Source organism: Staurois parvus, unplaced genomic scaffold, assembly GCF_062004578.1.
Source record: "Staurois parvus isolate SC_StPar_1 unplaced genomic scaffold, SC_StPar_1.0 ptg001483l, whole genome shotgun sequence".
NCBI classification, from domain to species: Eukaryota; Metazoa; Chordata; class Amphibia; order Anura; family Ranidae; genus Staurois; species Staurois parvus.
In genome coordinates, this window is record NW_028319279.1 from 317,123 (window position 1) to 389,211 (window position 72,089).

The 72,089-nt window shown below is 41.5% G+C and overlaps 2 protein-coding genes across 2 annotated transcripts in view; both read left to right on the forward strand.

The window, feature by feature from the left end:
* Positions 1–23,216, forward strand: part of POLE2 (DNA polymerase epsilon 2, accessory subunit) — a 33,028-nt gene extending 9,812 nt beyond the window's left edge. The window contains exons 6-19 of the mRNA XM_089662506.1: positions 1,391–1,465; positions 1,549–1,632; positions 2,547–2,603; positions 7,138–7,186; positions 7,278–7,350; positions 8,459–8,631; positions 11,411–11,500; positions 11,954–12,008; positions 12,285–12,344; positions 13,069–13,146; positions 14,668–14,776; positions 18,176–18,352; positions 21,039–21,106; positions 23,088–23,216. Coding sequence (XP_089518632.1) covers positions 1,391–1,465; positions 1,549–1,632; positions 2,547–2,603; positions 7,138–7,186; positions 7,278–7,350; positions 8,459–8,631; positions 11,411–11,500; positions 11,954–12,008; positions 12,285–12,344; positions 13,069–13,146; positions 14,668–14,776; positions 18,176–18,352; positions 21,039–21,106; positions 23,088–23,106 — 1,167 coding nt within the window. The 3' untranslated portion in view covers positions 23,107–23,216. The remainder of the gene's footprint in view (positions 1–1,390; positions 1,466–1,548; positions 1,633–2,546; positions 2,604–7,137; positions 7,187–7,277; positions 7,351–8,458; positions 8,632–11,410; positions 11,501–11,953; positions 12,009–12,284; positions 12,345–13,068; positions 13,147–14,667; positions 14,777–18,175; positions 18,353–21,038; positions 21,107–23,087) is intronic.
* Positions 23,217–34,738: 11,522 nt separating this feature from the next.
* DNAAF2 (dynein axonemal assembly factor 2) lies at positions 34,739–45,397 on the forward strand. The gene is made up of 3 exons (XM_089662508.1): positions 34,739–36,321; positions 42,017–42,163; positions 44,092–45,397. The coding sequence occupies exons 1-3, from the start codon at positions 34,759–34,761 to the stop codon at positions 44,551–44,553; spliced, it is 2,172 nt and encodes a 723-aa protein (XP_089518634.1). The 5' UTR covers positions 34,739–34,758; the 3' UTR covers positions 44,554–45,397.
* The last annotated feature ends 26,692 nt before the right edge of the window (positions 45,398–72,089 follow it).

The following is a 72,089-nucleotide window of genomic DNA, read 5'->3' on the forward strand; positions in this document are numbered from 1 at the left end:
TTAAGCTTTGACATTAAAACCTGGAAGCTGATTTGGTTTCTATGCACAACTGCACCAGATTTTGCACTCTTCAGTTTTAGTAAACCAACCCCATTGTCTAAAAATTGCTTGACCTTCTGTACTGCCCGTAGCAGCCAATTGAAACTGTCTCATTTCCAATATAATGTGGCAGAATGAAATAGGTAATTTGTTGCTGTGGCCATCACAGACAAGGATAATTCTTCCCTGAGAGGCTTTGATAAAGCAGCCTTACTTTCATTACATAGTAACGATTGGTCTGCTGTTTTGGCTTTTGCAGTTCTTTTTGGTGGTATGGTATTATTTATTACCAGATAAACATTGCCTGTTGGATGCCTAAAGTGCTCTGATTGTACAATGGGACCACAGGTAGGTAAGTCTGGTGGCAGGATTAGCATTGCAAGTAGAGTTCTGTTATTCAGCTAACTTTAAATATTTCATTTGGTCCATGCTGGCCCAAACTCTGTTACTTAGAGTGCAGCTATTGGGTATACTGTAATATATTGTAGTAGCATTAGCTAAACACAATAAGTGTTGCTTTGTTCTGGCAGAGACGGAGAGGATGACATCATGATTTCCACCTCAGCCAATCAGAGGAAGACTTGTATTTAATGCTAAAAATACAAGGCTTCTACTGAATGGTGGAGGAGCACTCCACTTGCCTTTCTTTCATTCTGGCAGCGGGAAGTTTCCCATTCTGCGGCTAGAACACAGCACCACTTACTGTATGTAGCTAATGCTACTACAGTGCATTACAGCAACTGCGTTGTTTAGTAATGGAACTTTTTTTTTTTTGGTCCAAACAAACTATTTAAATTTAATTGATACCCGGATTTCTACTTGAAGGGGATGTCCACTCCATGGAAGTGGAAAGCGCCCGTCTTCAAAGATGTACACAAGGAAATTATTTATTTTATTTTTTTTTTAGCGAAGAAAGAGCAACACAGTGGCTTAGTAGTTAGAACTCCTCCCTTATAGTATTGGGGTCCTTGGTACAAATCTCCACTAGGACACTGTCTGCATGGAGTTTACATGTCCTTGAATGTGTTTCTTTCCGTACTTAAAAGACATGCCGGTAAATTAATTAGCTCTTGTCTAAACTGGCCTTATTATGTGTTTCTAGTAATTATGTATGCATGTGCAACAGGGACCATGGAGTCTTAGCTCCTTGTGTATGTATAATATATAAAGCGTTGCATAAATTTTGTTTTTCTATATAAATACCTGTAATTAAGGGGGGTAGTAAAGGCATTGTAAGCACATATGTTGTATATTCAGGGTATAAAGGCTGAGAAGTTCACAATAAAATACTTAAAATGATTACTGTTTGATGTGATATATAAATACAATTCCTGTTTTCCTGTGATAACAGAGAACACACAGACATGAGCTCTTCACCCCCCCTGTAATTGGCGCACACCCAGATGAGAGCAGAAGCAAGTTCCAGGTACACTGATAGCCCAAGGATCTTTGCATATTAATGTCATAATGTGTAATCCCTGAATTCTGGATGTATCTTCATTTCTGCAGCTGAAAACTGTGGAAAACCTCCTGGGCAGCGCAGCAAAGATGGGAGAGGTCATTGTTCTTGGAATGATCACCCAGCTGAAGGAGGTGAGGTTTTTTTCTTCAATGTTATATGTCAGCATTCACATCTTGATAACTGCTGGTTATGCAGCCAATTGTGGTGTTAGTTTAAAGCAGTTCTAAAGCTTAAACATTTTTTTACCCAAAAAGTGGTTGTAAAGGCTCAAGGGTTTTTTTTATCTTCATGCATTCTTTGCATGAAGGTAAAAAACCTTATGTATGCAGCATCCCCCCCAACCCCCCCTTATACTTACCTGAGCTCCATCTCGATCCAGCGATGTGCACAAGAGCATTGGCTCTCCTTGACCTATCAGGTGCCATGTTCTTAAAAGAATAAAAAAAGTTAATATCACTTAATGCACTCCTAGCCTAACTCTCATTTTCATTCGATCTAGCGCTGTGCATGTCTGCAGCTCTTCTCTCCCCTTACTCACAGGCTGTGCTCTTAATCAAAGCCAGCGATGACAGAGTGAGGGATGGAGCCATGTCCCGCTGTCTGTGTCAATGGAGTGAGCCCACATGAGTGCCCCCATAGGAAGCTTCCTATAGGGGGCACTAGCCAGAGAGGAGTCGGGAGCGCCAGCAGTCGACCCGAGAAGAGGAAGTTTGGGGCTGCTCTGTGCAATTCCTTTGAACAAAGCAGGTAAGTATAGACATGTTTGTTATTTAAAAAAAAAAAAAAAAACCCTTTACAACAACTTTCTAAAAGCATAGGTTCCGGGAAACAGACGGCACTTGCAAGTATCTGGACTCCTTTTTTAAGTTTCAAATTTTTTCCATCATGTTGAAAAATCTTTTTGATCAAACACCAGTTTTCCTCTTCACTCTTAGGGAAAGCAGCACAAATGAGGAAATAAACTTTTTAACTATTTTTTTTCTTCTAAAGCTTTATATGTGATTATTTGCAATTACTACAGCTCTTTTTATTATTCTCTCTAAAGGGAAAGTATTTCTTAGAAGATCCCACTGGGGCTGTTCAACTTGATCTCAGCAAAGCAATATCCTTTTTATGTCTTGTCATTAGACAAGCTAATGAGTGAAAAAAATCTGTCACATCTTTAATCTAATAATATTACACTTCAGCTTCTGTACTTAAAGGCTAAGTTCACTTTTTTTTTTTAAGAAATCCCAGCTACCCTATATACCAATTATGTACCTCGGCTGCAGAAAAATAAAAGCTCTCCTTGATTTTGAGAACAGGGCCTTACCTTATCCCTTGCTACATTTCTTCGAAAGCTTCATCATTTCCTGGTAGCCATAAATTTTTTTTCTATCTTAATTTCATCTTGCATAGACCTTTCATTTTTCAGAGTGTGCAGGAGCTGAGCGATCAGATAACTGCCTATGTGTATAGAGCTGTAGTATTGAAAACCGGAGAAGTGTGTCCTGGGTTCTGTAAAGCTCACCATACACTGTACAATCTCCCTTAGATCTACCATCAAATATGGATTGCAAGGACCTGCTTGATTGGATATAGAGTGATAGATGATATGTCCTCCTATGATATAGTTTTTGTAAATATAAAGGAGCTTGTACAATCAGATTGTATAGTGTATACCTCTATATACCTAAAATAACTAGTTGTGCTTTCTGTGCCATTAATTAACGGTCAAGTGAATGGACTGTCCTATGCGCGATAAATAAAAACATTCCAAAACGTGGGAATGTGAGTTTTCACTACGTGGAGATGTGAACGGGGCCTGACAACTGAGCATCTTCGTCCACTCCCTCCTATGTACTTGTATAAAGACGGCCATACAATATGCAATCCGATTGTACAATCTCTGTGCAATTTTCTTTAGATTTGCAAGAACTATGGAATAGGAGGACACACCTGAACAATCTATTCAATTTGTATCAAATCAGACAGGCCCTTATGCTACACATCATTTTTTTTTCAGCAGCCCCTAAACTCTCCCTAATGTTTTGCTATTTGTCCATGTACACAGTCGTTTACAGGCAGTTGAGTTTACAGTCGTTTTTTTGAACGCACAAAACTTGCGTTCAGGAGTAGATTTTACCGCCGTTTCAAACGCTTGTAAACGTGGTTAACTGCGTTTATAAGTGTTTGCTAACTGTTCCATGTCCAGATGCTGCCCAGAGCCTTTTTTCATCATCAGAAATGCAAACAAAGCATTTTCCATGTATTCAAATGGACCCGGTACACCAGCGCAATCAGTTTCAGGTTTCGAGTGAAGGAAAAAAATGGTAGAACATCTTGCATTATGCTCCTGATGGGATCCATAATGAATACAACCAGAAAAGTCCGGTCATCTCAACACATACTGCTCTCTCTGCTTCTGCTCTCTCTATTCCTCTCAAAATGTCTGAAATAGTTAATTTTTTACTATTTTTCAGTGCATTCTGGAAGGTCTCCTGAGGTTATCTTTTAAAAATGCTTCTAAACGCAAACCTGCATAAACACGGTATGCAAACGTGGCTAAACTGACTTTTTTTAACCTTTGTTTTCCAGCAGTCGGTTTCCATCGTTCAGAAGAGTTTTCCAAACGCCCCATGTGCATGGGCTCTAACATGGACAGTTCTGTGCTCTAAACTCAACCCCTAACTAAGCTTAGATCTACTCCTACCTCCATTCTAAGTCTATTCTATCTACCCTGTAAAAGGGAAGATATGGATACTTACCTATACTAAAGTTGGTCCGGTTACATGAAAGGTTTCTAGTGCTGGCCTCACTGTTGAGAGGGACAGCCGACAACAGCTGCCCCATAGTTAGCCTATTGGTGATGTCATCACCCAGGCTATGCAGCCATTGTCGGTAATCTCTCCTCTTCACTGAAACTGATGCTGGAGAGATCATGTAATCAAACCTGAGCAAGTAGAATAGGCAAGTATAGACATCTTTCTTTTTACAGAGTAGATATAATAGGTATAGAATGGGGGCTGGGGTGGATTTAAGCTTAATGTTTGACTTGCCTTCTACTTTAATTTTTCTAGTCAGTAAATCCCAAGAGACAGGACTGGCTGGGAGCTGAACAGTTGTAAGCAATACTGATGTACAAAGGTTTTAACAAAATTCTTGACCTTCGAAGACAGGCGTAGAACCCAATAACTTGTCCTGAAAATGTACTGCTATTGCAAATATAAAAAAAAGTATCATGAACAGTACTCAATTGAACAGTTGCAAGGAAATTCATGAGAGTGGCAGACAGCCTACATTTGTTGTGTAAAGAAAGCATCCCTGTATTGTGTCTGTAAAGGTTTTCATTTGTCCAGGTCATAGGATAAGGTTCTAGCTATGCATCCTCAGATGTCTTGGACTTAACTCTAGAAGCCTGTGCTTGGGTTCCATTGTAAAGCGTCAAAAGGGCCAGTATGATTTTACACAGGGGCTAAAACACAACTGATAAATGTGTGGGTGAGACACTCACTTTATCATGTATGCTTTGAGACAGAAAGTTAATGAAGTTTAAAGGCTAAGTTCACGTTTTCTTTTTCCTAAATTCCAGCTCCCCTGTGTACCAATATTCCATTAATATACCTCTGCTGCAAAAAGATAAAAGCTTTCTTTGATTTTTTGGACAAGGCCGTACCTTAGCATCCAGCCTGGGCCTGTTTCGAGGGGTGCTGGGGATGCCGTGCAAACATAGCAACTGTGGCAGCCTTCATTGACAAGCCAGGCAAATGCACAGCTGCAGGGATGCCGTGCAAATGTAGTTCATGGGTGAAGGTGTGTGTGCTAATGAGGTCAGCTGATGATTTACTTCCTGTGTCTTACTGGTTGTCACGTCCCAAATCTACATACCAGGAAGTGATGAAGTTTTCTATGAATACAGCAGGGGCTAAGGTAAGGCCTTGTTCTAAAAAAAAAAATTAGGTTCATTATATTGGTAGATATGGGGAGCTGGAATTTAGGGGAAAAAAAGGTGAACTTAGTCTTTAACTGTTTGACATGAAAACTACCTGCTGAGATCCTGGAAAGAGTGCGTGAATTTACAGAACTAGCTGAGCTAGCCAAATGCTAAGAGCAAGGAAAGATAGATCAACAAGTTCACCAGTTACTGTGAACCAGCAAGAACAGAACAGGGGAGTTATCCTGGAGAAGAAAGATGAAAGGCAGAAAACCCCAAAGAAATAAGGACATTTGTATAAAAAAAAAAAACCTATCAGACACAGAGCTTACTTGGCCAAAATACAAAATCTTAACCAAGAGACTGAACTTTGCTGTGGCACCCTGATGGGTTCCTGTGGTGGATATTATCACAGCTACTGATTCTTCCATCTCTAACAACCACATATTGGTAGAAGAGGCTGAACAACTCCATCTGTGGGTCCCAGTGGTCCTGTCCAGTGACAAAGCATCTTTCGACTTGACCCAATTAGAGAAGAGAGCTCTTACATTGTTTAGTATGGATCCAAACATTACCATCCAGACAGGGGAGATGTACTGATGTCATAAATACATTGAATTATCATTGGAAGGTGACCAATCTGCTCAGTGATGTCAACAATTATGAGCTATGTAGTTACAAGAAAATGAGGTGATAGATTGGTTTCAACAGCTAGAAAAGATAAGTCCTTAATCAGACCTTGCACTGCTGTCTCTATCCCAGAAATGCTACATGGTGCCTGTATGGACTCCCCAAGATACACAAGAAGATGCTCCCTAAGACTGATTGTCAGCAGTATCAATTCTGTTACATATAACATTGCTGAGTATCTGGCTACTATTTTATCACGCTAAGGCTACTTTCATGTGGAGGGTTCAATCAGGTCCACTTGTATTTTTTTTCAGGTCCATGCATGCCTATGGACAGGTGGGTATAAATAAACTTGTGTCCACGTACAACCGCCTATGTTCTGCCAAAAAATAAATAAATAAAGGGAAGGGATCCGTATTCTTCCGATTTAAGTGGATCAGATTGGAGGGTAGTCTGCCGACAGAGCAGAGCAGGCTCTGTCCGTGTTCACTAAACAGTTCATAAACTGAGCTGACACTGTTCTGTCATCCGCCTGCTCTGCTCTGATCAGCAGGGGATCTGTGACCAGATGACCTGCTGATTGAAACGGAGTCCACCCCCCTGCTTTGAACTCCACGTAGTCTGTTTTGTCCTTGCTCATACCTGTAAGTTATTGAGAACTGTGAACATGCACATGAGTGCTAGCGTGTAATCTTTGATATAATTCCTTCTGTGTCTGTTCTGTGCAAGTAAATCAAGGAATTTGCTGAAGTGTTTCATGTACTCCATTTTTATGCACCTATTCCTAAAAAAAACAAAAACAAATGTACCTGTGCTTTTAGATGTAAAAGATAAGTGGCAGTGTCCTTTTAACCTGTACAAATACTTCCCCATGTGGTTACCAACTTTATGGAAGGATAAGAATTAAGAGAATTGTCATGACAAAAATACCTTTTGTGCTGATGCTTTTGCCTATGAATTTATTTTAATCCTCAGTTTGTTGGAAGGATTCCTTTCTTTGTTATACTATTACCTCCTTATGTGCATAGTTTTGTTATTGTAAAACATCATCTCTGAATGTATCTGCTGCAGCATTCCCTTAACTCCACTGCACCAGTTCCACAGCGGCCTTTATACAGAATCTTGTTTTGTATTAGCAGAAGGTAATGTATCCATTCTGTTATGATGTAATTGTAATTGCTTCCTATATCAATGTCAAAGAAAAGTGTTACATGTGATTTTGTTTCTATATAGGGTGGTACGAGGATAAAATATTTCATGTCAATGCATTTGGATTTCCACCTACTGAACCTTCCAATACAACAAGGTGAGGACTTAAGTATAGCTATCATATTCTTCTCAGTATAGAATTCCTTTAATATAAATTGTGGGTAATACACTGCAACAAATCTTCACAGAAACCTTGACACGTGGGATGAAAAAGAATCTGCTTTCTGAAAGCACTGCAAATTCCTTTCCTACAGCTGTACCTGTATTATGGGAGAGATTTTAACTGCAAATGTGGGTTTGGATGGATTGGTTGATGTAATGAAGCACCCCACCAAACTTTGTACTGACACTTTAACCACTTGCCGGCCGCAGATAGCTGAATGACGGCTTCACTGCGGCTTGCCAGTTCTGGGAGGGCATGACATCCTCCCAGAACACGCCCTCCTGCGTTCCCCCGGCGATCTTCGTGATCGCTGTGTCCCAATCACAGCGTCCTTTTACCATGTGATCAGCTGTGTCCAATGACACAGCAGATCAGCGGTAAATACCGTTGCCAGTTATCGGCTGCAGTTTCCTCACACCGTCACAGCGTGAGGAAAGTACTGCCAATAACCGGCAATTGTCAGAGGAGGGATCGGCACCGATCATCAGTGCACTGAAGATCAGTGCCGCCCAGCAGTGCCACCCACCTGTGCCCAGCTGTGCCGCCAGTCAGTGCCCAGCTGTGCCGCCAGTCAGTGCCCAGCAGTGCCTATCAGTGCAGCCTCATCAACGCACATCAGTGAAGGAGAAAAATTACCGGTTTGCAAAATTTTATAATAGAAACATTGAGATAAATCAATAAATATCATCTACTTGTGCTAACATAATACTGTGTGTTACTAGGTTCTCGTATGTCCATCGACCTTTTGTGCTCCTTTTACAAACATATAAATAATATCATGGAGAAAAAAATATTTCTCTTTCATGCTGGAAAATAAATATTCTTCCATGATGATTTATATTATGCACCACAAATGACTCTGTCCTCCACCTTATGGTAACTCAGTAAGTGCATCACTTTGCACCTTTTGCAAACATGTAAATAATCTCAAGCAGACATTTCTTTTTTTTTTTGGTGGTTGTGTTGGAAAATATTCTTTGGTGAAAATTATAATACTAAACACAAGTTAAGAGAATGTAATAACATGTAAATAATCTTGCAGGGCTTATTATGGTAATGTAAACTTTTTTGGAGGGCCCTCATCCACATCTGTAAAAGCATCAGCAAAACTAAAGCAGTTGGAAGAGGAGAATGAGGACGCCATGTTTGTGTTTGTGTCTGACCTCTGGCTGGACCAGGTAGAAGTCATAGAGAAACTTCATGTCATGTTTTCAGGTATTTGCAAGACTTTACTGAGCACTATTTACATCTGAACTGACTACATAATATACAGTATCTCACAGAAGTGAGTCCACCCCTTACATTTTTGTAAATATTTTATTATATCTTTTCATGTGACAACACTGAAGAAATGACACTTTGCTACAATGTGACGTAGTCAGTGTACAGCTTGAATAACATGTAAATTTGCTGTCCCCTCAAAATAACTCAACACACAGCCATTAATGTCTAAACCGCTGGCAACAAAAGTGAGTCCACCCCTAAGTGACAATGTCCAAATTGGGCCCAAAGTGTCAATATTTTGTGTGGACAGCATTATTTTCCAGCATTGCCTTTAACCCTCTTGGGCATGGAGTTCACCAGAGCTTCACAAGTTGCCACTGGAGTCCTTCTCCATGACGATATCACGGAGCTGGTGGATGTTAGAGACCTTGCACTCCTACAGTCTCAGACCATGACACTCCCACCACCATGATTGACTGTAGGCAAGACACACTTGTCTTTGTACTCCTTACCTGGTTGCCGCTGCACACACTTGACACCATCTGAACCAAATAAGTTGATCTTGGTCTCATCAGACCACAGGACATGGTTCCAGCAATCCATGTCCTTAGTCTGCTTGTCTTCAGCAAACTGTTTGCGGGATTTCTTGTGCATCATCTTTAGAAGAGGCTTCCTTCTGGGACGACAGTCATGCAGACCAATTTGATGCAGTGTGCAGCGTAAGGTCTGAGCACTGACAGACTGACCCCCCACCCCTTCAAGCTCTGCAGCAATGCTGGCAGCACTCATACGTCTATTTCCCAAAGACAACCTCTGGATATGACGCTGAGCATGTGCACTCAACTTCTTTGATTGACCATGACGAGGTCTGTTCTGAGTGGAACTTGTCCTGTTTAACCGCTGTATGGTCTTGGCCATCGTGCTGCAGCTCAGTTTCAGGGTCTTGGCAATCTTCTTATAGCCTAGGCCATCTTTATGTAGAGCAACAATTTTTTTTTTTTTTTTCAGATTCTCAGGGAGTTCTTTGCCATGAGGTGCCATGTTGAACTTCCAGTGACCAGTATGAGAGAGTGAGAGCAATAACACCAAATTTAACAACCTGCTCCCCATTCACACCTGAGACCTTGTCACACTAACAAGTCACGTGACACCGGGGAGGGAAAATGGCTAATTGGGCCCAATTTGGACATTTTCACTTAGGGGTGTACTCACTTTTGTTGCCAGCGGTTTAGACATTAATAGCTGTGTGTTGTTATTTTGAGGGGACAGCAAATATACACTGTTATACAAGCTGTACATTCACTATTTACATTGTAGCAAAGTGTCATTTCTTCAGTGTTGTTACATGAGAAGATATAATAAAATATTTACAAAAATGTGTGGGGTGCACTCACTTCTGTGAGATACTGTAGTTCTTGTACGGTGTAAAACTTTAGTTTCCTTAACTTATTCTAGGAATAAAAAACTGACATCCCCATGCCTCTAAAGCTAGCCCTAAACGGTGTGATTTTCTTTCCTGCAACCATGGGTTGCTGGAAAGAAAATTGCTTGATTCTCCCAGCAACACAAGCAGTGTTGATGGGGGAATCCCTCCCGCTGAGCTATAGTGTTCTCCCAGCAGGGGGTGCAGGGATCTGTCCCTGCCAGGAGATCAGTGATTTACTGCTAGCAGGAAATAGCCACTGGCAATATTCACATGAAAAATGTTACAGGTTGGTTGTAGCCAAGTCATACAACAATCAATTTGGGTGCAATCAGCCTGTCCATAGATGGTTCGAGTCTCGGCCAGTCCCTGGTGAATCGGCCAAGATTCAAACCATCTGTGGCCAGCTTAACAGTCATTCGCATGTTTAAAAAAAGAATGTAGACCTGTTTGTTCCAACCCCTATCATAAAGTTATAGCCCTCAATGATGGGGCTATAACATTAACCCCCACCCCAGGATCTCAGAGCAAGTTAGGCACAGACAGCAATTCATTCAGGCTGTCTTGCTTAGTACATTTTCATGCTAGCTTCAGAATTCAGACAGAATTATTACCAATATAAAATCATTTTAAGATCTTAATGATGTCATTTCAAACAGTGGAAATGTGTGTACAGTAACATTAGATTCACTGGCCCAATGGCCTACCCTCCGCAGAGCTATATTTAATTCTCTAATGCCTATAATATTTAATATGTAGATTAAAGTGGAACAGCAGTCTTGGTTATAACAGACTGTAGGAAGCTATTATCGCAAGAGACAACGTTCCTTCTGCAATAATATGTGCCTGCCTGCCCACAGCGATCTCCGGCATGTAAACTGGAGTTGGGCTTTGATTCAAGGAAATCTTAGTGGGAGAGCCCCAGAGCTTTACAACCTTGAGTTCAGTTATGACTAGGGAGATTCTCTATATTGAAACTGCTGGAACCCCATGCATTTTAACTTGCACAGACTTAATGTCTGAACCAGCAGGATGGGGTAAAGTTCTGTACTTGTCAAGAAGAGGTAACAACCAATCGGTCCTTGTGCACAAAGATCTTCAGTCAAGCTAAGAGGTTTTTGTGTGCAAGGATGATCTAACATTTGGAAGTGCCTGCTGATGCCCCAGAGCTGAGATTAATCATACAGGGCTGAGTGTTACATCAGTCCTTCAGGTTGAAGCTAGGGTAGGCCATATATTGCTACCCTTAATGTTCTAAATAGATTCCTTTCAGGTTTGTTTAATGGATTTTACTGTTAATATGTTATTGGTAGACAAGGAGCTAAACATATTGTGTGATCTTTTCAGGTTACTCCACAGCTCCTCCTACCTGCTTCATCTTCTGTGGAAACTTTTCTTCTGCACCATATGGGAAAAATCAGATTAAATCTCTAAAAGGTATACAGATTTATACGACAAATGGTTTTCCTTAATTAATGAGAAATAATTTGGTCTGCCCTATCCCGTGGGCACTAGGCAGCAGTGTTCTCCTTTACCTTGTTGCTAGGACGTGAAAACGATATGGGCGCTCACCGCAAGAATTACAAAACCAGCAGGTTTCACCTTCTAGCAACAAGACAGGACAGCAGGTTGCTAACTGGTGATTTTTCCTTCCTTACCAACTTGTGCAAAGCCTCTGAAGGATGAACTATACCAGTCTCATGCATTCCATCAAAACGCTGTTATATATGCATCTATATAGGAATACTGTAAATGGAAAAGTACTACTAAGAAGGTTAAATTAGTCAATAAGGGCTGTTCTTTTTCTGCCGTCTCTTGTCACTAATGGTTTCTGAATTGTGATGGTTTTGAAGGAAAGAACTAAATAAGAAGGTTTTTTTTTACTTTCAGATTCATTCAAAAGTCTAGCAGATGTGATATCTGAGTACCCCAACATTCACAAAAGGTAATCCCTTCCTTTTTCTTTTCTTTTTTTTCTGCTAATATTCATTGTTGGGGACTTTGGGAAACTCTGGGACTCATTTTTCAACTAGTACTGGGAGAATTAAAGGGAGAGTCAGTTTACTATAGGCAAATGATATGAGACTTTTTTTATGACTTACAGTATGTCTGTATTTTATATGGTATAACCTGCTTTTGGAGATGCATGGGGGGACAGGGGAATGTTAAATTCATTTGTTAATATTTTTCTGATGCTTTTTTGATGTTTGATCTTTAACAGCAGCCGATTTGTGTTTGTACCCGGTCCAGAGGACCCAGGCCCTGGTTTTATATTGCCAAGGTACGTTTATTTCTCTGTGGCATGTCGTTGGTTGTGTATAGTTTGTTGTCCTTGGAAAATGTGTAATGCAGACTTGTACTCAAAGTTAACCTAAAGCTTTGTTTTAGAGTTTTGGTGGTCTTGGCACGTCTGTCATTATTTATCCAGCCCAGACAAGCTGTTAACATAGCTTTGTCTATTTCTGTATACATCTAGTATAAAGTAAGTTCACTTTATGTGTGAAGCTTCAGCAACTTAATCCTCCTGCCGGGTGGGTTTAGCTGAAAAAATTTATATCCACCAAATGATTGTTAGTCAGTGGCATCCCTTAAATTGCATTTAGGTGTTTTTTACTGGGACACAGCTTGCAGTAACAGATGATGGTGATAATAACAAGAACTACAGTAGCTCTGGGCATCGGCCCCTTGCCAGCTGTCTTTTCTCTGAGTCTGAAAATATCTTGGAGGCCATGGAAAAGGACTCCACGTAAACTCAATACATTTGGGAATCACTGAGCAGACTGCGACCTTATGTATTACGTTTCACCAGGCTTAGAAGTTTGAAAATGTTGATGACATCACTTATGGAGACTGACGTGTGGCAAGCATCTTTTGTCACCAAATCTAGATATTCCAAGGAGTTTGAGTAAACATTTTTATAAGTAAAAGCAAATAAATACTTCTGGGTTTTTTTTTAAGTTACAGTATGAGGCTGGTGTTCTAGTTACTGAATGTTTTTCTTACAGGCCGCCCATAGCAGAGCATATCACAGAGGAATTTAGGGAACGAGTCCCATTCTCCATTTTTACCACAAATCCATGCAGGTGAGTTGTATGTTTGATGTGAGGTTTTGGACTTGCCAAGTGTCTTTTAAAATATTCAGTTAGTGACGACTTCAATATTGCAGTGTTTTCTATCATGATTAAAGTACCTATCTGACCCTGTTGGAAATCCTGTTGCAAAACTATGGTCATTAAAAGAGAAGTATGGCTTTCTGGAAAAAATATTTATACTCTCCTACCCTGCCAGCCCCCTTTAGCTCTGCACTGAGGACTGAGTGATCATACACAGCTGAACGTTCAGTTCTCCCCTTCGCATTGAGCAGTGAGCCATGACTGTCAGTCACTGGCTTTCTGCTCTGTCCCTCCAGCACTCACTGGAGCGCTGGGCTGTGGAGGGTGCTGGCTCAGGCTCTCAGTGGCTCGTTGAGAGGCTGAGCCAGGTGCTGGTCCAGTCTCCTGGGAGGATCTCGATCATATGGTCAAGATCTTTTCAGAGCCTGGACCGGCTCTGTGACAGAAATGCTTTGCCTATGCTTGAATATGATGTTGTCCAGCCCCCTTTTTGAAGCTATGATATCTCCTCCCTCAGAAGGCTTTCCACAAGATCTTGAGGTCTTGTATGTGGGAAATTGTTTCCATGCAGCCAAAAGAGCATTTTTCAGGTCAGGTACTGTACTTTTAAAATACCTCAAAGGCATTCATGGGGGATGGGTGATAGTCCTGCTCCTCTGTTGATAACAATGAGCAACTGTTGTCACCCAGTTACGCAAAGTGTGTTACCTGCAGGCTTACCAGGTGAAAAAAAAGGATGGAAGCCTGGGAATAAAGGGAACATTCAGACATTGCCTATTTGTCCTTCTCATTCTGTTATAAATTGTACTGAAGTAATATGGAACACCCCATTACTGACCCCTCCCCCTTTTGAGAAAGATAGTTGCCTGGCTCTCACGCTAAATCCAGTGTCATTGGTTCTGTGAGGCACAGATTTGGAACAAATATGCAGATCAGGAGTTCATGATTGCTGCCTGCTTGTTCCAGATCAGAAAATTCAACTATTGAAGCCGCAGAAAACCAGACAGTTAGAAAAATAAGATTTGCCACTGCTAATCTTCTAAAAATGCTAACAGGATTTGCTTAAGCAAATACCCTGATATGCCATTTTTGATCTCTGGTTGTTTGTGGTATATGGTGTGCTGGGCACCAGATAACGTTTTACTGCTGTAAATGCATTCCCTGATTGTTTCCCAGCAGAAAATGTAACACCCACTTACATACTTGGCTCCCTGATGTACTTGTAAGCATATGTTTAGAAATATTCCTAGATTGTAAGCTCCAGGGAGCAGGGCCCTTTGTGTTTCGCACTGTATTGTTGTTGTACTGTCTCATGTATTGTCCCCCATTGTAATGTACAGCGCTGAGCAAACTGTTGGCGCTATATAAATACTGTATAATAATAATAATAAATATGACATGCAAGGTATAGCGATCCTTTAATATGGCAATAAACTTTTGACAGGATATCGGTAGGTAGCACACTGGTACTCTTATTGCTGTCTGTTGCAGGATTCAGTATTGCACACAGGAAATTGTTGTATTCCGCGAGGATCTGGTCAACAAAATGTGCAGAAATTGTGTTCGCTTCCCCAGCAGCAGTTTGGACATTCCCAGTCATGTAAGTATCAAACAACAATAATGTTTTATTGGAGGATGTGGGCTTTTTGTAAATATGGTTTATTTGTAGTAAAATGATGGATGGGGTTATTGGTAAAAATTCTAAGACATTCAATCCTAATGCCTTTATTATACGTGTAAGCTAACATTTTTATGTATCATAAATGTCTTCATAGCCAATATACCTTTTAATGTGCATATAAAGATGTCGGTGTGGCCATGCACAGCACTATGTAAGAGACTTGGGCATCGTTCAAATGCGCTGTGCTATAATGTACTCCCAAAGTAAGATCTGTTTATCCGCATGCAGATGCACAAGTGTCCGCTGCTCACAATTTAACATCCATGTGAGTGCACAGCCCCAGACCGTGCGTTCTGGGCCGTGCACCTGCACAGATGTCAGATTGGGAGCAACAGCTGTGTCCATTGCTTCCAAATTGACATCACTGGAACTTGCTATACAGGGATGCACAGAACACTTGTGCAACCCTATGCGGGTAAATGTGGCCCTAACACAGGCATATCTTGTAGTAAGTCCTGTGTGAACAAGGCCTTAAAAGGAAATACATTTTTAACCAATTATATTTCTACCTTTTTTTTTTTTTTTTTTTTTTTTTCTTTTTTTTTTAAGGTGTATGTAAACCATCACCTAGTAAAACAACACAGTTTCAAATAGAACTGAAAGGCAAAACATTAGTGTATATTAAAAATATTTTTTTTAATAATTAAGTAAATAAATAAAATATATAACTAACTACGAAACCCATATCTCTGTTCTCAGCTAAACATGGACCTTGGAGAGCTGGGGTAGGAGAATCAGCAATACACTGGTCTTCCCAGTGTGTCAGCACAAGTCTGATCATTGGAGGAGAGCAAGCTGAGTTCCCAGTACAGCTATAGAACTGACCGTGCTGTGTTCTCCTGCCTAGTGTGGTCCGTTTTTAATAGGAAAGCAGATGGACTGGCAGGAACACCAAGGATTTCACACAAAGGAAGCCATACATAGAGAACAGGATACCTTTCCATACAAGTACATGGTACAGAAGACACATATTAGGAATATGAAATCTTAGGTTTATATAAATTAACTATAAAGGATTTTTTTTATGATTCTTTAAAATTGCTATTTTAAAAATTAGCACTTCTTACAAGGAGCATCCAAAATGTTCAGTTTTTGAAAAGCATGTTGGATTTTCTAAAAAAAAAAAGCCCAACACCACCTTTGTACAGCAGACTGTCTTAATCCACTAGTTAGGATATTGCTGTGTCTGCTGGCAGCATGTGAGCGAGTGTGTCCCCTTTGGCTCCATGTTTATCACAACATCCTTCTGAATAAAAATATAATTCATATCATGCAGGGCTACACCCGCTGTATTCAGGTAGTAGTTGACTTGTTTCGGGTCAGTGATAACTAGCATTTTTAGGAGAGGTTTTCAGTGGTAGCCTAAGTATTCCTTATTTTTATTTTTTTGTTGTAAATAATAGTTTTTATTGAAGATTTCTTAATAAAACAAACAGGAAATCTGTACATAAGCTCACTGTATAGCAAAGCTCATAAAAAGAGAGCTATGAAAATACTAAAGAGGTTCAACAGTTATTCATAGACAAACCAGGCTATGGGGACACATAAGTCCCAAAACTCATGATCACCTATGATGTGCAAGTAATAAGCTAGGGTAGCCGGTGAACCTCTAAAGCTGACACTTTTTTATTTTTATTTTTTTTAACTTTAGTTGCAACAAATGGGCTTGCAAGGTTTAAAGCAACTCTGTCATCACCTAACAGATTAAAAAAAAAATGCTGCATGGAGTGGATGGCTTCTACTGGGTCACTACTTTGTCCTGTATGGATCTAGGGGGTCAGCAAGAGGAAGCACATAGGGGACCCGCTGTGGATGCAGAAGATTCATCAGGCAGTGTTTTCTTTGTTAGGTGGTGTCTTTTAGGCTGGCCATACATTATACAATTTTCTTGAGATTTTTTGTTTAGATTTACCAAAAACCATATAATAGGAAGTCAAAACTAGCAACACTTTAAATTGTATCCAGTTAGGCAGGCTCCTGCACTATATAGTTGAAGGTAAATCTATAGGAAATTGGCCAGAAATTGGCCAGAAAATTGTATAGTGTATGGCCAGCCTTAGCTACATAAGTGTCTGAAGTTCTCATTCTAAAATGTGTTGCCAGTCGTTAATCTTTCGTTGTTTTCTGATAGAAAATGAAACACGCCTTTTACTGCACACAGACCACACTTCCATCTCAGCTGATTCCTTCCCATTATCCCCATCCACAATCTGAGTAAGCATAAACAAATCTCAGGGCCCTTTGCAGAAGGGAGAAATCTGATATTCTCTGGCCACCATATCCAGCAGAATTTACTGGGGCACTTCTGTTGCTTGTGCAGCTGTCATGCAGAATTTGCCATTGCTGTCTGGGCTGTTGTGTTCTCAGTTGATACAGCTGTAGCTGTCTGAGCGTGTTTGGTTGTGTCAGCTGATACACTTGATAGCATGATGGATGGTTCCTGCTTATGTGATCAGGGCTCATGGATTCAGATTTTTACAATTTTTAAGATTTTCAGACCACACAGGGGAGACTGTAATTCTTGCATGATGTTGGTAATATGGTTTGCAATGATGTTGATTTCAACGGGCAAGACCATTGTTTCAGCATTATAGTACTGTAGGTTCGATTTCCATTTACTTCATCTAATGAAGAAAAGGTAGCCAACAGCCTATGCATTTTTTTTTTCATAGATCACTTTTCATAGAAGTCTAGTTAGCTTAACAAGGAGTATGTTCAATGCATGAGTATGAAAATAAATTAGAAACATCTATAAATCTTGCATGAAAGTTGTATGAATTGTGTGAAAAATGTATAAATCAACACTTCTGAATTCAAACAGTGCCAAGGATCAGATTTTGTATATCCCCCACCCCCCCAACTTTTATTTTTTTTTTACATTAGAAGGATTAAAAGAACATAATATAACATTCTGGAGATGTACCATGGGGTGTACTGAAAGCTTTTTCTTACTTTCTGCTCTATGGAATTGGGTAGAGTATCTATAAAGATTTTGTGGGTCAGCGGTTCCTTCAGCAGAAGAGTCTCTTTACATTTCATTTGACATATAAACATTAGCTTGCCCAAGAAAAGTTTTAAAGTTGAGATGTCTAGGGTGTATCTATTTATGTATTGCTCTTTTTGGCGGAGGGGGGGGGGGTTCCAGTAGCTTTTGCGGTCTTTAAATACAAAATGCCAAAATTAACCCAAAAAGGTAGGTACTAAACTAAATTCTCCATTGTGTATTGAGCAATTGTCCACAAAACAAAAAACGTATTCTTACAAATGGTATAAATCAAGTTCATGTATGTTTTTTTTTTTTGTTTTTTTTTAATCTAGTTTGTGAAAACCATCCTCTCTCAGGGACACTTGACTCCACTTCCACTGTTTGTCAGCCCCGTGTACTGGGCATATGACTACGCTCTGCGATTGTACCCTCTGCCTGATTTAGTTGTCATCGCAGATAAATATGATCCCTTCACCATCGTGAATACAGAATGCCTCACCATTAATCCAGTAAGAGATTGAATCTTTGTAAAATGTCTCCCTTGCTTGCCACATACTGTATCTAGTATAAGGCATCTGTACAGCAGAGCCCAGTTGCATGTGTTGGTTGCAGGTTGTGTAGTGGGTAGGTTTTCTTTTTTTTTTTTTTTTTTTCTTTCTAATTCAGCTAGCGGATTGAATGAAACAAAATGAACCAACATGGAATGTGTGGATGGGGAGAACCTCCCACTGAGCTATTGCATTCCAATGGTGGGGAGACTTCCCCCACCGGCAGAATACAATGATCAGTGTTGGTGGCTATAGCTGGTGGCAGTGATCTTTTGGGGAAAAACCTAACAGGCTGATTGTACACAATAGCAACCAGTTAAGCCCATACATGGATTGAAGTCTGGCTTCTCCCTGCTGAAGTGGCTGAATTTCAATCCATGTATGGCCGGCTTAAGAGTTAATTGCACCTTGCAGGGGTTAAGTTACCTATTAAATGCTCAAGTAGGGGAGGGGTTAGGTGTTAGAACCTGTTTTATTGTATGGTTACTTCAGATTTTGATGATTTTTAGGCCTTGGGCTTTAGTCTGCGTAAGGTTTTATAAAGTCAGCCAATTTCAAGGAAGCAGCTTTGGTGACACAGTAAGGCCCCTTGCACACAGGCATCATAATTTACTGATGTTTACTCAGGAACTTGTGATACTCGTGTGCAAGGGGCCAAAAAAAACCTGAGTAATGTTGGGTATAGATGAGTAAAGGTGTGTAAGTGTATAGATGAGTATAGACAAGTAAATTTCTTTTTCATTGCCAATATTGTGGCTCTTGAGTAAACATCAGTAAATTATGCCACTTATGTGCACGGGGCCTGAACGAGTATTTTTTTACTGCTTTAGTACCCAATGCTGTATTACTGATCTTTACACAGCTGTGTGCAGTGTCCCATATACAACAATGCATCTCATTTCAGATCAGTAGAAAACTCAGCATTTTTTATTCCTGTGTGCAACATGCCTTAAAGCACCCTTCAATTCTGTTCTGGGAACGTTCAAAATGGATCTTAACATGAGTTCTGAAGGCAAACTTCATACAAGCTGCTCACAGGGTTCAGTAAGCTTCAATGCTACTAGAAGATTATTGAAAAGATTGCTAGTCTGTATTAAGATCTATCTTTAACATTCACATGCTGGAACTGAAGTTTGCGTCAACAAAGCTGCTTGACACCTGTTGAAAGCTGTGCAAATACTTTGTTTTTGTATACTGAATAGAAATGAATACTTTGTTCTGCTTTTGGCCATCTTGCCAATGTTACAAAACCAGCTCTTCAGAAAGGAGGTTGAGTGTGATGTCCACTGTGTGTGTGATTACAAATTCTGCTTGGGGCCAAAACAAGGGAGGATCCCAGGGAATTTCTTTTTATCTACAAAGGAACAATAATAGGCAGAATCATTTGTACAACAAAGCAGGTGAAATCAAATTAGCATCAAATTGGACATAAGAATAGGCCTGTGGCAGTTTGTCCCTCAAGGCCAGTTTATACCTTTCAGCAGATTGTGTTGTGTGAACAGTGTCCTTATCTTCAGACAATCAGTCCTCCTTTCAATGTGACTGTAGTGGAGGAAGTCAAGAATAGAATAGTGATTGATTGAATTAACCATTCATTGGAAGAGCTTAGTCATTGTGTTTAGTATCTGATGGTGTACCTATAACCAAAACTTTTTTTTTTATTTTGAATGGGGTAGGGAAGGATTATCAGCTTTGTGAAAATGTTATCTCTGTATCCCTTGTGGATGGATTCATCATCTTTATTCTGGTGACCATTGTCCCTGAGACAGAAAGTGAAGGAAAATGCAACATTTTTAGAGTTTTCACCAAACAAGAAGCAAGAGTAAATCTCCAGTGTGGAAGCCTGTTATTGTGACTACTATCTAAGCAGAGTTTTCCCCTCATGGAGATTTCCTCGCATTTTCTGTTGTGTCAAAAGGAAGTGATGGGAAATTTCCCCAATGGGACAGTTACAAAACTGAAACTTAAAATAAACTTTTTGGCTATGCATACACTTAAATGTATTTTAAACCAGTTTTTCAGGATGGCAAAATATGAACAACAGATGCCTCAGATGTCTGTTGTTCATATTTTGCCATCCTGAAAAACTATCAATAGTTAGGCATGGCCTGACAACCACCAACCTAAAATGTGTTGATGCACTTCTGAGGTTCCTGTAATGTAAGGGGTCCTCTCGGGCTTTTCATAACACATAAGCTGTTCTTTGGGATTTGAATAGTGCTGCGTGTGCTGCAATCAAAAATGGTATAAAGGGATGTTTGGCTTGGTGCACACTGTGACCGTGCTGCTAAATCTTGGTTCTGATGAGCAATTGTCGATACACATAGGGAGCAGTGAGGTGCAGCATGTAGGAGTGAATAGTCACTAATGATTGCGCCACATGTCAGTTAGGGACCTTAGATTGTACACCCCTTGAGGGTTAGGGACTGATGTGAATGTACAATATATATGTAAAGCGCCGCGTAAATTGACGGCACTATATCAGTACCTATAATCAATAAATGTCAAATTTGTGCGATCAGTCAATACTACATGCAGCTATGTGTAGTGATCACTGGTGATTTTTGTAGCGTATACACCCATCCTCAAGCTATAATACCTGTAATGCAGAGTATTGCTTTACACTGTTATTATTTTATCACTTTAGGGCTCATTTCCAAGAAGTGGGTTTGCCTTTAAGGTCTACTATCCATCTAGCAAAACGGCAGAAGATAGGTAACTGATCACTTTTTCAGCTCTTCAAGATGTGTGCTTTTGAACTTTGTATCCATGAGCAAAGAGGGGTTAGGACCCTTTCACAATGATCAGTTTTTGATGTACTTTTGGTGTTTAAAAAGTGGAACATTAATGTATGAAAATGTATCCCTTTAAATCCTGTGGAACTCTTCACACTAATGTGCTGCTGGTGCAGTGTGTTTTGAGGGGTCTTGGATTTTTGGTGCATGTTTTGAAAGCGCACCAAAATCGCACCTCCCCGTTGAAACGAATCAAAAACGGTTTTTTTGTGCACATTTTGACTTGTATGTCCATGTTTCATAGATGCATGATTGGAGTCAAGCAACCAGAAAACACACCAAAAATACATATATGATTTTCCACGTTTTTGTTTTTTTTTCAACGGAGCAATGTGAAAGGGCCCCAATAGTATTTTGGAATCATTTTAATTAAACATATGTGTTTTGTGGACATCAAGAAATACGCTCATTATATGTTGTATTTTAAGTTCCTGAGATCCTCCGATAGTAAAAGATGAAAATTATATTTTGTAGACATTTAAAGGGACTCTATTTGAGGTAGACTTTGGGCATTTTACGTATCCCTAAAGTCTGCAATATCTAAGCAGATGATATTGCAAATGTAAATATTTTTGGATCGGTTTTAATGCTGCATGAAGATGCTAGTAGCCTGAGCTTAAGTACTTCTATGTCTTTTGACTTAAAGCAAGCTTACAGTTAATTTAGAGTCCCTGATCTTCCAATGTGCTCTGCGTACATTACTTAGAAAGTATTGAAGCCAGAGGTCAGGCATGACTGCCAGGGTACCAACGTTGAGTGGATCTAAATCCAGTCATTATATTATTTTTACCGTAACATGTTGGTGTAATACCTTGTATTAAAAGTTGTTTTCTGACCTTTTAATGGCCTGTTCACACCTGGTGCAATATGTTGGGCTGCTACTTCAGCGAACTTCAACCGCAAGACAAATGCCTTGTCTCCTACCTGACCAGTTCACACCATGACATTGCAGTGATGTGCACAGAAAAAGCACTACTTTTTTGCCCAGCACAATATGACACAATTCACCACCTCGCATTCTATTGTGGCCAATAGAATTGAGAAAAAAAAAAGTTAAAAGAAACCACAAATGTCGCATCAGCACTGCTTTTATACTACCGCACACCAGCATTGAGGCTCCGTTCAAACAAATGCATGAAATGTACTACAGTCCATTTAACATGGTTTCCTGTGGAACGTGTTCACATCTGTGCTTTTTTGAGCTGCTGCGTTTTTGGAAAGGGTCAGGGACTCTTTTTTTTTTAAAGCAAAAAGCTGCGTTTTTGCTCCAATCGAGTTTAATGGAGAAGCTGCTGAAATGCATGGTAGTGCGTTTTTGCCACATAGCATAACATGCTGGGGAGTTTACTGGTTGTAGAAAAAAAAAGCCAAAAACAGCCGCTGTAAAAACATCCAGTGTGCATGAGAACTTAGTCTGAAACGGATTTATTATTTTCTGGATATGAAGCCTTTTTCAGGAGTCGCTACCCAGAGAATAAACATATACTGTGGGTTCAGCTAAAACAATTATGTGTGTCTATGGTATGATTTGCAGTGATTGGATCTTCCTGCCCCCCCTTCCCCCGTCATGTCAAACAAGACAGAGTGACATTTTTTTTCCAACACCCCTTTCACTTTCTATGATCAATAAAAGTTGAACAGGAGGAATCTGGCTCCATGATGTACTGAGGTGTTTAAAGCAAGCTTTTGTGGTATCAAGGAAAACTAAACACACGGCCACCTAAATTGATGCCAAGTACTTTGTGAGCGACAAGCGTCTTCTCCCCTTTGGGATATTAATTCAAATGTATTCGTGATCGTTTATGCCATGGTGCTTATTTGCCATCTGTCAATTTTTTTTTTTTTTTTTTTTATTTCTTATAAATTTTACATTATAGTTTTGTATTTTTTTTTCTTTCCAGTAAGCTACAGAACATCTGAGAAGATGAAGATGGATACATGTCACAGTGACTGTCCCCGGTCTAAAAAATATTTTTATAAATGTGTTTTACTATTTCTGTTTTTGTAATAAAAAAAAAAAATACTATCGATATTTGTTTAATGAACAATGTTTAGCTGGGCCGGATACGTTGACTGTTATGTGAGGGGCATTTTGCCTCAGCACTGGCCTAGGAGCTGTATGTTTCGCTCGGCTGGTGTTGACCTCAGCACTGTATGCCATATTAGACCTGATTTGCTGCCATCAACAGAAAGTCATCGCCTAAAAGGCATCTACCCTGTTTAGCGGAAATATGAAAACTATCAGCATTTAAAATGGGCTGAACAGTATTTTATGACTTTGTTCCGGGTGCGTTGTTTAACATAAATACCCCCAGGGCCTGTAACTACAATATATGCTGGGCTGGTGGCCCTAATTGAAGATACCCTCCTATTGAGGCCTAAGACCTACAAACTTCCAATATCTACTTCTGTTGTGACTCTGAGATGTTATGCAACGAGCTGCAAAGGACATCAATGCTGGAAGAATGTAAGGGTTCATTCTTATGTGGGGGACTATATTGCTGCCCCTCTGAAAAGAAATCAACAGTGGATCACTTTTCACAGGGCCTTTGACAGGGAGTGAGGATACGATATGTTGCCTCTTCACAGCAAGTTTTAACCCTCAAAATGCCAAACCTTTGTGCTGATTGCTTGGGGTTGTGGTACAGCCCCATTCACTTTAATGGGTCACATTCGGTGCAACATGCCATTTTACCCATATTACATGGTATACCCCCTGTGTGGCTACATGCCCTACGTTAGATGGGTGATAAAACCATAGCTCAACTTCTTGTTTTTACCGCCAGCCATGTAAATGAGCCCTAAACCGATAAAGCTGAGAGCTAGAGATTTATCTGGGAAGAAATAGTATTTTATTTAGGGGATTCTTTTCTTTTCCAATGAGCAGCAGTCCTCTTATTTAGCTCTGGAACACATGGACATACCAAAGACTGGGTTTCCTCCTTTCTGATGCTTTGCCAGGCTTTAACTGTAGCTGTCTTCAGTTGTTCTTTGTGGGTCTTTCCGCCTTTAGTTTTGCCTTCAGCAAGTGAATTGCATGCTCAGTTGGGTTGAGATCAGGTGATTGATTCGGCCATTGTAGAATATTCCACTTCTTTTCCTTCAAAAGCTCTTTGGTTGCTTTTGCAGTGTGTTTTTTATCATTGTCCATCTGTACTGTGAAGCGCCGTCCAATCAACTTTGCAGCATTTGGCTGAATCTGGGCTGACAGTATATCTAAGTGCATCTAAGAATTGGTAAACTGTAATACTTTAAATGTATATTGCACACGAATGCCAGGGTGCTCGGTGTAATCCTGGATTCTGGACTCTCCCTTCAGCCCTGCATTCAATTACTGTCCAAATCTTGCCTCTTCAACTTCCACAACATCTCCAGAATACACCCCCTTATTAACCAATCACAGCACAAAGCTACTAATTCACATTGTGGTTTTCTCTCGCCTTGACTATTGCAATTCCCTCCTCATGGCCTACCTTTGCATAGACTATTCCACCTTGAGTCCATCATGATTACTGCTGCCAGACTCCTCCACCTTGCCTAATCATTCAGTGTCTGCTACCTTTCTCTGCTGATCCCTCCACTGACCAACAAATAAAATTTGTTACAACAACTTACAAAGCCCCCCACAACTCTGCCGTCAGCTACATCACAAACCTCAAAATATCTCCCAAACTGACCTCTCTGCTCCTTACAAGCTCTCTAGCTCCCTTGTCACTTCATCTGAGACTTCTCCAGAGCCTCTCATCCTCTGGAACTCCCTATCCCAATCTGTCAAATTATCTCCTATTTTGGCCATGTTTAGGTGATACTTGAAAACCAATCTCTCCAGGAAGGCCTATCCTCCTCCATCAGATCGTTCCCCACAGTTATTACCTTTTCTATCACTTGACCCTAGTAAGCTCTAACAAGCTGGGTCCTCTAAAGCCAATTATTGCATTGTATTGTAACTGTACTGCCTCCCTCAATTTGTGAAGTGTTTTTGTGAAAAATTGTTGGCGTTACATCCTGTAAACTTTTATTTTAGGGTTTAATACCACTTTTCATTCGTTTGTAAAGTTTCTGTAGTGATGAGCAGTTAAACAGTTTGGCTGTAACTTGAACATGAAAGTGTTACTCCAAGAGGATTATTTACTAAGATTGAAGAGTGCCAAGTCTGGTGCAGCTCTACACAGAAACCAATCAGCTTCCAGGTTTTATTGTCAAAGCTTCATTGAACAAGCTGAAGTTAGAAGCTGATTGGCTCCCATGCACAGCTGCACCAGATTCCGAGTGCTCCAGTTTTAGTAAATCTACCCCACAGAGTCTTATTCAGATGGGTGCTCAGATGACTTCTCCATGCTGACCTGCTTTTTGCTGTGTCATCATCTACCTCAGAGCTGTATGCATGCAAGCCATAGAAGTGGGCAGGAGCATGTACACGGATCCAAATACAGACTCTGTGCACCTGCTCCTGCCTGCATGTCAGATATTGACATGTGACTGTATCCATGCAGCCGCTGCGTCTGCATCTTCCATGATTTGCCTGCACGCAGCTCTGAGGTGGATGCTGACAGCTGACACAGCAAGAAGTGGCTCAGCACGGACAGGTCTCTGCAGCCATCTACACAAGCCCCTTTTTAGTTGCTATTTTTTTCTTTTTTTTTTTGAGTCTGCGGAAGTGCAAAAAGACAAAAACCTGGTAAGTGAACAAAAACGTATAATTGCAAAACACCAACACAAGAAAAGTGCCCTTAGCAACCCACAACAGTGAAATCAGTCTGTATATGCAGTAAATCATGCTTGTTTTACTCACTGTGGAACCTAAGGGGTTAATCCTCTGCATTGTGTAAAAAAGACAGTTTGATCCTGACTTCTCTGTTCCTCCCCTTTTTCAAGCTACCAGCACATATCTCCAGACTGAACCGTAGAAATGCACAGGCTCAGTTTGGTGTGTATTGCTAGAGAGGTTTTTTCTCTTGGGCGAGTGCATGTGATCAGCACAGGGCCAATCAGCACTGTCCAGACAGAGGTCAGGGGTTCTACATATTCCTACAGCAGAAAGAAAACTTCTACAAGTTTTAACATGTTCCCTGCTGGACACTGATAGAAGTCACAAGCCTACTCTATCTGCTGATAAGAAAAGGTATTTAGCAGTTTATATTTAGTAAAATAATTGCATTTCCATGTTGTGTGTACTGTGGGAGACCAAATATAGTGAATGCAGGGTCCAGGGAGACCAGATATAGTGAATGCAGGGCCCTGGGACACCGGATATAGTGAATGCAGAGTCCTGGGAGACCGGATATAGTGAATGAAGGGTCCTGGGAGACCGGATATAGTGAATGAAGGGTCCTGGGAGACCGGATATAGTGAATGCAGGGTCCGGGGAGACCGGATATAGTGAATGAAGGGTCCGGGGAGACCGGATATAGTGAATGAAGGGTCCTGGGAGACCGGATATAGTGAATGAAGGGTCCTGGGAGACCGGATATAGTAAATGCAGGGTCTGGGGAGACCGGATATAGTGAATGTAGGGTCCGGGGAGACCAGATATAGTGAATGCAGGGTCCTGGAAGACCAGATATAGTGAATGCAGGGTCCTGGGTTTAGTAACACTAATTTGATAAGATCTGTTTATCTAAATCAGTGGGCATGGTCTGGACTTTAACCTGACTGCTGTCTGATCAGATTAAACACTTCCTTTGTGCAAAGCTGAGAATGCATTGTATTACCAGACACCGACCAGTCACTCTCCATTCATGTAATGCTATTGAAACTTCTCATTGCATTACCATATAAAGCCCAATAGTAATCAATTTTATTTTTTTTTTTTTTAACTTTTGGACAGATTTAGGATGTTCAGGTTTTTATTGCTGTCTGTGCTGTGCTTACTGGGGAGATTTAATTTCCATGTGCCATCAAGACAAGGAATGCGGAAAATGAGGACAAGGAGACACACTTTTAACATTCCACAACTTGTCCAAAAAAAAAATTTGTTTGGGTTTAAAGCTGATCTCCAGCTTTTAGTTAGTGAATAGTTAGTTCATTTGCACTGGCTTGGTCTAAACAATTACCTTTACTAACGGGTAGGTTAATTGGATCCTGTCTAAATTGGCCCTAGTATGTGTATGTATGAATGTGAGTTAGGGACCTTAGATTGTACACCCCTTGAGGGTTAGGGACTGATGTGAATGTACAATATATATGTAAAGCTCCACGTAAATTGACAGCATTATATAAATACCTGAAAAAAAATAAATAGATGCGATTGCTGGGAGTGCTGTATAAACTGTAGCCCCAGCTGCATGCAGAATACAGCGTTGTATTCCAGCATCGGGATGGGACCTTCCTCTCCCACACCCAGCCAAAATGGACTCGAGGTGAGCACTGATCAGCCATTCACAGGGAGCTTTGTATTAATTCATAGAAAATGATCCCTACTGGTGATATATGAATGCAGGCTTTGCCAGCACCAGGTGCTAGATTTAGACCTTGGGGGGGCTGGGGTACTTCAAGATTGGGGGCCCCTCAACAAAGAAATTGTTATATGACAAAAAAGTGAACAGAAATTAATGATAAACGGCATTTGTTCTAAATATAAATATATAGTTAAGTCCATATATATTTGGAGGGTATGTACATCCAATTTGGAGGAAGGGTTTAGGAATTACAGCTCTTAAGAGTAGCTATCCCCCCTTTTTCAAGTGACCAAAAGTAATTGAACAATTGAATATAATCATAAATAAAATGTTCATTTGTAATATTTTGTTGAGAATCCTTTACTGGCAATAACTGCCTGAAGTCTGGAACCCATGGACATTACCAAAGACTGGGTTTCCTCCTTTCTGATGCTTTGCCAGGTTCTAACTGCAGCTGTCTTTGTGGGTCTTTCTGCCTTTTAGTTTTGCCTTCAGCAAGTGAAATGTATGCTCAGTTGGGTTGAGATCAGGTGATTGACTCAGCAATTGCAGAATATTCTACTTCTTTTCATTCAAAATCTCCTGGGTTGCTTTTGCAGTGTGTTTTGGATCATTGTCCATCTGTACTATGAAGCACCGTCCAATCAACTTTGCTGCATTTGGCTGAATCTGGGCTGACAGTATATCTCCAAACACTGCAGAATTCATCTGGCTGCTTCTGTCACATCACCAATAAACACCAATGACTCAGTGCCACGAACGTACATATGATGTAGTCGGAATGGGATTGACTTGTATGAAAATTGCCAACAAAGGCAAATATAGCTATGTACTAACATACTAGAAGAGGACGTGTAGGGTGGGTCTTTGCTTCTGATCATGCGTGGCTTTTTTCCTGTTTGAATATTTCTGTACAATTATTGTACACATTAAATGAAAATCAGATGCCAGGTTCACGTAGGATAAAGATGTTCTAGCTTACACCCTTGGTTTTTTGTCATCTGAAAAGTTGGAATAGGTTGTCGAAAGCACTATACTAACGACCAGATAATCGTTCCTCGCACAGAAATCTTTGTATGATGTTCTTATAGTATGTACAAACAAGCCATTAGTCCTTCATGGGTCATTGTGGTTTACAGATAATTCTTTATCAGTGCCAGTTTGCTGAATGACCTTTTGTCACATTTGTTAGCAGTTTTGCATTACCGTTTTTAGCAAAACTTTACTCCCACAGAAGCTTGAGGCTGAAAAAATGCTCATAAAAGCAGGATAGCAGAGTTTTTACAGCTGAAAAACTCCTTCAAATGCAGTAGTTCTAGGGGTTTTTTTCTAGCCTGAAAATGCCCCTGTCAGAAAATGCAGATAAAAGCCTAAATGTGCATGGACACATAGGATAACATGTTGGGGAGTTTACTGGCTGTAGAAAAAAAACACCTGACGCCCAAAACAGTGGATGTAAAAATGCCCAATGTGCATGAGGCTTAACACCTGGAAACGTATCAGCAAGCCCTTCATCGTGTAATAAAACTGCATGTTGACATGGAGTGAGACATGACTGGAGCTTAGCAAAGGCTGCAAACTGGACAACTTCTTCAATGAACACACTACTGAAACCTCAAGGGAAAGCACCTTTGTTTCTTAGTCTTGATTTTTATCTCTGCATTGGGTGGACAACACAAGTCAACAATTACTTTGATCCGGTCTTTCACTGATTGGTATGCTACCCTGTGCTCTTGTAAGGCAACAGACAGCTGATCTATATTAACATTCACATCTGACTTTTTCTCTGTTTTTCTTTGTTGACCTGCTGGTAGTTAATTTGTAGTCTGCATTGCCACAGAAGTTCCTGGCATCTAGTTCCAGCTCTTCATACTGATCTCAAAGTGATCCCAGAAACTTTTCCAGAGAATCAATTAGATCCACCACCTTTTCCAGGGCAACGCCTGTGAAAGCTTGACTTGTACTCTTGAACCGTACAAGAATTATGCTCCAGATCAGCCTTTCTCAACCTTTTCAATGTGGAAGAACCTTTGAAATAACTTTCTGGTCTCCGAGAACCCCTGCTAATAATGACTACATCTACGACTCATTAGTGTGATGGTCAGTGGGGAGAATGCTCCTTATATTTGTGGTCATTGGGAAGAATTACCCTCTTACAGATAGCTAAAAAGATCAATGGTGTCAGTGGGAACTTATGGAAAAGGCAGAAATTGCTCATTGCTTAAGGAAGGAACCCCTTGCAACCTCTGGAGGAACCCTAGTTGAGAAACCCTGTTCCAGATCTTAGCCATCAGAGCAGTTTCAAGACAGTCTATTCTGTCTCCCAATGTCCAAGCTTCATGTTTGCTCCAAGTCACCTTCAATATTTATGAGGGCATTTTGAATCAAGCTGTATCCATCTACAAGGGCTTCAGTAGCATCAGCTCTTGCTGACCAACGAGTGTCTGAAAGAGAGGTCACAGTGCTCTTTCCTTTCCTACCAAAGACTTCATTAGATTTGGCCATCTGTGTGTTAATGCAGATAAAAGGGCAAATAAAAAAAGTCAAAATGTCCCCAGAAAATTAGTAGAGGGGAAATCTTCCAATAGGGACACTAGTTCTGGTGATCCCCAAAGAATTCCCTTAACCACTTGCCCTCCAGAGGATTTACCCCCCTTCCTGAGCAGGCCATTTTTTTATGTTACGGAGCTGCGTTACTTTAACATGATTTCCAATGGGACAGGTTCACATCTGAGCGTTTTCACTCAGTACATTTTTGGGAAAGGATCAGGGACTTTTTTTGAGTGCAAAAAGTTGTGTTTTTGGTTCTATAGACTTCAACTGAAACGCTGCAGAAAAGCATGTAGTGTGTTTTTTGCGGCATTTTTTATGTGTTTTGCATTTTAAATCTGCCTGGCAACAAGAACATTTTAAAAACCACAAAACGCATAGGTGTGAACCTAGCCTTAGGACTGTCCTCTGCAGTCTTCAAAGCGAATATCTTCTTTTTCTAGAAATTCTAGCAGAGATGCAGCCATTACTTCAGCCTTGTGAGAGCCAGTCTGCAGGAAAGTTACAAATCCTTCCACCGCCATCCCAGAAATGTCATATCACACAATGACTGCTTCTCCATATCCTGACACCCGCACACACTTCGTTATTTTTTTAACAAAACTCATTTTATAATTTTTTTTTTTATAAAAGAAGTCTGGCGCTAGGGGGCCATCATTGGCAGGGGGGCCCGGGGCACTTGGCCCTTTTGCTCCCTTATATCATTCTCCATTTCACCACATCACCCTCCTAGGACTGGGTTCTCAATACTATGTACGGCACTGGACACTCTGCAGTGGATTTACTAAAGACAAATAGATCGTGCACTTTGCAAGTGCAGTTGCTCCAGAGCTTTGAAAATAATACCCATTCCCATGCAAGAAAAATAAAAGATACATTTTTGCTTGCACAGCAGCAAGCTCTGGAGCAAATTCCCTTGCCAGGTGCACAGTCTATTTGCATTTAAGAAATCCACCCCTTTGGATTTATGGGAAGACTACAAGTCCCATCTGTCCACACAGCAGGAGGGACTGACAGGTTGGCACTAGTGGAATAATGTCCCCTCAGTCCATGATATACTTCCTCCAGCCCCCTAACAGAAGGTACGCCCCTCCATCCAGACCTGGGTCTGGGGGTAAACTGGTGATCCTGGGTACTCCCCCCACAACACACTGTTCGGGGGTGCAACGCTCTGCAGGGTGCAATGCAAACGTTTAATAAATGCATATTTTTAATTTTTTTAACCGTTCGATGTCGGCATCGCGTACATGTGCATCAGCAAAGTGGCCTCCCTGTGTTGAGTCAGGTACCTTGTATGTGATCCGCATGCCCACCAGTGCTGTGATTCGTTACAGCACATGATGATCACTGGCCCCCTGGCCGATGATTGGCTGCCAGGACCCGCTGATCAGCTCAGTTTTGCACCAAACACTCTATGATTGTAAACAATACACTGACAGGGGAACTTTCTGGGGGTTTTCCATTCTCTGCTAAGCAGGGAATAAAAACAAGATCCTCAGTAAAAGCTCCGCATATTGCAAAGCTGGCCATACATGTATAGATTTTCATTTCAAGAATATTCTTTGATTTTCTAATCATTAGTGGGGTCAAATCGATGTTTATTTTCGACAGCAGTGATGGGAAAATTCGAAAGGGAAGGGGGGAAAACTTTTCTCCAGCAAACAAATTTTCAGCCAGTGCATGTGGTGAGACTGTTACTCCCTCCTCATTGGCCTACCTCATCGCAGGCTATCCCCACTCTAGTCCATCATGAATGCTGCTGCCAGACTCATCCACCTCACGAACCGTTCTGTATCTGCCACCCCTCTCTGCCAATCCCTCCACTGGATCCCAGTTGCCCAACGGATAAAATTCAAAACACTAACACTGACATACAAAGCCGTCCACAACACTGCCCCACATAACGAATCTTATCTCTAAATATCTCCTAAACCGAACACTCCGCTCCTCGCAAGACCTCTTACTCTCTAGCTCCCTTATCTCCTCCTCCCATTCTCGTCTCCAAGACTTCTCCAGGGCGTCACCCATCCTCTGGAACTCCCTACCCCAGTGTATCAGACTCTCACCTACTCTACTTGCCTTTAGGTGATCACTGAAAACCTATCTCTTCAGGGAAGCCTACCCCGCCCTCTGCTAATTCTGGAATCCTCTACTCTTCCAACCACTCCATCCCCCACAGTGACTACCTATCAGGGGCGGACTGACAACTCATGGGGCCCCCGGGCAATAGGGGATCATGGGGCCCCTGTGTCCTTGCCCAAACTCAAAAAAGCCTATGAAAAAGGTACCAGGGGCATCTCATGGGGCCCCCTACTGACCCCGGGCCCTCAGGCAGTGCCCGAGTTTCCAAATGGTCAGTCCACCCCTGCTACCTACTGTACCATTCACCCCGCCCTCCTAGATTGTAAGTTCTGAGGAGCAGGGCCCTCAATTCCCTCTTGTATTGAACTGTATTGCTGCTGTATTTTCTCCCACACAGGGATGGACTGGCCATTCGAGCACTGCCCGAGGGACCGGGATAAGTAGGGGGCCCCATGAAATGCCCCTGGTACCTTTTTTATAGGCTTTTTTGAGTGTGGGCAAGGACACATGGACCCCATGATCCCCTATTGCCAGGGGGCCCCATGAGTTGTCAGTCCACTCCTGCTTCCACTATAATGTAAAGCGCTAAGCACACCGTTGGCGCTATATAAATCCTGTATAATAATAATAATCGTTCAGAAATTACATTCATTTTAAAGTCGAATGTTAAAAGCAAAAAGGCAATTTTAAAACGACATCCGTCCATTCATCAAATGTTCATCGAATTTTCCTACGACTTTTTTCGTATGAAAATTATTGTCCAAAAATCTACACGTGTATGGCCAGCCTTAGGCACACAGTTAACCCCTTGATCGCCCCAGATATTAACCCCTTCCCAGCCAGTGTCTGTACAGTTACACTGTATATTATTAGCACTGATCCCTGTATTAGAGTCCCTGGTGATGTCAGTGGCATTTAGTCAGTTCCCACCCAGTGTCAGTTAATGTACCTGCTGCACTATCACTGTCCCACTGTAAGTCACTGATCACTGCCATTACTTGTATTAAAAAAAAAAAGTGTGTGTGTGCGAATGCTGGGGGGCTGTTTGTTGGTTCTTCACTGTAAGCGCACTGCTCTGGATGGCTGTGCTGTGCACTGCCATCCAGAGCAGTGTGCCTGAGCCAACAGGGAGGAGGACTGTTAGTAAACAAAGCAGCCCTCCTCCCGACTTTTCCGAAAACCAATTATTTTACACTTACTGGGATTTTTTTTTTTTATTTTAACCGAAGACATGCAGCAGAATACAATTTGACCGATATTTATAATGAAATTAGTTTTTTTTACCATCTTTTATTGGATGTCGCATAGCAGATAGTGAAAAAAAAATGTTTACATTTTCGGTCTTTTTTTCATTTACATAATCAAAAATCCCTGTGGTGATCGAATACCATCAAAAGAAAGCTGTTTGTGAGAATAATATAAATCCCCCTCCACACTCCAATGTCAGTGAGTGCCAGATTGCCTGTTGCACTATCGCACCATTGTAAGTTGCTGATCATTGCGGTAATCTAAAAAATATATAAATACACATTCCAGTATCTATACATTATAGTTTTAGGCGATATGACTTTCACACAAACCAGTCAATATGAACTTATTGGGATTTTTTTTTTCCTACCAAAGACATGCAGCAGAATACATTTTGGCAGAAATTTATGAAGAAATTTGATTTCTGAATTTTTTATTGGATATGTTTTATAGCAAAAAGTATACAATAGTTTTTTTTCCCCGTTTATATCACAGAGAACATAAAACACCCCCGAGGTGATCATATACCACCACTAGAAAGCTGTATTTGTGACACAATGATCTACATGTCATGTGGGTGCAGCGTTGCATGGATGCGCAACTGCTAGCTAAAATAGCGCAGTGCTAAATAGCAAAATATGTCCTGGTCATGAAGGGAATAAACCTTCCAGGGGGCAAGTGGTTAATCAGGGAGCATTTACTACAATTTTTTTTTATATAAAGAGTGCGGAATATGTCTTCAAAGGAAACGTCGACTTAGCGCTCCTGAAAATACTATCTGCCTGGCTGATCACTCTCCTAGTCAGACCCAGCAAATTGGTTGTGCCTTCACTTGCTGCATGCTTGATCGGCCAGTAAGTCCGAAAGCATGGCAGCCGAGGGATCATCATGACAGCCAGACATTTGGTATTTTTAGAAGTAGGTCACCAGTGGCATCCAAGGTATTTCTGCCAACAAGGGTGTCACAGGGAGCTCTCCCGGGCCCGATCTATAAATATGGCTCCTTGTGATGTGAGGACAGCTGGGGGATGTTATGGGAGAGGACTGCAGACTGAACACAGCATGGTGACCGCGCACGACCCCCTCCCCCTCCCTCCCAGCAGGGCGCCCAAGCTCTGTAAATAACCGCGGTATGCCATCACCATGGCAACCGTAAGACGCCGCCGCCGGATTGGCCGGGTCCGCCCCCTTCCGCGCCCCGTGACCCGCAGCCGTCCAACCAGCCGCCTTCAGCAGCGGCGCCGTGACTTCATCACCGAGCGCCCGTCTCCTAGGAGATCAGTATTGGAGCAGGATGGCGGCCAGGGTGGAGGAGCTGAACGTGACCCCGGAGGAGCTGGAGCGCTTTAAGTCCGCCTTCCAGGACGCGCGGTTCCGGGAGCTGTTCGCGCAGTATGCCCAGGAGATAAGCGACCCGGAGAACCGGCGGCGCTATGAGCGGGAGATCAGCGAGATGGAGCGGGAGCGCGGCGTGGAGGTGCAGTTCCTTCACCCGGAGCCGGGCCACGTGCTGCGTACCAGCCAAAACGGACAGCGGAGCTGCTACATCAACATCTGCAGCAACGGGCTGGTGCGGCGGCCTCATTGCGCTCCGGCGACGGACAAGGAGGGGCGGGCTGGGCAGCACTGGAGCCTGCCGTGTTCCCTCTGTCCCGCCCGGGAGGAGCTGAGCCCGGAGGAAGGGCGGGATCTCGTCTATGATGTCCTCTTCAACCCGGAGACCCTGCGCCTGGCCTCCGGCAACCAAAAATTCAAGACCATGGTGGACCTGACTGCCCTGGACATGGTGACCCGCGGCTTCTGTGTGGTCCTGGATACCGCCAACGTGACCACCCTGAAGGAGAATTACCGGGGGATCCCACGGACCTGCGTCATCCGCAGACTCCGCCCCGGAGCTAAGCCCAAACCGCAGGAACCCGCAGACCCGGTGAGCTTCCCGTACCCCTACGGTGTGCCTGGAGGACAGAAGAAGGTCGGCCGGGGTAAACCCAAGGTCCAGCCACCCCCCGCCATCCGCAAGGCCAACCAAGAGCCCACCGTCCCCCGCTACACCATCCGCCACCGCTCCTACGTGGATATCCAGGACTACCGGGACGCCAGGGACTCGGCACCCAGCCCTGTACCCAAGGAGCTGGTCATCACCGTGGAGATGCCGCTGCTGACCTCTGCCACCGAGGTTGACCTGAACATCGAAGGGAAGGCCCTGAGCCTGGAGTCCAAGAAGCCGGCCTACAAACTGCAACTAAAGCTGCCCTACCTGGTGGAGGAGAAGAGGGGCACGGCCCAGTTCAACAAGATCAAGAAGCAGCTGGTGATCACTGTGCCCGTCGTCCAGCAGGACACCCTAAAACTAATGCAGGAGCAGCTGGCCAACGGCCCAGGACCGGAATCTAAATCAACCCCATCCCCCGCCTCTGCTACCCAGGAGGCCAGCAATACGCAAGAGTCCGGCAAGGCGGCGGAAAGTCCGTCAGAGGAGGAACCTGAGAAGGTCCAGGAGCCAGTGGCGGCAGGACACGTCATCAATGCCCTGCTGGAGGTTCCCCCGGAGTGCCCCATCTTCACCTGCTCCCAGAGTGCCACCACGCTGACTTTAGTGATCCACGTCAAGGACATCGATGAGCACAGCATCACCTCGGAGGTCGGCTGCTATCAGTGCGAGATCCGCTTCTGTGTCCGATCCACCAACACCCCCTACGTTCTCTTTGTACAGTTCCTGCCGCAGTATAACCTGAACACGAACGATATCGCGGTGAGCGTGTCCGAGGACAATGTCGTCATAGAGCTGACCAAATCCTCCGAGTGCTTCGGCCTGTGGAAGAATCTCTACTTCGGGGTGAATAGCAATTCTCTGCAGGTAAGCTGCTTTGTGGCCTTCTCTGCAATGGAGATCTGAAGCCACAATGGGTTCTGTTCAACAGTAGATGGAAAATACTTAATGTCTGCAGTGGATGAACACGTTTCCTATGTGTCTGTTCACACTAGCAGCTGCACTAGATGCATGGTGTGCAGGAGGATGTCTGTGGTGCAGATCACTGCTCACTCCACTGTTTACACTGTAGTTTTTATTTCCTTTTTTTTTTTTTTTTTTTTTTTTCCCCCAAAAACAAACATTTATTATATTGCAGTTTAACAATTCTTTAGGTGTGTGTGTGTGTGTGTGTATATATGTATATATATATATATATATATATATATATATATATATATATTTTATTAACAGACTATGTAACTATAAACTAAAACCACAGCGCAAAAATTAAATTAATAAAGCAAAAATATAAACTATAAAATAATAAAAAAAAAATTGTCCAAAGTCCCAAATCAATAGTGAAAGATAAAATGTAAAGTGCTCCAATCAACAAAAACCGGTCTAACGGAACTCCGCGGATGGTGTGGGCGCGGTGGCGTTCTTTTAGAACGGTTTTCGTTGCTTGGAGCACTTTACATTTTTATTTTTCACTATTGATTTGGGGCTTTGGACAATTATTTTATATTCAGATATTTTTTTAAATTATTTTATATTTTCACAAATGTTTTGTTTTTGCTTGGTTGATTTATTTTTTGTGGTGTAGTTTTAGTTTTATGTTTATTTTGATGTTTATTCATTGATGAACAGCAGCACTAATTACATTTGTAGTAGGGTTCAGGCTTTTATTTCACACTATGTAACTATGTTTGAATTTTTTGCCCTCCTCTGGATTAACTGTGGGTATAGGATTATAACTTTTTTTTTTTTTTTTCCAGCCAGACTAACTATGTAACAAACTGTCCTGCAGATGTAGCAGTTGACGATTGATACAAACCATCTACCACTAACGGGTGCTTAAAATGACCTCCTTTTATTTATGTAAAACTGTAAGGCTAGATTTACACCTATGCAGGTTGCATTTGAGCCGTTTCTACATTGCGTTTTTGATGCGTTTTGCAGGGTTTTTTTTTTGTTTTGTTTTGTTGCTAGGTAGATTTTAAAATGCAAATGCAGCAAAAAATGCAATGCATGGTTTTTCTGCACCATTTCCATGAAATCCATAGAACCAAAACCGCAACGTGTTGAAAAAAGTCCCTGACCCTTTCCAAAAAATGCGGAGATGTGAACCTGTCCCATAGTAAATCATGTTAAATGGACTGTAGTGCATTTCTGCTAAATGCTTAGGTTTGAACCTAGGGGTAACTGCTTATAAATTGTTAGCTGGAGTTCAGCTTTTAAAGTGGTTGTAAGAGCTCAAGGTTTACACATTCTGTGCATGAAGGTTACCCTTCTGTGTGCAGCAGCCCCCCCTAATACTTAAGCCCCATCGCAGATCAGTGATGTGTACGAGAGCCTCAGCTCTCCAAGGACTCTCCCTCCTCTTTGGCTCCTGCTGCTGTCAATCACAGCTAGTGAGCCAATGAGGAGAGAAGGGCAGTGCTGAGCTGTGGTTCTGTATGTGAATGGACATGCAGAGCAGTCTCTCAGAAGCGAGCTTTCTTGGGTGCCCTTATAGCAAGCTGTTTGCTCTGGGGGCACTAGGCAGGAGGGAGGAGGTTTGAGGTTGGTTTGTGCAGATAAGTAGAACGTGTGTGTGTGTGTTTTTATTATTTCATTTGTGTATCTAATGCTTGGTACATGGGCTGAATATTGGCTGGTTGAGCAGAACCAGCCAACATTTGGTCAGTGTGTACAGCTGTCTATCTGAAAAGAAGTTGGTCTAACATCGTGCTGAAAAACCAGCATCCAATCAGTGCTTTCAGCCAATGGCTGGGAGCACTGGGCAGTGTGCTCTGGCGGGGTGGAGGGAGTCCTCCTGTCAGAACAAAAAGGCACATTAGGGGAGATCACCACACTAACATCACTTGTGTTAGTACAGCATTCTATCAGGTGATTGTTTTGTGTTTTCTGGGGGGTTATTCAGCCCACTGGGTTAATTGGGGGGGGGGGGGGGGACTGTACCAGGCTTATCTGCTAGTCCATCTGACACTACCCACCCCCATATTAATGCTGCTGTCCAGAGGTGGCGCTTTCTTTTGGTAGTATTTAATTGGCTGCGTTTTATTTTTTTGCGCTATAAACAAAGACCAACAATTTTGAAAAAAAAATATATTTTTGACTTTTTGCTATTTAGAAATGTCCAGTGAAAAAAAAAATGTTAATCAAATTTAGGCCAAAATGTATTTGCCAAAAAAAATCCCAATACGTGTAAATTAATTGGTTTACTTGAAAGTTATAGCGTTTACAAATGGCGGTATATGTACTGGAATTTTTTTTTTTTTTTTTTCTACTAGTAGCAGAGGCAATCAGCGACTTATAGTGGGACTGTGGTGGGCATTCTGAAACTGGGGGGAACTGACTTGGTGTCATTGTCATTCCCCAATGACACCAATACAGTGATCAGTGCTAATAAAAAGCAATGGCACTGGGCAGGAAGAGGTTAGCTATGTGTGGTTTACTGTAAGCACGCTGCTTTGTATGGCTCTGCTATGCAGAGCCATACAAAGCAGTGTGCAGGAGCTGACTGGAGAGATCTGTATTGTTTACATACAGGTCTCTCCCCTGTCAGTAATACTCGGAGATCGCTGGGTGCCGGCACGGAATCACCAGCCAAGACCTGGTGATTGACAGCCGAGGCCACGAATGGCGGCGTGCACGCGCCACCTACCCAGAACTGCAAAAGTAAGTGTGTGTGTGTGTGTGTGTGTGTGTTTTCTGCTATAGGGTGGCACAGAAGCGGTTAAAGTAGTAAAGCCAAAGCTTTTTTGGCTGTGCTTCTGTGGCTCACAGAGTAGTTTGTTCTGCACTCCTGTGACTGTTTTCAGCTGACAGCGGGCTGAAGTCACTCATCCAGTCCTGGTTGGGGAAAGATCCCAACTTTAAAGTTGGGATCCACCCCAGAGTATATAGCGGCCTCCACTGTCCAGCAACAGTCACCGCTCTCTGCTCACAGTGGCAGTGAGTTCTCACTCTTGGACCCGGCGAGGGACAGATGCTGCATCCACCTAGGTAAGTATGATTTGGGGGGAAAAATTAAATCCCATACATCTTTTACAGATTAGTAAGCTGCAATATATTGCATTTTGGGTTCAATACTACTTTAAGTTCTACTGGCTGCAGTGTGGTGCAAGAAAGTGGTTTGTGTGGTGCTGTGCTGGATAACAAGTACTGGGCATACACCATGAACTGGCCTTGTAGAAGATGAGGTCTATGTCCTTGTCTTGCAGTGGGATTGCTCTGGAATAGCTGCCCAGGAACGTCCCACTGTACCTGGTGTGAATGGGCCCTTCTACAAAACGTGAGCAAGGTCTTAGTTTTTCTTTGTAAGGCAGACACAGCCGGAGTATAAAAACCTGTCCTCTACATAATGCTCACAGGGGACAGGCTTTATGTGACGGACCTGGAATGTAATTTGCTACTTTAAAATGAGAGTTTAGCTGTGACCTCCTTCAGCCAAAATCCTCCTCCTCTGCTGAAGATTGGGAAAGTGGGCTGGCTTTGTGGTGGAGGGCTCATTACCAAGCCTGCTGGTGGTTTCCACTGAATGGGGGAGGTTTGTGTCCAGTGTTAATAAATGGAGGTGAGGAACGTGTGTGTATGTGGGCCAGGCGGACAGAGAAGTGACCAGCTATTAGTGCTACTGTATTAGCAGTGGAGTGGGGGATGGTGCCATATCCTGCTGAACAGAACAGCAGGGGCAACCTCATGTATAGGATTACTGAATCAGTAAAGGGAAGACTAGTACTCAATGCTGCCGAATGGAGAAAGAGGAGACCATACCTAGAAATAGGGAAAGGGGCAGACTAGAACCCAATGATTCCTAATTGGAAAAGGGAGACTAGTATCTGGTGCTGCTGAATAAGGACAGGGGGAGACTAATACACAACAATGCAAAGTGAAGAAATGGGGGAAGGGGGGGGTTCGGTGCGGTTTTTGGGGTGGAACATGTAACACGGTGCCAATCCTGCAGCCACTGCATCTAGTGACAGTTAGTAGGGGAATCTCCCTCTGGCTAGCTGTCACTAATTTTTTTTTTTTTTTTTTTTTTGTTTTTTGTTTTTTTGTTAAAAACGCAGCTGTGTGGGGCTTCAGCCACATCAGTTCTGTGAACTGGAAACTACAAGTCCCGACAGCCTTTGTGGCCATCAGCTTGTAGTTCTCAATGAACTACCATGGCACTGTTGAGCGCTGTTATTTCATTGTCTCTTCGGGCTACCTTACACCACATGCAGTCGAGTGACTTTTTTTTTTTTTTTTTTTTTTTTTTTTTTTCCCTGCATCAAAAACGCAGTAGGTTTTATGGTTTCCAATGGCAGTTTACACCAGTGCGGTCAGTTCCAGGGCATTTCAGTTTCAGTAAAAAACTTATAATTGCTTCATTTTTCCTGGACTGTACTGATGCGCTGTAAAATGCACCAGACCCCCAGTACAGTGGGGGGACAAAAAAGGGTGGGGTGATGGGGGAGCATCTGGAAATGCATATGCAGGAACAAGTGTGTGTGTGTGTGTGTGTGTGTGTGTGTTCGGTATTTGCCTGCCTGTACGAGGTGCAAGCATACAGATACACTGACAGTCTGCTGGAGTCCTGCATTGCACCCGCAATCTGCACAACACAACTCCTGTAAAAGCAGCTATATTTATTTTGTGAGTGTGCATGGAGCTTAAAGGAGCGAGCAACCGGAAGTACAGGACACTTACAGTGTGCCCTCTTCTTCATTGTATTTTAGCCATTTTCCATGCTGCACAGTTATGTCATACAAGTAGTCGCTGATTAAAGTGCATGTAGACCTGATCAATGAACTTGTCCAATCTGCTCTATTTTAGTCTGTTTGGATATACTTCTATACCATTAATAAGTGCAAATGAATATATACAGTGAGCTTGCCAGAAAACTTGAACACCAATAACCGCCATGTTCCTGTCTTTTTTGTTTTTTTAGTGGAACTTTACCCATAATAACTTGATTTAAAAAAAATAATGAAATGTCCTTTTAGCAAGGAATATACATTCCACATGAATAATTATGCTCCCAAATTAGTGTGTGCTGTAAATTGCCTGTTTCTTCTTGCTGGATGGTGCTGTTATGCTGAAGGCCAGAGCTCCTGAGCAGCAGTAAATCTTTAGAATTGACAGCAACTGAGCATGTGCAGAGCAGGGTGAGAGTGTATTACTGGATTTTAAACAGTATAGGCACTTATTTTTAATGTTTTACATGAACCTGCAGAAGGGGTCAGTCTGAAGGGATCGAGCAGGACTTCATTTTCTGACTAGAGTTCCACTTTAATGTACCCAAGCTTAAAGAATTTAAAGTGGAAAAAATCCTTTAATATCCACATCCGTGAAGCTGCCTTTTTTACACTACACAGCAGCATTGTGAACGTAACAATACATCTATTGATAGTAATTCTATCTTTACAGAGAATTCTTTAAATAATGTTTCCTGGAGTTTCACATTAACATTTCCTTTTTATTTGTCAGTCCTATAAATATCTTAATTAAAAAAACTGGTTGAGGGGTATGTTCTAGCACAGCGCTCTTTGGCTGCCTATTTGTAACATTTGACATTTTTGTTTTTCTGTAGGAAAGAAGGTTTATTAATGAAGACAATGTGACGGAATTTCTGGAAAGTGGTTTACGCCCTTCTACCATTCCCTGGTCTACACTAGAGGACCAACCGCTGATTAATGTACTTGAAATGAATGATGAAAGAACCCACATCCGGTTAAATGTAAGAATTTACTATTTTGCCTTGCTGTAATCCATTTGTGCCGTGCAGAATTTCTTCATTAAAACGTGGAAACAATTAGTTTCAGTTGCAAAAAAAATAGTTCAGACATGTTAAGCTTTCTCTGTTGCAGTGTACATAATGACCACAAGATGGCATCATTCCCTCGAGTCTGGAGCAGATGCATCCATGTGTGGTCTTGGAGGATCTCCGATTCACATTGTCTGGAGCGGGTCTGATGGTCCATGGTGGCCAGGAAGATCCCTCTATTATTTCTCTAGTGCAAAATGGGAATATCAGACAGGATCTGGTTGCTATGAACCACAATTCATAAAAACCAGCACAAAAAAATAAAGCTCAGTACTGGCTATTAGTGGTACACATAAATGACAATTCTGGACCAAAACTGCAAAACTGGAATGCACTTGGCAAAAACCCAGAATGGACGTGTTTGTTGTGTGTGTGTGTGTTTGTGTTTTTTGTTTTTTTTTTTCTAAAAAAAACTTTATTTTGACTTTAATATCGTTAATTTTACATGAAGATGAATTTAAAAATATAATCCATTACTGTAAAATAACCTTGCTGCAAGTAATAAACACAAACTGGACAGAAAATAAAATGGTGTGTTTGTGTATCTCTCTCTCGTTCGTTTGCTCTTGTGTTTTTTTTTGCATTGAAGTCAGTAAGGGGCTTTTTCTTTCTTTTTTTTTTTTTTTTTTTTTTTTTTTTTTTTTTTGTTTTGTTTTTTGTTTTTCCTCTTTCAGTTAAGAGGAATAACAAGTGCCAGGTCTACCCACATAGGGGCTTGAATTGTTGAGGTAGGATCCATGTGGATAGTGAACTCCTTAATGATAGCACAGTATGTGTTGTGCACTGAGAAAAGGGGGGCAGGAGCCCCACAGTAAAGAGAAGGATGTCAAATGGAGGGGCAGGGGTGTACGGACTCAGGAACATTAGAGGGGCCAGTTATAAATGCTCAACGCTAGCTGGGGAAGTGAAAGGAAGGCACACACAAGCCAAGGTTGTGTGTGGGTGTTTTTTTTTTTGTTTTTTTTTTGTTTTGTTTTTTTTTTTTTTTTTGTACATCCACATGAAAAAAGCATAGAGCAGCATTACACCTTCAAGCCGACATTTTATTATATTGTAGTTTTAACAATTCTTAGATGTGGTGGCAGAATTTGTTTTCTTCTTTTTTGGGCTTTATTTTATTTTCATCTGGTAATCTAGCCAGTAAGTCTGCTTTTTCAAAAGAACAAGCTCTCCAGCAGAATGTATCATAAGTGAAAAAAACATTTCCCACTTACAGGGGTGCTTACAATGATTTGCTTCTGTTGAGGTAAAGCCCTTTATCTCAAAAGGGAAGAAAAAAGCTGTTTGCTATAAGTAATTAATTAAAAAGTATTAGCTGGAGTGTGGCTTCAGTTTGTTAGTGTAGTTAAATCTGCTAGTAGATCTATCACTCCTCCTGGATTGACAGTGCTGCTGTCCAAAGGTGCCCCTGTGCTCCTTCAGCTTGAGTGGGGGCACTCTTATACAGGAGGTGCAATATTGGCCAGGGTTGTAGAGCCTAAACACAAAAACGAATGCAGCTGCTACATCTGATTGGTAAGCTGCAATAAATTACGTTTTGTTTTGGGTTTAATACTGCTTCTTAATCCTTTTTGTTAAAATGTAAAACAACAAATCCAATGTGACATGAAGCATCTCTTCTCTCTCACTCTTGTAAATCCACGGCAGTAGCTCACATAACCTGAACCTGCACTGCCTCAAATGGCATCTCAGTGGTCCATTCAAAGTCTTTATCTGCCCTAAACACCCTTTAACTCGATCTGTTCAGCCAGGTGTAAAGCAATTCCTCTGTGTATTCAGACTGTAAAGGCGTTTGGTTAGCTGTGTTATTAATGTTTCATGACTTCTTGTTTCTCTTGCAGAAACCGGAGCTGGAGCAGGAAAGCTATCTGGCCCACAGGGAGCGATGTGCAGATCTGAGCGACGTGAAGAAGGAGATAAGTTACCAGTCAGATGAGACGGGGCCGTCTGATGCAGAAGACAATCTGCAGGAGCCACAGCCAGGGGTCAATGTGGAGAGCCAAGGCAGGCGGCTACAGTTCCACACAGAGAACCCCGCATACTGTACCTGTCAAGGGCAACTGGAAGACTCCAGTGCAGAAGATGAGGGACTTGTCTTTAAAGAAATCCCGGCCAGGGAACTCGATGAAGATGACATCCCTGATGGAAAAGAACAGGAACCAAGCCCTGTGTTACAGAACTCCGAACCTAGCCCTAGCCTAAAGGAAGTTGATGCCAAAGATGGCCGTGTTCACGTCATCTCTGATCACAAAACACAATGTGCCTTCAGCTTTGAGAACGCCTTACTCTTTGAATTAGATTAACGATCGCTGCTAATTTAGTTGTTTTAAAATTAAGGCTGTTTTTGTTTTGGAGAGCAGCCCCACAATGGTATCTGTATCACAGATATGACTACGTCTTACAGCAAATGAGCAGTTCAATACTGTTGCTCATGTTTTCATTTGTTAAAGATTTTTCTTTTATATGTTTTCATTTGGACCATCACTTTTACCCAGCTGAAGCCAAGATCACGTGACATGACTTAGATACAAAGCATGTTGTGCCTCAGTGATGTCACTGCCTCCTTGTTTGTAAAGCGACTGTTGCCAATAAAAAGCAATCTGTAGAAGACTTTTTGTACTTACCAGTCCTGCAGCTGACAATCTTTGCAGTTTTAAAGAGTTAAACTAACCAGGGAAACGTTACATCTCACCCTTTTTTGATGTGTATAATGCCTGTGACCTCTACTGTACCAGCCAGTGCTGTCTCCATTGTCGCACTGCAGCGTCTGACAGGTGGAACCGCAGACTGGTGGTGATGGATGCAGGCATCAAACACATGCAGATGTTGAAAGTTCTCCAACTGCTTTGGCTTTGAAAGAAATTGAAGAGTGGAGGCTTGGGCTGTGGGACAGGCAAGTATATATTGGTGGTGTGAGGATTTTTTTTTTTATTTGGCGACAGTCCTAAAATAAAAAAAATTCAGGCTACAAGATGGTGGCCACCACTGTGTAAGTGTCAGGTCAACTTTATTTATATTTTTTTCCTTTTGCGTGTGCTGTGTCCAATATTTTTTTTTTTTTATTTTTTGGTTTGTTTTTTTGTTGATTTACCTGTTTGAAGAAATGTTTACATAATGGTAATAAAACTAGTTTGTTGCATTGCACAATGAGGTTGTGTGTTCTGCTTTTATATAAGACTTTCACGAAGGGCACTTTCTGTTATGGAGTGACTATGCTCTTTCCCAGTCTAGCAATTGCAGTCAGTGTTGTCACCCTATCACATGGGCTTCCAATAGAGCAGCCTTTCTCAACCTTTTCAATGCAGAGGAACCCTTGACATAACTTTCCAGTCTCAGAACCCCAGCTAAAAATGAATTTATCTACAATTCGTCATACATTAGTGCGATAGTCAGAGGTAAGAATGCTCCTTACACTTGTGGTCATTGGAAAGAATGACCCCCCTACAGATAGATAAAGATTATTGGAATCAGTGGAAACTTGCTTGAGGCAAAAAGTGCTCAAGGAATCCCTAGCAACCTCCCTGGAGGAACCCTGGTTGAGAAACCCGCAAAAGAGAGACTACAAGTGGTTGTTTCAGGACACATTATGCAGCCATCATCCACGGCGGTCACCATCAGTGCTTTAGCAAATTAAATGTCATTCCGTTAAAGTATATGTCAGCCTCCAGCTTGTAAAACAACACATTCAGCTTAAAATTTAAATGAAGGAAAAACATTTGTGTAGATATATTAAAAAAAAAAAAATAAAAATAATTCCCTCCCCCTCCCCATAAGTGATCACATTCCCTCTGTTCTCAGCTGCATATGAACTGGGGCAGGAGAAACAGCAGTACACTTAGCTTCCCAGTAAGAGGTTGTGTAGGTAAGGTGTGACAGGACAAGTCTTATTGGTGAATAGCACATTGAAGAGTGCAAAATCTGATGCAGCTCTGCATAGAAACCAATCGGCTTTCAGGTTTTATCACCAAAGCCTAACTGAACAAGCTGAAGTTTTAGAAGCTGCTTGTCTATCATGCTCTGCTGCACCAGATTCTTGAGTGCACCAGTTTTAGTAAATCTCTAGCTGTGCTGGGAACTCATTGGGGTAGAACTGACCATGCTGTGCTCTCATGCCTAGTGCGGTCTGTTTTTAATAGGAAAGCAGAGTTACTGGCAGGAACACCAGGGATTTCACACAAAGGAAGCAATAGAGAACAGGATAACTATATAGATAGATATATACCACACACATACACACTATCATACATGGTACAGCAGGCACATATCAGGAATATGAAATGCTGGATTTACATATTCTTAAAGCTTTACTCCTCCTTAAAACAAAGGGGTTGATTAACTAAAGGCAAAAGAACTGCACTCGGCAAATGCGGTTGCTCCAGAGCTTAGTATATGAGGTGTAGCTTGACTTTGCAAAGAATACCCAATCACGTACAAGGAAAATGAAAAAACAAAAACAGCATTTTTGCTTGTACATGATTGGATGATAGTAAATGAGCAGAAGCTCTGCTGACTTCCAAGCTCTGGAGCAACTGTACCTTGCAAAGTGCACAGTCTAATTTGCCTTTAGTAAATCAACACCAAAATGTCATAAAGCTCAACACCTGATGAGTCTGATAGAAACGTCTATTCCCCTTCTTGTGCAGCATATACTAGTAGGAGAAATCTATAGTATGTAGACTTGCATCTACAAGTGTATGAGTAGGAGAAATCTATAGTATGTAGACTTACATCTCCTACAAGTATGAGTAGGAGAAATCTATAGTATGTAGACTTGCATCTACAAGTGTATGAGTAGGAGAAATCTATAGTATGTAGACTTGCATCTACAAGTATGAGTCGGAGAAATCTATAGTATGTAGACTCTTACATCTCCTACAAGTATGAGTAGGAGAAATCTATAGTATGTAGACTTACATCTACAAGTGTATGAGTAGGAGAAATCTATAGTATGTAGACTCTTACATCTCCTACAAGTATGAGTAGGAGAAATCTATAGTATGTAGACTTGCATCTCCTACAAGTGTGAGTAGGAGAAATCTATAGTATGTAGACTTACATCTACAAGTATGAGTAGGAGAAATCTATAGTATGTAGACTTACATCTCCAAGTACGAGTAGGAGAAATCTATAGTATGTAGACTCTTACATCTCCTACAAGTATGAGTAGGAGAAATCTATAGTATGTAGACTCTTACATCTCCTACAAGTATGAGTCGGAGAAATCTATAGTATGTAGACTCTTACATCTCCTACAAGTATGAGTAGGAGAAATCTATAGTATGTAGACTTACATCTACAAGTGTATGAGTAGGAGAAATCTATAGTATGTAGACTCTTACATCTCCTACAAGTATGAGTAGGAGAAATCTATAGTATGTAGACTTGCATCTCCTACAAGTGTGAGTAGGAGAAATCTATAGTATGTAGACTTACATCTACAAGTATGAGTAGGAGAAATCTATAGTATGTAGACTTACATCTCCAAGTACGAGTAGGAGAAATCTATAGTATGTAGACTCTTACATCTCCTACAAGTATGAGTAGGAGAAATCTATAGTATGTAGACTCTTACATCTCCTACAAGTATGAGTCGGAGAAATCTATAGTATGTAGACTCTTACATCTCCTACAAGTATGAGTAGGAGAAATCTATAGTATGTAGACTTACATCTACAAGTGTATGAGTAGGAGAAATCTATAGTATGTAGACTTGCATCTACAAGTATGAGTAGGAGAAATCTATAGTATGTAGACTTACATCTCCTACAAGTATGAGTAGGAGAAATCTATAGTATGTAGACTTACATCTACAAGTGTATGAGTAGGAGAAATCTATAGTATGTAGACTCTTACATCTCCTACAAGTATGAGTAGGAGAAATCTATAGTATGTAGACTTACATCTACAAGTTTGAGTGGGAGAAATCTATAGTATGTAGACTTACATCTCCAAGTACGAGTAGGCGAAATCTATAGTATGTAGACACTTACATCTCCAAGTACGAGTAGGAGAAATTTATAGTATGTAGACTTACATCTCCAAGTACGAGTAGGAGAAATCTATAGTATGTAGACACATCTCCAAGTACGAGTAGGAGAAATCTATAGTATGTAGACTCTTACATCTCCAAGTACGAGTAGGAGAAATCTATAGTATGTAGACTTACATCTCCTACAACGCATCACTCGTGTCAGGACCACTACACACTTTATTATTGCAGACTTGGCTGTCATACTAGAGCCAGACCTATGCACAAATAAAAAAATCAGGTGTTTCCATCTGTCAGCTGACACAAGCCCCCTCTCACCCATTTCCGTCTGTTATTCTAGTGCAGAAGAATGCACTTGTCGTATACATAGAGTGCGTACACCAGATGGGAATGGTAGGTTATACACGAGTAGGTCAGAAGGATCTGCATTTAAAAGCACTCTGGTGCTATCAATCTCTGTAAGTGTTTTCTTTAGCATTTATTAGGTCTGTAGACTCACCCAGTCTTATTGATTTTACAGTGAAATTTAAAGCCTAAAAGGCCTATCTAAGAGGTGTCTAATCTAAAAGCAACTGTGGGTTAGAAATAAAATGGAAACCATGAAGTAGAGTCCCCTGCAATAAAGAATTGACTACACTCCCATCTGTCCAAAGATCTGATTTTTACATCGGCACCTTCTTCTGGAATCGGAGCTGCGGTTTTATAGAAGAAAGTAGAAAATATCTGTTTTGTTCACAATTTTCGTTCTGTTTTATATTCTAGATAAAATGTAGAAAATGCAGAGATAGGATCTTGCAAGACCAGGCTCTTTGTGAACTCCTCTGGCTGCATGTTAGCAGTTCCTCTTTTTGTGGGTGGGGTAGGAACAACAAACTGAAAACGCACTGACTTCACCTTTTTTAGGTTAGATTAACTTTAGCAAGGTCATAGAATGCAGTCCGAGGACTTTGTTCGTATTCTGCTGATTCACTGCAGTGCTGACACAAGAATTATCTGACTCTATGCAGAGAAGACGGAAAATGCATTCAGTTTCTGGCATTTCCTAAAATAACACTTTTACTTCCTGTAAACCATTTCTACGACAGATAAATGAGGGAAAGTGGATGTGCTCTTGATGCTTGTGGTCCTAAAGCACAAATCCAGGCAGATTGGGGCAGCAGAGTGGCTAAATGGTTAGCACTTTTGCCTGGCAGTACTCGGGTCGTTGGTTCGAATCCCAACCACGACACCACCTGCCTGGAGTTTGCATGTTCTCCCTGTGTCTGTGTGGGTTTCCTCCGGGTACTCTGGTTTCCTCCCACACTCCAAAAACATAGTTACATAGTCTGGCTTAAAAAAGACAAATGTCCATCCAGTTCAACCAATAAAAAACTAAAAAGTTATAATCCTATACCCACAGTTGATCCAGAGGAAGGCAAAAAAAACTCCGCAAAGCATGATCCAATTGGTTCCTGCAGGGAAAAAAATTCCTTCCTGATCCCCTGAGAGGCAATCAGATATTCCCTGGATCAACTTTACCTATAAATGTTAGTATCCAGTTATATTCTGTGTATCTAGGAAAGAATCCAGCATTTATTTTAAAGCAATCCACTGAGCTGACCAGAACCAACTCTTGAGGGAGTCTATTCCACATTTTCACAGCTCTTACTGTGAAGAAACCTTTCTGTATTTGGAAATTAAATTTCTTTTCCTCGACGTAAAGAGTGCCCCCTTGTCCTCTGTGATGACCTCAGGGTGAATAACTCTACACCGAGTTCACTATATGAACCACTGATGTATGTATACATGGAGATCATATCCCCCCTTATGTATTATACATGGAGATCATATCCCCCCCTTATGTATTATACATGGAGATCATATCCCCCCTTATGTATTATACATGGAGATCATATCCCCCCTTATGTATTATACATGGAGATCATATCCCCCCTTATGTATTATACATGGAGATCATATCCCCCCTTATGTATTATACATGGAGATCATATCCCCCTTATGTATTATACATGGAGATCATATCCCCCTTATGTATTATACATGGAGATCATATCCCCCCTTATGTATTATACATGGAGATCATACCCCCCCCCTTATGTATTATACATGGAGATCATATCCCCCCCTTATGTATTATACATGGAGATCATATCCCCCCTTATGTATTATACATGGAGATCATACCCCCCCCCCCCTTATGTATTATACATGGAGATCATATCCCCCCCTTATGTATTATACATAGAGATCATATCCCCCCTTATGTATTATACATGGTGATCATATCCCCCCTTATGTATTATACATGGAGATCATACCCCCCCCCCCTTATGTATTATACATGGAGATCATATCCCCCCTTATGTATTATACATGGTGATCATATCCCCCCTTATGTATTATACATGGTGATCATATCCCCCCTTATGTATTATACATGGAGATCATACCCCCCCTTATGTATTATACATGGAGATCATACCCCCCCTTATGTATTATACATGGAGATCATATCCCCCCTTATGTATTATACATGGTGATCATATCCCCCCTTATGTATTATACATGGAGATCATACCCCCCCTTATGTATTATACATGGTGATCATACCCCCCCTTATGTATTATACATGGAGATCATATCCCCCCTTATGTATTATACATGAAGATCATACCCCCCTTATGTATTATACATGGAGATCATACCCCCCCTTATGTATTATACATGGAGATCATATCCCCCCTTATGTATTATACATGGAGATCATATCCCCCCTTATGTATTATACATGGAGATCATATCCCCCCTTATGTATTATACATGGTGATCATATCCCCCCCCCTTATGTATTATACATGGAGATCATACCCCCCCCCCCCTTATGTATTATACATGGAGATCATATCCCCCTTATGTATTATACATGGAGATCATACCCCCCCTTATGTATTATTCATGGAGATCATATCCCCCGTTATGTATTATACATGGAGATCATATCCCCCTTATGTATTATACATGGAGATCATATCCCCCTTATGTATTATACATGGAGATCATACCCCCCCTTATGTATTATACATGGAGATCATATCCCCCTTATGTATTATACATGGAGATCATACCCCCCCTTATGTATTATACATGGAGATCATACCCCCCCTTATGTATTATACATGGAGATCATATCCCCCTTATGTATTATACATGGAGATCATATCCCCCCTTATGTATTATACATGGAGATCATATCCCCCCTTATGTATTATACATGGTGATCATATCCCCCCCCCTTATGTATTATACATGGAGATCATACCCCCCCCCTTATGTATTATACATGGAGATCATATCCCCCTTATGTATTATACATGGAGATCATACCCCCCTTATGTATTATACATGGAGATCATATCCCCCCTTATGTATTATACATGGAGATCATATCCCCTCTTATGTATTATACATGGAGATCATATCCCCCTTATGTATTATACATGGAGATCATATCCCCCCTTATGTATTATACATGGAGATCATACCCCCCCTTATGTATGTATACATGGAGATCATATCCCCCCTTATGTATTATACATGGAGATCATATCCCCCTTATGTATTATACATGGAGATCATATCCCCCCTTATGTATTATACATGGAGATCATATCCCCCCTTATGTATTATACATGGAGATCATACCCCCCCCCCCTTATGTATTATACATGGAGATCATATCCCCCCCTTATGTATTATACATAGAGATCATATCCCCCCTTATGTATTATACATGGTGATCATATCCCCCCTTATGTATTATACATGGAGATCATACCCCCCCCTTATGTATTATACATGGTGATCATATCCCCCCTTATGTATTATACATGGAGATCATACCCCCCCTTATGTATTATACATGGAGATCATATCCCCCCTTATGTATTATACATGGTGATCATATCCCCCCTTATGTATTATACATGGAGATCATACCCCCCCTTATGTATTATACATGGTGATCATACCCCCCCTTATGTATTATACATGGAGATCATATCCCCCCTTATGTATGTATACATGGAGATCATATCCCCCCTTATGTATTATACATGGAGATCATATCCCCCCTTATGTATTATACATGGAGATCATACCCCCCCTTATGTATTATACATGGAGATCATACCCCCCCTTATGTATTATACATGGAGATCATATCCCCCTTATGTATTATACATGGAGATCATATCCCCCCTTATGTATTATACATGGAGATCATATCCCCCCTTATGTATTATACATGGTGATCATATCCCCCCCCCCTTATGTATTATACATGGAGATCATACCCCCCCCCCTTATGTATTATACATGGAGATCATATCCCCCTTATGTATTATACATGGAGATCATACCCCCCCTTATGTATTATTCATGGAGATCATATCCCCCGTTATGTATTATACATGGAGATCATATCCCCCCTTATGTATTATACATGGAGATCATATCCCCCCTTATGTATTATACATGGAGATCATATCCCCTCTTATGTATTATACATGGAGATCATATCCCCCTTATGTATTATACATGGAGATCATATCCCCCCTTATGTATTATACATGGAGATCATACCCCCCCCTTATGTATTATACATGGAGATCATATCCCCCTTATGTATTATACATGGAGATCATACCCCCCCTTATGTATTATACATGGAGATCATACCCCCCCTTATGTATTATACATGGAGATCATATCCCCCTTATGTATTATACATGGAGATCATATCCCCCCTTATGTATTATACATGGAGATCATATCCCCCCTTATGTATTATACATGGTGATCATATCCCCCCCCCCTTATGTATTATACATGGAGATCATACCCCCCCCCCCCTTATGTATTATACATGGAGATCATATCCCCCTTATGTATTATACATGGAGATCATACCCCCCCTTATGTATTATTCATGGAGATCATATCCCCCGTTATGTATTATACATGGAGATCATATCCCCTCTTATGTATTATACATAGAGATCATATCCCCCTTATGTATTATACATGGAGATCATATCCCCCCTTATGTATTATACATGGAGATCATACCCCCCCTTATGTATGTATACATGGAGATCATATCCCCCCTTATGTATTATACATGGAGATCATATCCCCCCCTTATGTATTATACATAGAGATCATATCCCCCCTTATGTATTATACATGGTGATCATATCCCCCCTTATGTATTATACATAGAGATCATACCCCCCCCTTATGTATTATACATGGTGATCATATCCCCCCTTATGTATTATACATGGTGATCATATCCCCCCTTATGTATTATACATGGAGATCATACCCCCCCTTATGTATTATACATGGAGATCATACCCCCCCTTATGTATTATACATGGAGATCATATCCCCCCTTATGTATTATACATGGTGATCATATCCCCCCTTATGTATTATACATGGAGATCATACCCCCCCTTATGTATTATACATGGTGATCATACCCCCCCTTATGTATTATACATGGAGATCATATCCCCCTTATGTATTATACATGGAGATCATATCCCCCCTTATGTATTATACATGGAGATCATACCCCCCCTTATGTATTATACATGGAGATCATACCCCCCCTTATGTATTATACATGGAGATCATATCCCCCTTATGTATTATACATGGAGATCATATCCCCCCTTATGTATTATACATGGAGATCATATCCCCCCTTATGTATTATACATGGTGATCATATCCCCCCCCCTTATGTATTATACATGGAGATCATACCCCCCCCCCCCCTTATGTTTTATACATGGAGATCATATCCCCCTTATGTATTATACATGGAGATCATACCCCCCCTTATGTATTATTCATGGAGATCATATCCCCCGTTATGTATTATACATGGAGATCATATCCCCTCTTATGTATTATACATGGAGATCATATCCCCCTTATGTATTATACATGGAGATCATATCCCCCCTTATGTATTATACATGGAGATCATACCCCCCCTTATGTATTATACATGGAGATCATATCCCCCCTTATGTATTATACATGGAGATCATAACCCCCTTATGTATTATACATGGAGATCATATCCCCCTTATGTATTATACATGGAGATCATACCCCCCCTTATGTATTATACATGGAGATCATACCCCCCCTTATGTATTATACATGGAGATCGTATCCCCCTTATGTATTATACACGGAGATCATATCCCCCTTATGTATTATACATGGAGATCATATCCCCCCCTTATGTATTATACATGGAGATCATACCCCCCCTTATGTATTATACATGGTGATCATACCCCCCCTTATGTATTATACATGGAGATCATGTCCCCCCTTATGTATTATACATGGAGATCATATCCCCCTTATGTATTATACATGGAGATCATATCCCCTCTTATGTATCATACATGGAGATCATATCCCCCTTATGTATTATACATGGAGATCATATCCCCCCTTATGTATTATACATGGAGATCATATCCCCCCTTATGTATTATACATGGTGATCATATCCCCCCCCTTATGTATTATACATGGAGATCATACCCCCCCCCTTATGTATTATACATGGAGATCATATCCCCCCCCTTATGTATTATACATGGTGATCATATCCCCCCTTATGTATTATACATGGAGATCATATCCCCCTTATGTATTATACATGGTGATCATATCCCCCCTTATGTATTATACATGGAGATCATATCCCCCCTTATGTATTATACATGGAGATCATATCCCCCTTATGTATTATACATGGAGATCATATCCCCCCTTATGTATTATACATGGATATCATACCCCCCCCCCTTATGTATTATACATGGAGATCATATCCCCCTTATGTATTATACATGGAGATCATACCCCCCCCCCCTTATGTATTATTCATGGAGATCATATCCCCTGTTATGTATTATACATGGAGATCATATCCCCCCCCTTATGTATTATACATGGAGATCATATCCCCCCTTATGTATTATACATGGAGATCATATTCCCCCTTATGTATTATACATGGTGATCATATACCCCCTTATGTATTCTACATGGAGATCATACCCCCCCCCCTTATGTAATATACATGGAGATCATATCCCCCTTATGTATTATACATGGTGATCATATCCCCCTTATGTATTATACATGGAGATCATATCCCCCCTTATGTATTATACATGGTGATCATATCCCCCTTATGTATTATACATGGTGATCATATCCCCCTTATGTATTATACATGGAGATCATATCCCCCCTTATGTATTATACATGGTGATCATATCCCCCCTTATGTATTATACATGGAGATCATATCCCCCCTTATGTATTATACATGGTGATCATATCCCCCTTATGTATTATACATGGTGATCATATCCCCCTTATGTATTATACATGGAGATCATATCCCCCCTTATGTATTATACATGGTGATCATATCCCCCTTATGTATTATACATGGAGATCATATCCCCCCCTATGTATTATACATGGTGATCATATCCCCCCTTATGTATTATACATGGAGATCATATCCCCCCTTATGTATTATACATGGAGATCATATCCCCCTTATGTATTATACATGGAGATCATATCCCCCCTTATGTATTATACATGGAGATCATATCCCCCCTTATGTATTAAACATGGAGATCATATTCCCCCTTAATCTCCTCTTCTCAAGAGAGAATAAATTTAGTTCCTCTAATCTTTCCTCATAGCTGATCTCCTCCATGCCTCTTATCAGTTTGGTGGCCCTTCTCTGTACTTTCTCCAGTTCCCCAATGTTCTTTTTGTGAATTGGTGCCCAAAATTGAACTGCATATTCCAGATGAGGTATTACTAATGATTTGTATCGGGTTAAAATGAAAACATGCTGGAAAGTTAATTGGCTCCTGTCTAAATTGGCCCTAGTATGAATGTGAGTTAGGGACCTGAGATTGTACACCCCTTGAGGATTAGGGACTGATGTGAATGTACAATATATATGTAGAGCGCTGCGTAAATTGACGGTGCTATACAAGTACCTGAAATAAATAAAATATTATCATCAAATTATGTACACATAAATTTATTTATTTTTAGAATTGTTGGACACCATAACTTTAGTCCTGCAAGACACATGGCCAGTTTGCCCCTCTGACCCACATCAGCACTAAAATGGCTAGTGTCAGCCAGGTTTAGACCCTAGTGAGAGTTGTGATGTCACTTCCTGTTGTGATGTCACATATGGGTGTTGTAGCCAAGGGATTTGTTATTATACCAGTGTACTGTCAAAGGGGTCACATACTCCTATTCCCCACCCCCCCACACAAAATGGGATGTCGAATTAAAACACATCTTAATGCACCAGCTGTAAACACTGCAACATAATGGGGTTGATTTGCTAAAACTGGCTACCATGCACGGCTGCACCAGATTTTGCACTCTCAAATCAGCTTCTAACTTCAGCTTGTTCAGTTAAGCTTTGACAAAAAAAACCTGGAAGCTGATTGTTTTCTAGGCAGAGCTGCACCAGATTTTTGCATCCTCTAATTTTAGAAAATCAACCTCCATGTTCTGAAAAAGTTGTCAGGAGATGCATTCTGCATCCTTCTTTTTCAGTTGCCACTTTATGCATTGACATATACCTGAAGACCAGTTGTTTGCTGACTTCATCCATAGGAAACTTACATTTTTTCGCTTTAATGCAAGGAATCAAAGATAAATGTTTTCTATACCTCTGTCCTCCCACTTCAATGTGTGAAGGAGAATAGATCCAGCGCTGTGCACAGCTGCATCTCCTCTCCCATCTCTTCCCCTTCACACAGCACTCAAGCAGCAGCAGGAGCCATTGGCTCCTGCTGCTGTCAATCATTCAAATGCAGTAAAAAGGAAGTGTGGGGGGCAGCACTAAGTCCTGCTGTGTAAGTTTATGGAGTGCGGCTCCATAGACGCACGGCTCAGGTGAGTTCAACATGTTTGTAATTTTAATAACAAATTTTTAGTAGCATGAGTGCAGAACAGAGAATGTTTTTCTAGGCTTTTGGAGTGTAAGAAGAAAATGACATTCCTTCCTAAGCCCTGTGTTTGTATAGAACTAACAGTGACTGGGGGAATAAAAAAGACAAGAAAAGTATAGCTATAACTGAGCTAACTAGCACTAAACAGGGGAGGAAAGGCCATAGGGAGATACCAAATTACACAAGTAAACAAAATGTAGGGGTGCTAAACTACCACTAGGTGTCAGTAAATAAAAGAATAATATACTTCAGCAGGAAAAAAAAGGAATGTTGACTTAGCTGTAAGTTCCTTATGTTGAAGTACAGTACAGGAGACCAGAGTATTCATATGCCAGGGGACATCCATGCAATGAATAGGAATGGAGGGCAATAATGAGCCAAACAACTGTGGCCATAGAGGGATTACTTTGGCCAGCTTGAACATGTATTGCAATATGTGTGAGCTACAAATCCCTGATTTTTGTTGCAAAGTTTGCTGGAAAGGGCATGTAGCAGTGTGCAGAGGGTCCTTCAGAATTTCTAGGGTTAATTTGCGGTTACACCCCTTCAGCATCTGATGGATAAATGCATGTACAAGCTATTGGAGGAAAATAAATGTGATTCCAAATACGGAAAGGTTTCTTCACAGTAAGAGCTGTGAAAATGTGGAATAGACTCCCTCAATATCCGATTACCTCTCGGGGGATCAGGAAGGACTTTTTTCCCCTGCAGGAGCAAATTGGATCATGCTTTGCTGGGTTTTTTGCCTTCCTCTGGATCAACTGTGGGTATAGGATTATAACTTTTTTTTTTTAATGGTTGAACTGGATGGACTTTTGTCTTTTTTCAGCCAGACTAACTATGTATTGGGATTGGAGCACAGGCATGTCTTGTTTTTTCCATGTGTGAGTGGACACACGGAGCAGCAGCTGGAGGGTGTGCATGCCCGGGTGCCCCCATAGCAAGCAGCTTGCTATGGGGGCACCCAACAGGGGGCAGGGGGCAGGGGCCAGGAGCGCTGCTCTGAGGAGGATCTGGGTTGCTCTGTGCGAAACCACTGCACACAGTAGGTATGACATGTTTGTTATTTTAAAAAAAGCATTTGGAATCACTTTAAAGGACCTGCTACTGACGGCGTGGTGCCAGATACCACAGCATACCTTCAGAGGTCTAGTGGTGTCCATGCCTCAATGGGTCAGGGCTGTTTTGACAGCAAAAGGGGGGACCTACTCAATATTATGGGGGTGGTCATACTGTAAATGTATGCCTGATCTGTGTATAAACAGTGTATATATGCGCACATAAAACAAAAAGTGTGATACACATCACATGGATGGAGCTAAGAAATCTCACCAGGGTTGCTGTGAGGAAAAAAGGCAGTATGAGATTCCATCTAGCAGCCTTTATAATACCTGTTCTCATTAAACTGGTATTAAACCCAAAAGCAAACATTCATTATACTGCAGATCACCAATTCTTAGATGTGATGGCTGGATTCGTTTTCATTTTTACACTTTCTTCTATTTTCATTTGGTGATCGAGCCAGCATGTCTATTTTTCAAAAGCACAAGCTCTCTCAGCTTACATGGATGAGACAAACCACTTAACACTAACAAGGGTGAATAACATGATCAGCTTTTATTTATTCATGCAAACCTTTATCCCGAAAGGAAAATAAAAGTTTGTTGTAACTGATTATAAAGTGTGAGCTGGAGTTTGCCTTCAATTGGTTAGTGTATCTAAATCTACTATTTTAGACTGACAATGCTGCTGCCTGCTGTGCCTCCTGTGCTCATTCATTCAGAGTTGTGTCTCACTAATACAGGAGGTGTGTTACTAGCAGGGCCCTGGATAAGGGGGTACCACTGGTCCTAGTGTATGGGCCAGGGGTGGACTGAGAACGCATGGGGCCCCTGGGCAATAGGGGATCATGGGGCCCCTGTGTCCTTGCCCAAACTCAAAAAATCCTATGAAAAAGGTACCAGGGGCATCTCATGGGGCCCCCTACTGACCCCGGGCCCTCGGGCAGTGCCCGAGTTTCCAAATGGTCAGTCCACCCCTGGTACAGGCCCAGACCAGCAGGGGGGCCCAGGCATCAGGGTGAATCAGATGTGAGGAGGGAGGGTGGTCGGCGCAGCACAATTACTGCAACTGATCCCTTGTATGGCTCTCTCTGCAGCACCCTCCCAGTGCATCATACAATTCCCCATGCTGCCCAAGCCCCCTGTGTGCCCCCCCACACACACACTTCCGCAGTGCTTCCAGCTTCCCACCGGCAGATGCAAGAATACAATAGGATCAATAGGATGGAGAGTGTGTGAAGGGTCCATAAATATGTCACATTTACCAGCCACTTTCTTTCCTGAACACAATGGTGATCAATAGTGATCACTCGCTGTGTTCATTCATAACTGAAGCATAATAAACTGTGTTTATTTGGGGGCCCTGTTACATTGGCTGTACGGGGCCCCGTGGTTTCTAACAGCAGCCCTGGTTACTAGTCAGATCACCAGGTGAAAAAAGAGGGGGGGAAAGCCAAAGAAAAGAAAACTAATGCAGCCACCACATCTAACAATCAGTAAGCTGCAATATAATCCATTTTTGGTTTAATACCACTTTAATAGATTATCGTGTAAGCCCATAAAAATGTTAATAAAAAAAACAGAATGTAACAAACAGAAAGAAGAAGGATACTGAAAATCAGAGACGTTTCCCAACGCAAAAATTTCAGGAAAACAAAAATGATCTTCCAACCATCGCCCAGGACTCCCCCCCCCCAAGGAAGAGAATACAGAAGAGCCATGACATTTCCCAGTCCTGCCCTCCTCGGCGAGGGTTATCAATGCCCTGGCGCTGGTCCCAGGGACTTCTGCTATGTATGGGGAAGGATGAGCTTATCACCCACACAATGAAGTCTGCAATTACCTTTCTTCAACACATTCTCCAAGCTGCTTCCCGATAAACAGCATTCTATTTGTATCTTCCCTAATAGCAGCAGTGGGTGTCAACAGACAAAAGATCAAATTCGCGCTCCAAAATCGGGGACTGTGATTATTTCTTTGTTGCTTATCTACAAGTCATTTCCCGTAAAGCCGCTGTGTCCAAGCAATAGCTACATTTCCTGTTATTTCTGTCAAACTGGTTCTGCTGGAAAAAAAAAAAAAAAGGACAAAGAAACAGATTTGCCACTCCTAAATTAAAGAGGTCCTGTTGGATATTTTCACTCAATAGACATCCTGAGCAATGAAAATGGAAGTCAAGGCACCAGAAGAACAAACCAGTCCAATAGGGATCCATTGTTTATGCTTTCAAATGTTTTACCCAAACATATTAATGTGTACCACTGCTTTCTAAAATCAGGGCACATGATGCTGCCACCTATTTTAGAAGATGGGTCCTGGGATCAGGGATGTCTGCAGGAGCTGGTGAAATCAGAGCTGCTGTTAGAAACCAAGGGGCCCCACATAGCCAAGCTAACAGGGCCCCCTGCCCTAGAAAAAAAGACAAAAAAAAAGACAAAAAAAAAACAGTTTTCTTTGCTTTATGCATAGAATTGCAATTATGAATGAACACAGTGAATAATTGGTACTGATCACTCATTGTGTTCATTCAGGAAAGAAAGGGGCTGGTAAATGTGACATTCAGTATTCACCAGACTCTTCCCTCTCTCCATCCTGAAGGATACTATTTAGAAAAGGGAAACTGGCACCACTGCGGGGGTGGGGGCACACTGGTGGGAGGGGGGGGGGTTGGGCATCAGGAAACGTATGGTGCAAAGGGAAGCAGATCAATGAGGCAGGGTGGCAATCACTGGAACCGATCCCCTATATGGCTCCCTCAGCAGCAGCTGACAGTTGGCTTTCAGCTGCTGCAGAGAGAGCCATACAGGGGATCAGTTCCAGTAATTGCCCCTGCAAAAAAATGCACAATTTATTATTTTTGTCCAAAAGGTGAACTTATCCTTTAAACTAACTGGAGGAAAGTTCAAAACTGATCTCAGAAAGTATTATTTTACTGAAAGGGTCAGCCAGTCATCAGTAAATAGCTTCAAACATGCATGGGACAAGCATAGATCTATATTCAGACGAAAAAGTAAAAAAAAAAACAAAAAAACAACCCCCCCCAAAAAAAAAAAAAAAAACAACAAGAGGCAGACCTGATGGACCACTCAGCCTTTTTCTGCCGTCATTTTTCTATGAGCCAGCTATGAAACATCAGGAAGTCACAGCCAGCTTCCTATAACCAAGATGGTGGAGCCAGTGGTCCAAAGACTGGGCCATGTGAGGACAGTGCTGGATCCCTGGGCTGGTAAGTGTCTGTATATTAAGAGTCAGCAGCTATAGTATTTGTAGCTGCTGACTTTTTTTTTTTTTTGAGAACTGACCGGAGCTCCTCTTTAACCTCCCTAGCAGTCTAATTATGTCAGTATTTCTGTGCTCAAAGCGGTACATTTTTTTGCATGGAAATATATATTTTTTTTATTGTAGGCCTGTAATTTTTTAGGAATAACTCACTGAAATCTGTCCGAACAAGAGTCTAGTAAACATCCCGGGTATGATAAAATTTGAAACACGAAATCATAAATTATAATTTAATAAATAATCATAAAAAATAATAATATAATAATAAATTTAATTCAATAATCTAATCAAATCAAAAACACTGAAATTTGAACTATAGCACTAAGTTCGCACATCACTGAGCAAAGTCGCAGAATCGTTTTCAGTGTCTGATGATGAATTTCCCCACGAATCATTATCACTCAATTCTGCAAGTGGTTCTGATTTACTATCGCTGTTCTCTAGCCGGTCTAAAACCGCTTTTGACCTAAAGGGACGCTTTTTGGACGCCATGGACGTTTCTCAGTTTCCAGGCAGAAAGAGCGGTAAAAATGCAGGCAGGGCGCCGGACAAAGCACTCGGGACAAAATGTATGTGAAATGGTTTGATACAGTAATGTTATACTATGTGATTTTAGTGTATTTAGTGAATGTCACTTTTTTCACATTTTCAAATTTCCCGCCGTTCCGTCCCCCGTACGTCCCGACGCTCGCAGGGAACAGAACCCGCCGGAGGACATTACAGGGGACACTGCAGGGGGGACATCACGGGACAAGGTAAGTGCAGAAGGGATCCCGGCGCAATGCTGCAAGGTATTCCCGAGTGTAGCTCAGGGTTACCGCTCTTGGTGCTGAAACTTTACCCCGAGCTACACTCGGGAATACCGCCAGGGAGGTTAAAGAACCATAAATCCAACAACAATGAACAATATCATTGGCTGAAGCAATAGTAATTCCTTACTTCTTATGAACTAATACATATGACTTCAGACAACTTATCATGTGTTTTTGCTACATAACAGCTGATTACACAGTGCAGTAGCTAAACATCACATTGTCACTGAATAAATGGATCTCTCAGCCCAGCTCAGATATAGGATTACTACAAAGCAGGGGCGGACTGACCATTTGGAAACTCGGGCACTGCCCAAGGGCCCGGGGTTAGTAGGGGGCCCCTGGTACCTTTTTCATAGGCTTTTTTGAGTTTGGGCAAGGACACAGGGGCCCCATGATTCCCTATTGCCCGGGGGCCCCATGAGTTGTCAGTCCGCCCCTGCTACAAAGCTGTTCATCTGAATTACTATTACTTCAGCTGCTTTTTTTTTTTACATTTTGAATGAAATGTGAAAGGATTAGAACCCCTGTCAGTTTTTTTTTGTAAATTCCTTTTATTCACTTTGAAAAGTAAAATACACAAAACAGAGCCTCATGGTAGATTTTATTTAGTCTGTGGGGTGTTGGGTAGAGTCTTTGCAACAATTTAAACAGAATCCGTCTATCCCTGACACAACCAGCTGGTGGATTGGATATTCCTAGATTTCCTCCCAATTTTCTCCATCTGCCATTGGGTTTGAAGTCTCTCCAAGCCAATATGGACTGAAGGTAACAGCGCTTTATAAATTTGGGGTAACGGTTTAATCAAGGTCTCCTATTGCAGAAGAGAATCCAACTCCGAGTACGAGAGATTCGCAGAAACAGAGCCAAATTGAGAGGAGAAGACATGGCGGAGTTGTAGATACCTGAAGAAGTGGGAGTTGGGAAGCCCAGAGTGAAGTTTCAATTTATTAAAGGGAAGGAGGATACCTCACTCACAAATGTGGCCAAGATTTTCAATACCCTTGGAGGCCCGCACCGCAGGATCAGTAATAGACTGAAATTCCTAAAGAACCAGATTCAACCAAAGATGGGTATCAGGAGACCATCTAACAAGGGTAGAAGGGCATTTACAGACCACCCGTTGCCATGCCCGTACCACCACCTTGATGGAGGTCATGAGGGAAAATGGTGCACGGATACTTCTGTCGAGGTACCCAGTGATTCCTAGGAGCCTAGGTAGGACCATGGAAGCATTAGATTTGTCAGAAATTGCCCACTTGTGCTAATGCATGAGGAGAGCTGCCAAGAAATAAGACTGTAAATCAGGGCAAGTCGAACAGCCATGTGTCCACAATGAGCGAAGGATGAGCTTACTAAATCTAGGAGTACTCGACTTCCACAAAAGGGAGCTAATCATAGATTCCAATTGCCTAAAGAATGCTTTCCCTGTCAGGTTATTATTGCTGTCTGTGACCTAATTGTCTTGATGACTATAGTCTCATAAAAGCGTCTCCTATTATATAAAGTGACAGGTAAGTCAACATTTTACATTTGTCGCCAGAACAGGAGCCTGAGGGGAAATCTTCTAGTGGAAATACCAGTTCCTTCAAAAGGAGGATTTACCATTAAAGTAGATCTAAAGCCAAAAGCAAAAATGTAATATACCGCAGCTTGCTAGTCTTTAAAGCAGAACTGAAGGCAAAAAAGTTCAAATCTGCACTCAGGCTTTTTATTGTAGAAGAGGCATGATGTAATGTTTCTTCTGCAATAAAATACATTTATGGTATCTGCCCATTCAAAATCCCCTCTAAAATGTACACTGAGCTGCGCATGCACAGCTCCGTTTACATTCCAGCAAACTCCCTGTGTGCCAGGATGACTACGCTATTGTGCATGCACGGGAGAGATGTCATCCAACACCAGCCAATCAAGATTACGGAAGACTGGCACCCAGTAAAAGCTGGGGAAAAGATGCCACCGAAGGACCTCACAGGTATCTGACTGTTGAGACACTGCTGAGTATTTGTGCCTTTAGTGCCGCTTAAATGTGGTGGTTGCATTAGTTTTGTTTTTCAGGCTTTTTTTGCCAGCAAGTCCACTGTTTTTCAACTTCCTTTAACAGGCCAAGCAGGCCAGCAAAAGTTGCAGTTGGAGGGTTGAGACAAACCATTTACCACTGCCAGGGGTGCTTACAATGATCAGCTTTTATTCATTTATGTAAAACCTTTATCCCAAAAGGGCAAAAAAAAATGTTGCTGTAACTTAATAAAAAGTGTTATCTGCAGTTCAGCTTTAATGTGCTGGTTACTTGTAAAGCCCATGTAAATCTGCTAGTGCATAGAACACTACCCTCCCCCCTAGACTGATAATGCTGCTGTCCAAGGGTGTCTTCTGTTGCTCCTCCATCCCAATTGGAGACATTCTAAGAAAGGAAGTGTATTAATGGCAGGAGCACCAGGTAAATATAGAAGAAGAAAAAAATGCTGCATTATGTGACCCCCGTCACATATTCAATGCGCTCCGGTGACTCACTACACATGGACGCCAGTGTCCATGCTACCCATCCAAACCCTGTATACAAAATATAGTTGAAAAACCACACTCCTTGACAAATCCGTGTGCTAGACCACAGCAGAAAGCAGCCTCAGTCTAGGCTCCTTCCAGGCCATGCCCACTGACGCGTTTCATCCATAAAGGTCTATGACTAAGCCCTGTGGGCAGGGTGAAATGAATCGGGGGACATGGTCTGGGAGGAGCCTAAGCTGAGGCCACGTTACAAACACATAAGCTGCTCAAGGAGTGCTGTGTCTTTGAATGCTGCAATTTATTACATTTGTGTTTTGGGTTTAGATATCCATGTATTTGCAGCGATATCCTTTCATCTCCAGGAGCACAGGCAAGAAAAAAAAAATACAATGTGTGTGTGTGTACACACACACACACACACACACACACACACACACACACACACATATATATATATATAAATATATATATATATATATATATACTGTATATATACATATATATACACACACACACACACACACACACACACATATATATATACACACACACACACATATATATACATATATACACACATATATACACATATATATATACACATATATATATACACACACACACACACACAAAGGACCCCAAGCTCTGTTAAAAACTCAGTAACTACTTCTAATATTTGTGGAAACACAAGTTACAAATTTTATTACAAATGCAGAGATATCTTAATACATACATTTAAGAATGTATGTGAATACTGTAATCAAAAAATGTTTAATTATATACAAGGGCGTTCAAGTCAAACTGGGACTTTTGAGTTAATATAATAAAAGAACATTTATTTTTCTACATACTCCCCTGCTACATTTATACACTTATCCCAGTGTTTACCTACTGCCTGGAAAGCTTCAGCACAGAAAGATTTGTCAGTATGCCTGAACCATCCTAGGACAGCTTGCTTCATTTCATCATTAGTGCTGAAATGCTGACCTCCGAAAGATTTGTCTCTTGTGCAATTTCCCGACAGGTCATGTGTTGATTATCCAGGATCAGGCATTCCACGTGCTGAATGTTCACAGGAATGACTGCTGTGGGCTGGGAACCACCACGGCCGGGATCATCACTGATAGATGTATGACCATCTTTGAAATGTTTACATCATTCAAATGTCTTACTGCAGCTGAGCGTCTCATCACCGTACTGTGTGTGACGTTTTCTGTAGATATCCGCAGGTTATACACCTTCGTTCACAAGAAACGTCATCACCACACGCTGTTCCATGAATGCACTAACACTGTTGTCTGCCATCTTGATTAATGGTCTGGCCCATGGCATAAGCGTCACCTATCAGTAATAGGACACACTTGCCCCTTACTATGTGTAGTACCGCCACGCTTGCATCCCTTTTTATAGCTGTAAAATTAGAAGTCCTGGTGTGACTTGAATGCCCCCCTCGTATATTTATTATGACATTGTACACTTTTTTTTTTACTCTTGTAGCATTTTAAATGAGGTTTTTGGCCTGAAGGTCTCCCTGGTTTAACAAGCTGACAAAACAAGATACGTAGTTCAGGATAACCCTGAGGCTGTAATACCTCCCTTGTAGTGGAGATGTAATGATTGCGGTCTTTAATAGATTTAGTAAACACCATCAACAACTTGCAAATGGTAAAACATAAACCAATATGGCTTCTGCATGAGGTCTGATCAACGTTCAGGGTACCGGCCTTGAGTATGAAGGTCCTCTCTACTTCAACTCTATATATAATTAACACCGGCTGATAGATTATGTAATATTTGACCCTCTCATTAATGATTAAACACAAACAAACAAACTTCTAGATGACACAGAAGCGCAGCTTCCATGGAAGGGATTGGCTCAAAGTCTCCCGTGTTTTCAGGTCTGGCTAATGTAATGGAAGCAATAACAGTCTGTGAAAGTTTTGTGCTGATAGTGAAAAAGGATTAGGATAAACGATTGGGCAAATGTATTTTCAAATACTTCTCAGTACAAAAGTTCATTAGGTCACATAAAGCTGGGAATCTGACCAACTGATTTCATATAGAGAAATAAGAGCTAGTACTATGGGAAAGAAGTGATCTTCAGATTTCTAAATTTGCTCACAGACACGAAATAACAATCATCCTGAAAGGCAAATTTCAGGTAGGGCAGGTGATAACCACTTCTTTTTCAGCATACAAAGGTATATTTATGAAGAAAAAATAAAAACATCACTGTACAAATATGACATTCGCACAGCCACAATAAAAAAAAAATAAAAAAATCACACATGGCTAATGTGAAAGGTAAAGTCTACAGGCTTGGAAAAATCTGAATGTAAATGGATAGAAAACTGGCACAAAGATGGTATTCAGAGAGTAGTGGTTAATGATTCATACTCTGAATGGTCTAGGGTTGTCAGTGGTGTACCCCAAGGTTCAGTGTTGGGACCCTTACTTTTTAATATATTTATAAACAATATAGGGTCTGGGATTATAAATCCCATTTCAGTCTTTGCAGATGACACCAAGCTGTGCAGTGGAATAACGTCCTTACAGGATGTTTACAATTTACAAGCCGACCTCAATGCCCTTTTTATTTGGGCAACTATGTGGCAAATGAGGTTTAATGTTGATAAATGTAAGGTTCTGCCCTTGGGGGCTAAGAATATTCATGCATCATACATACTGGGGGGGGTACAACTGGGGGAATCAATGGTGGAGAAGGATCTGGGGGTTCTGGTAGATCACAAGCTCAATAATGGCATGCAATGACAAGTTGCGGTTTCTAAAGCGAAAAAAATCCTCTCTTGTATTAAAAGAGGTATAGATTCCAGAGAGAGAGATATCATTTCCCCCGGTACAAATCATTAGTAACCCCTCATCTGGAATATGCAGTTCAGTTTTGGGCACCAATTCACAAAAAGAACATTGGGGAACTGGAGAAAGTACAGAGAAGGGCAACCAAACTGATAAGAGGCACGGAGGAGCTCAGCTATGAGGAAAGATTAGAGGAAATGAATTTATTCTCTCTTGAAAAGAGGAGATCAAGGGGGGATATGATCTCCATGTATAATACATAAGGGGGGATATAATCTCCATGTATAATACATAAGGGGGGATATGATCTCCATGTATAATACATAAGGGGGGATATGATCTCCATGTATAATACATAAGGGGGGATATGAACAACATGTATAATACATAAGGGGGGATATGATCTCCATGTATAATACATAAGGGGGGATATGATCTCCATGTATAATACATAAGGGGGGGATATGATCTCCATGTATAATACATAAGGGGGGATATGATCTCCATGTATAATACATAAGGGGGGGATATGATCTCCATGTATAAATACATCAGTGGTTCATATAGTGAACTTGGTGTAGAGCTATTCACCCTGAGGTCATCACAGTGGACAAGGGGGCGCTCTTTATGTCTGGAGGAAAAGATATTTAATCTCCAAATACGTAAAGGGCTCTTCATAGTAAGAGCTGTGAAAATGTGGAATAGACTCCCTCAAGAGTTGGTTCTGGCCAGCTCAGTGGATTGCTTTAAAAAAGTCCTGGATTCATTCTTAGATACACAGAATATAACTGGATACTAATGTTTATAGATAAAGTTGATCCAGGGAATATCCGATTGCCTCTCGGGGGATCAGGAAGGAATTTTTTCCCCTTCAGAAGCAAATTGGATCATGCTTTGCTGGGTTTTTTTCCTTCCTCTGGATCAACTGTGGGTATAGGATTATAACTTTTTTTTTATGGTTGAACTGGATGGACTTTTATCCTTTTTCAACCAGATTAACTATGTAACCTTAATTTTGTCTAATATATTTATTTCCTATGATTGGAAGTGCCATCTAGCGGCCATAACATGTTATATTCAAGAAATACCTCAGTCAGGAAAATACCGCATTATAGCCACTAGATGGTGCTGATGGCCATAGGAAATAAAAAAAAAAAAAATATGGTGATTTGTTTTATGGCTGCTGTGCGAATGTTTGTCACATTCATACAGATTTGTTTTTTATAGATTTACTTTGAAGTGTACATTCACAGCAACTTTGAGGCTATTTAAAAAAACAAAAAGAGAAAAAACAGACTTGCCAGCTCCATACCACTGATCTTCGGAAGAGCAAAGCTTACAGAAGTATTATCATCACATACTACACACCACACTGTGACTCTTTCCATTGGCCCCTACATCACGAATGTCCTGTATAGAGATCCAGTAGAGTAGTGTGACTTCTGTGGGAGATAATCCTGATAAATGTTACACTTGTATATTACTTATCTGCACAGAACATGAAAACCTGATGGTCAGTATTACGTACCCCATCATAGTCAGATTTCAGAAAGCTCGCACATGTGCTTATGGAAAGGCGCAGACTGTGGTCACATGCAAATATCCTGTCCACCTGCAATACAAAGGTATCTACAATGAGTGTTCTTGGAGATGCCTGACTTATTCATGCAGCTCAGATGTCTCTCTGGTGGTTACTATTCTCCCTGTAAGTAATTAATTGCTGAACTTTCAGCTGAATTAAAACTCACAAATGAATGCAACCCTGCATTCATTAGTACAATATTGAATGTATTTATTTAAAATGGAAGCAGTATGAGTGCCTGAAAATGACTTGGTATCAGCCCTGGACCAGAGTCTTCTTCTTTGAGCAATTTGAGTAGAATCCCTTCACACAGAATTAGATGGACTGAACTCTTCAGGACACCAGCAGATGTCCCCTTCACACGCAGCTGGTGAAGGGGACATCTGCTGGAGGGTGGGAGAAGCAGCCAAGCAGTTGTACTGCAGCGAAGGAAGCATGCTGATTGGAGGAGAGTGTACGGAGATGAGCTCATAGTCTGCTGCTTCTCCTTTCACTGTCTTGTCACAGGCTTGGACAGGTACAAGACTTTTAAATGTTACTTAAAGCATATATGTAGTGGTACCCCCATAGGAGCAGCAGTTTTATAGGACCCAGGGTCTTGAAATTTGACACAGCCAGGCAGTCACTCTTTAGCTCAATGGTCAGTCCAGGATGTTCTTTTTGGTGTTTTTACCCTGGATGGGGAAGGAGTGGGAGACTCCAAAAAGAACTATGTACAAGGTGAGGATACAATTTCCGGTGGTAGAACTGTAAGCAGTGGACTTGGCTTTGTAGTAGCAGCTAGAGACACAAAAGCTTCTTCTTTGAGCAATTTGAGTAGAATCCCTTCACACAGAATTAGATGGACTGAACTCTTCAGGACACCAGCAGATGTCCTCTTCTTCACACACAGATAACATTCCAGCCTTAGAGGGGTGGTAGCAGCCCACTGTCTCTAGGATCTCCCACACCAGTCTGTCCTAAGATGTTGGTTGCCTCCAGCTAAACATTTTCTAGACACCTTTACTAGTGACCTCAGACTAGAACCTTATGACAGCCCCTCAGCTTCAAGCAACTTTCAGCATCCTGACCCCTCAACTAGCTCAGCTGAGGCTTAACAGGCAGCACATGGCAGGGTTGCTTAACGGGGCAACCAGCCCCCCTTAGGCTGTGATCCTCGCCTGCAGGACAAGACAATTCTGTTCCAGGTCTCAAGCAATTTATACCCATTTTCCAGTAGCCGTCTGTGCAGGGCTCACAGGGATTGGCTGGAACAGTATATATATTCATTTTGCCCAATTACATTACTCCACACCCATGTTCCAGGGCTACACAGAGGGTTCTGAAAATACAGGTAGAGAGCAATCAAACCTGCAGCCTGTGAAACACAAAAGAGACCTAACCAGTCACATGCAGCTGCACTGATTACAGTGAGCTAGAGCTAAATTTACCCAACAACAAGAATGCAACTCCATTGAATACAGTGAGCCAAAGCTAAATTTATCTAATCCTAGCAATATAAATAGGAGGGTACCACACATATATAAAAGGCAAAAGTAGTATTAAAAAAACACAAACATTTAAAAGAGAAGTATGGGATATTTAAAAAAATCATACTTACCTAGGTGGATACAGCATAGATTCAATGCTGCATTTGTCCCCCACAAGCTCTAAGGCTGAGGACTGAGCGATCAAACACTGCTGATCACTTGGTCCTCCCCGCCGCTCTGATCAGAGAGCTGTGACTGTCAGTCACTGCTGTCTCCTCTGCCCCCCCAGCGCTCACTGGACTGCTGGGCTGTGGAGGGGGCAGGAGCAGCTAGCTCAGGCTCTTAGAGGCTCACTGAGAGGCTGAGCCAGGTGCCAGTTCAGGCTCCTGGGTGAATCCTGACCATATGGTTTCAAACTGTCCCCAGCCTGGACCGGCTCTATGACATCAGCAGACAGCAGGCTTTAGCCAGTTGTTGGCTGAACACGGGTCACAGGAGTGCAAAACGAATTGCACTCCTGTGATCCACAGAAGTACAGCCAAACCAGCTTTGGCTAAACTTCTCCTTTAAAACACCTCTGCAATACAAGCACATTTCCCATGCTTTTTCTCTTTAAACATGCTGCAATTAAAAGAAAAGAAAAAAAAGCTGTTCATGTGTCAAAAATATAGTGTTCCTACCTACTTTTGATGGACCTCTCTTTATCACCCTGCATTCGCAACTCCATAACCCCTCCATGTGTACAGGCAGAGGGCACAGTAAATTATGATCCAAGAAGAAAAGCTGGCACTTGTCTCCTTGAATCACATACTTGAAGACTTGACCGTTTGGTCAGAGCTCCAGGTTTTAGAGCAGCCTTTCAGAGAATTTGTTTTTAGATACATTGAACCAATGTGTCACCACACATGCCAATAGCAAAGGAACACCAGATCCTAGATATCAGAGCTTTAAATAAGCCATGTTCCATCTGCACACTTCCTAAGGAGGTTCCAATCTGTGTCACCTAATCTGGAAGACCTAATTCTAATTTAATGGATTGGTAAATTTAGGGGTGTACTTAGATTATGAGACTGTTCAAGTACAGCATATCATCTTTATCTGTAGCCACTGTTTGAATGAAGATCCAATGTTTGTATATTCAAATAGTTTGGAAAAAAAAATTTCCATGGTGTGTACTTCACTTGTCACACGTCTGTATTTCATCTGTGTATTCAGCCA

Excerpts from the sequence above, each read along its gene's own strand:
- DNAAF2 (XM_089662508.1), top strand. The coding sequence starts at position 34,759 with ATGGCGGCCAGGGTGGAGGAGCTGAACGTGACCCCGGAGGAGCTGGAG. Across the intron at positions 36,322-42,016 it reads TGAATAGCAATTCTCTGCAG|GAAAGAAGGTTTATTAATGA; the intron begins GTAAGCTGCTTT and ends GTTTTTCTGTAG. Across the intron at positions 42,164-44,091 it reads GAACCCACATCCGGTTAAAT|AAACCGGAGCTGGAGCAGGA; the intron begins GTAAGAATTTAC and ends TTTCTCTTGCAG.